This window comes from Telopea speciosissima, chromosome 10 (assembly GCF_018873765.1).
Source record: "Telopea speciosissima isolate NSW1024214 ecotype Mountain lineage chromosome 10, Tspe_v1, whole genome shotgun sequence".
Classification (NCBI taxonomy): domain Eukaryota; kingdom Viridiplantae; phylum Streptophyta; class Magnoliopsida; order Proteales; family Proteaceae; genus Telopea; species Telopea speciosissima.
In genome coordinates this window covers 47,377,680-47,442,128 of record NC_057925.1, presented here as the reverse complement: position 1 = coordinate 47,442,128, position 64,449 = coordinate 47,377,680, and the positions used below count along the sequence as shown (strand labels likewise).

General features: G+C 39.9%; 3 protein-coding genes across 3 annotated transcripts; 1 reads left to right on the top strand and 2 right to left on the bottom strand.

Annotated features, from left to right (window-relative positions):
- Window positions 1–9,662: 9,662 nt before the first annotated feature.
- LOC122642953 (beta-1,2-xylosyltransferase-like) lies at window positions 9,663–43,365 on the bottom strand. The gene is made up of 3 exons (XM_043836571.1): window positions 42,568–43,365; window positions 41,909–42,058; window positions 9,663–11,076 (listed from the first exon to the last, which is right to left on the bottom strand). Exons 1-3 carry the CDS (start codon window positions 43,261–43,263, stop codon window positions 10,354–10,356), a joined length of 1,569 nt encoding a protein of 522 aa, XP_043692506.1. The 5' UTR covers window positions 43,264–43,365; the 3' UTR covers window positions 9,663–10,353.
- Window positions 43,366–46,540: 3,175 nt separating this feature from the next.
- On the top strand, window positions 46,541–53,197 carry LOC122642073 (threonine--tRNA ligase, chloroplastic/mitochondrial 2). The gene is made up of 8 exons (XM_043835486.1): window positions 46,541–46,933; window positions 47,161–47,307; window positions 47,394–47,541; window positions 49,727–49,980; window positions 51,017–51,394; window positions 51,569–51,877; window positions 52,445–52,645; window positions 52,788–53,197. The coding sequence occupies exons 1-8, from the start codon at window positions 46,592–46,594 to the stop codon at window positions 53,046–53,048; spliced, it is 2,040 nt and encodes a 679-aa protein (XP_043691421.1). The 5' UTR covers window positions 46,541–46,591; the 3' UTR covers window positions 53,049–53,197.
- Window positions 53,198–55,630: 2,433 nt separating this feature from the next.
- On the bottom strand, window positions 55,631–57,151 carry LOC122642074 (pirin-like protein). The gene is made up of 6 exons (XM_043835488.1): window positions 56,992–57,151; window positions 56,861–56,910; window positions 56,725–56,763; window positions 56,592–56,620; window positions 56,316–56,482; window positions 55,631–56,192 (listed from the first exon to the last, which is right to left on the bottom strand). Exons 1-6 carry the CDS (start codon window positions 57,105–57,107, stop codon window positions 55,721–55,723), a joined length of 873 nt encoding a protein of 290 aa, XP_043691423.1. The 5' UTR covers window positions 57,108–57,151; the 3' UTR covers window positions 55,631–55,720.
- Between the last annotated feature and the right edge of the window lie 7,298 nt (window positions 57,152–64,449).

The following is a 64,449-nucleotide window of genomic DNA, read 5'->3' as shown; positions in this document are numbered from 1 at the left end:
CAATCAAGGACAAGGATTTCCTATGATTCCCGTGTAAAAAAAAATCTACATGCTATACCAATGAGAGTTTGAAGAATGGTATCATCCATATGGGTCTACATGGGCCCACATGATTAGAGTGGGTCCCATTGTTTATTATGTGAGAATTATATTTGAATATGTACAAGGGCAACACATTCATCATTTTGCCTTCAATTAAATATTCTCTCATGTATTTGTCATTTGTCATGCTTCTTGTGTATGTCTCTCCATGCCTATGGTATTCCAACTAACACTATGCACTCTCCCATAGCCCGAATATTTAAAGCTATGTTTTGCCATGTGACAAATTTCAATAAATCTAAAACTACATACATACATCAACAACAAACTCAGCTTTATCCCAACAAGCCTAAAAGTGCATATCCACCAAATTTAAAAATATTCAATATGCTACATAGCAAGTATTGATATTTAAAGTGAGTATGTAGGAAAGGCTCCTACCAGGAGTGTATAAGAACCGGCTAACTTCCCTTTTGTTTCTAACTTGCAAACAATACTACTATGGACATGGGTGAGTATGGCAGTGACAATTTTTTATCCAACATGTGAACACCAATGGGCTCATGTGAGAAATCCACCTTAAAACAAACTACAAAATGGTTAAAAATAAATTTAAAATTGGAAAAAAAAAATCATCAAATGCAATCATTGTAATGGAAGGATCGAGTTTTCTCATACCCACGGTCAAAGAAGAATCCCTTAATCGATGAATGTATGTGGGTTGGGATAGGTATCATGAATATTGAGAGGGTTTTTTACTTTAACTAATAGAAAAGGAGTAATAATAACCATGGATGGATGGGTGGGTGAACCCTTTACGCTTGTTCTTAGAATTAGTAGTAAATGTCCTAGCTTACTCCATCCTAACCTTCCTAGCAAGCTAGAATACAATCCAAACTTATATACCCTTTAGATTGTACCTTCGTATCAAGAGGCTTAAAATATTTAATAAAACAGGTAATATGCAACAAAATATATGATAACAGTCCCAAGGTCAACTTTAGTAGATAATAAACTAGATTTAGTAATTGGGGCAAAACATTTGATCTAACATTTTATTAGGATAAAGAGTAATTTTAATTAAAAAAAATGTATGATGCTGAAGGAAAATATTATATATAACATGAATGTTCCAACTTCTATTGTTGTTGGGATCACTTGCCCAAGAGATCTGAGGATGCCTAGGAAATATTGATGGAATATGAAAAGCTTGCAAATTAGAATAATTAGAATAATAAGGATCAAGTGAAATATTTGTAAAGCCAATATTCCCAATTTTTCTACAGACTATTTTTTTTTAAGAGAAGATAAAAAGCTAGCAATACTATTCCAAGTCCAAAACCATTTTTTTAAAAGGAGTGGCTCTGGGCTAGTTCTACTTAAGTCATTCCGTGTCCAGCGAATTTAGCCGATGATTCAAATACTTAGCTTTTAATACTTAATCCCACAAGCTATTGGAGAAGTAATAATGTCTAAGGTTGATTGATCAAGCTGTATTAGGGGGGGGGGGGAGATGATCTCAGTCCCAAACTTCCCACAAACTTAGGGGTACAAATTCTTTTCCACGATATGAGATTAGTCGTTTATTCCTACCACTAGCAATAACCATCCAAGATTCAGAACTAATAATATCTAGTTTTTTGTAAGTTTTCTATTTTTTTGGAAAACATTTTTTGTAAGTTTTTAAGGGGAGTATAAAGCAGCACACCAAGTAAGAAAGTTGAAGTCAAAATTGGTTGGATTAATACAGTATGCCCTGCATGAGTCAACAAAATAGCTTTACACAAAGATAATCTTTTTCTCCATCCTATTGATAATCTTATTTTTGGGAAGATAAGGCTGGCTTACCAGTATTTAGATTGTAATGCATTTAGTAGTATACTTGTGGGTAGTTTTTTTAGCTCTGTGTAAGAGAGTGACATATTTCCCTTGGGCAGGTGTAAGGCGGGCTATTCCCCCCCTAGTATTTTTTGGTGATTATTTATTTTCCCAATAAAGCTTTAGGGGCTTTCCCGGGACCCATTTAATATTCTAGATAAAAAAAATTTGACAATATAATTCAAGCATACAATTTTAAAAAGATGATGAAACAAATTAATAACCAAATAAAGGGCAACTTTGCCCATTTCTTCTATTCCCAACAAGTGGAATATTAAGTGTCTCTTATCTTCTACAGAAAAATTTTATTATAGAAAATACCACACTTATTAAAATTCATTCGTTATTCCAAGATATCTAAAAACAAATCAAGAATATACCTTATTTGTATGAACATAATTAGTAGTAGCTCTACAAAACCAAAAAGGTATCATCCGCAAATAAAAGATAGAAAATCTCAAGAGCTCTTCTATCAACCTTAATTCATTTAAATATAATAATTAAAAATCTCTATAAACCTGAATAAGTCAAGATAAACCTTCCATAGTAGTTATAATAATATAAAGATTTAGAGGATACTCTTGTCTAATACCTCTAGATGGGTCAATATTACCAAAACAACTACCTTCTAATTTAATAGAGTAAGAAACTAAAGAAATAAAATACCCTATTAAATCACACCAACCCAAATATTCGAAAATGGCTCTAATAAAACCTCATTAGAGTCTATCATATGCCATAGACATATCAAGTTTTAATGCAATAAACCCCTTCTGGCCCTTTTCACATGCTAAATAGTGAATATCTCTTGGGCAATAATAACATTATCAGATGTTTACCTACCATGCATAAATGCAGCCTAAAAAGGGGAAATAAAACTATCAGGAAGAGGTTTAAAACAAATTGTAAAGATTTTAGCTACAATCTTATAAGATACATTACAAAGATTAATAGGCATTTTTTATGCTAAAGTTCGGCAAAGAACATATCAAAATAAAATAGAAATACAAAAATTAACATGTAGGCATACGCAGACGAGATAACAAATACAAGAATATTTGAATCTCCACCTTCATTTAGGACCAATAGGCCTAAAATCCTCTACGACTCCAGAATTATCCTTTTGGGGAACTAATGTAATAAAAGAATGATTAATTCCAAATGGCAAAGTTGATTAATAAAATTGTATAAATTTGACTTAAATAGGTTCCAACATTGTTGATAAAAGATGGTTTGAAAATCATCATATTCAGGAACCTTATAAGCTCTATCCATACGGGTGGAAATTGTTACCTCACATGCCATGTGGTCGAAATTGGATGGGTCGTGTTACCAAGTAAGGGTGTCAATCAATCGGTATCAATTGAGCTGACTTTGCACCTTAGCACACATTGGTATAAACCAAAACTAACGAATAAGCTAATCAATCCTTAAATCCAAACTGAAGCCGATTAGCTTGCGGTCCAATCGTTTTAGTTATTGGTCACTTACCGGTCCCTTATCGGTTATCGATATGAATGTAATTAATAAATACTTCAATTATAACCTTACATTGAGTTCCTATATGTGTATATACATCATATATTTTCAATTTTAATAGTTATAATCAATTATTACCCAATGATTAATTATATAAATAAAATAAATTATAAAAACTATTTGCTCTATCGATCTTCATTGAGTTTCCGGTTTGGGTTTGATAGATCAGTTTCGAAACTGTCTTATCGGGCTAATCTGAACAAAAAAGAAATTTAATTTCAATTTTTTGTCAGCCTTTTCAATTAGGCCTCCAAACCCCAATTGCCAAGCCTAGTAGATGCATCGTAGAGAGGAGAGTCTAACGATCTCATATCAGTCAAATGGGGGTGATCCCACATCGGTTAAACCAAGTGATGGCATATAAGTGGAAACAAGAATCTTAATTTTAAAAACTATTTGGTTCAAAATAATGTAGCTTTGGTTCGGATTCAACATCACCGTCTGATTCACCATTACTATGTAAATTTGGATCTTATAATTTTTATCCTTTGCTGTTCGCAGCCCGAACAGCACAGTGCTGTCCCCTCACATGGGGCGCAAAATAACGACTTAACCTCCATCGGACAGTGTATTCGGGTAGGGAGGTTAAGTCATCATTTTGCCCCTATGTGAGGGGACTTTCACCTATCTAGATGAATCCCAGATCGATTTACCAAAAGTTTACCCTACTAAAAATACAAATTTTATTGGTGAATCAACAAAGATTCAACTTAATTAAGTTGCTCTCTCTCAACCCTCGAGCCATTCGTTAAGTTCTACCAAAGCAATGGAAACCCTCTGCAACTCCCCTTTAGATCTGCAAGTACAGACCCGGTAATCTTCACGACTCGTTGTCTCTCTCTCTCATTTTGTACACTTAGGGTTTCAAAAAGTATGGATGGTTTTTTGAAATAATTGTTAACTATATTGTTTCCATTTCAGGTTTTAGGAAGTTGAAAGAGGGTTTTTGTTTTATTCTTCTCTTCTTGAACTTTGATTTAAGATATTTGGCTTTCACAAGGACATCTCCACTGGAATTCCGAAACTTGTTTGTGTTTCTGATAACAAGGAAGAAATTTGAAGGGTTTAATATCATTTGACCTTTGTTCAGTCATCATTAGGGTAACCAAACAGTTTTTTCAGGAAGATTCAACTAACAGACTCATATGAAACAAATAGTTAATTTGTCAGGACAACGAATCCACTAGTGCACCACTAATGGATTTCTCACCAATATCAACGCAAGCAGCACTTGGTTTAACGAACCAAACACATGCTAAAGGATTTAATGTGGATTGATATAGTCTCGAGTTCTCTCACTTTATAACCTAATTTTTAGAGGAAAATTCTCTTTGAAATTCGTATCAATGGTATCAAAGCAGTCGTTCCTCAGTCTCATCCCTCACACGGAACGACAACCTGGTGGTGCCAGAGTGAAGCTGTTAGAAAGGGCTACTCGCCCTCAAGTAGAGAACCTAGAGCAAATGGAGACATGGGTTCCCTCACCTTATTGATCCAAAGTGGGCCATCATGGACATCAATTAGGAAGCGTGGTGGTCTATTACAATCCCATAGCAGTCATAAAGGGGCTAATTCCATATTGGTTTGGCAATGGATTTCGTATAATTAGGGATCAATCACCATAGATAAATACTAATATCGGACCTCTTTTGTAAGTCCTAACTGCCCAACAATAGGTTTTTGTTTTTTATGTGGTTGAACAACAATAATAGGTATTCATGAACATCAAAATATAATAGTGAATCTAGCTTCAAAACCCTAGACAGAACATGACCAATCATGAGAATTCCAACAATATTTGAAAAACTTCCACCCTATAGTGTCATTTCTGATAAACCAACTTATAGAGAAAGATTAAAAATAATGTTTGTTTGATCATATATCATGGCATCCCTAGTCAATCATAACCATCCTTGCTACCCAGTAAAATTGGGTTTGATAGCCAAGATACAAGAGTTTTGAATGCTTTGTGGACCTCAATCAGGGTTCTAGATATTGGTATCGTATTGGCCATGTTGACCATATATGTATTGGTATCATGGTGATTGATACTAATATTGGTACCGATATGAGCTGATTGAATCGGTCAAAAAGTGATTTTTTTGATTGAAAAATTGCTTTTTTAAATCTTGAATAGGCTTGATACAGCCGATCCGTGATAATATTAATATCGATATCGGTAGAGACTGATATGGTACCCAATACTGTGTTTCATAACCTTGATTTCAATGCTCTACCCAAAAAAAAAAAAAAAAAACCTTGATTTCAATGAGAATTTCTTTGAGTTATATAATTCATTTATGGTAATCCTTGTCGCAGTCAACACAATTCATTGTATGATTTAAGGCATTGAATCCTCCAAGTCTCATTTAATTTTAAGTTAAAGATTGAAACTATCTTAGCATCCACCACAATATATGCATTGAGTTATATAATTTTTTTTTGGTAATTTCGTAGATGAATCAAGAGTATCCTATAGGTGAAAGGTTTTCTTCTCTGCAAACATTTTTTTTGGTAGCAAACAACATGGTATGTATCGTACCAAAAAAAAAACAACATAGTTTGTATACATAGTTGCATGGTTCTAAGTATCGGTATGTATTGCCCATATCGGGCGATATGTACCGGTTTAGCCAATCCCAATACTGTACCGATACTATATCGGTGACACGGTACATACCAGGAATAAATGGTCAAAAAATTCATTTTTTAAGGAGATTCAGGGGCAATTTTGTCTGATATTGTATCGATTTTGCAAGTGACTGATACCCGATCGGATACCATGCACTAGAACCATGCATAGTTGTGCCATTGGAAATGATGACATGGCAATATTGGTTATTGGATATTTAAAAATGATATAAATTGATCATGTGCCAAATTTCAGCCTCAAATTCAAGCATTTACTCTTTCGCCTTGTCTGTATTTTCATCTCATAGACGGTCCATGCATCCTTTGCATAGTCTTAGACTTTTCAATGGAGCATTATTTTTGCTATAGGGCAAACTCTGTTTGAGCTGAAACTTGACATGTAGATAGAAGGTCTTTTAATCTACTTATCCTCAAATTTTAGGCTCATTCCTTCTGCCACATGGCACATATTGTATATAGACCAGTACGATTTCATAGTCTGCACAAACTATAAAACTCAACCTTACATTTTATATGCATCTTTAAGAAATTTTATATGGTGCCTAAAAGTTTAAGAATTTAAGTACAAAAATTGAAGGTCTTATTTTAAATTTTAAATGGTGTAATGCTTTTCTAACCTGAACCCTAAATATCTATCATAAAAAATAAAAAAGCAACTTGAACCCTGAACAGGTGGGTATTTACAATCAACCAAACCAAGCAAACTTTGGGCAACCAGTTGCAGCCGTACTTAATGATGCCATAACCATACATATGGATTTAATACTCATACCTCACCAAGGGAATGATGAGGACATCAAACATGCAACTTTTTCCCTACAAAACATATAAATTTTGTGATAAATTGTTACTTAAGAATATGATATCAATAGTAGGTATGATTTTTTGTGTGCTAATATTAAAGATAATAGTTATGGGAAAAGAATGTTGTTTAGTCGCGTGACATCTACACCCAAACATAGGAGCACGTGAAATTACAACACAGCTCCTCTAGAAATAAAAAATCTCATCCATGTTGATACTCCTATATACTCACTCTTATTGACCTTGTATTGGTGTAGGGACTACACGACCAAGCAGCGATCTCTTGTCAAATAGTTATAATGACCAAAATGAACTCTTAGAAAGAAACTTTAGGCATAAGTAACAAATGGAAAATTGGCTTCGCTTAGGTAGGTTCTTGGAGTGTTGGGTTGCCTTATAGGTGGTTGGTTCCATGGGGAAGTTGGTATTTGTTATTGCAAGTTGTTGGATTCTTGGTAGGAAGTTGCTCTTGGCTGGAAAATTACCGACCATACTATGCAACATAAGGGAAAACGAACTTCCCCATGATACATTTTTCCCTTTATAATTTCCTATGTTACAATTTTCAATTTACACGTTCTAACAGTATATCATTTTTTTAATGAAAATAAAAGTAAATTAAAAACATCAAAACATAGTGTTCAACATCAAAACATTTTGTATTCGTACAGGGCTAGATCATGCCTCTAGTTTAGGGTTGAAGATAAAAGAAGTATGGTATTCGAATCAGCAGATCTTAGGTCTTCTTCTATCTCCATCCACTAATCCTTAGCCGTGGCATCTTCTTCAGTACCTTTTGGATATCAGTTCTGTGACCCAGGACTTGGACTTAAACTTTAGCATGATAGGGGATCCTTTGTGTTCTGCACAATAGCTTCTAATTTGGTCATAAAGGCCCTGGACTCTAACTCTCTTGTATATTCCTCCTTTTAGTTTATCATTTTTTTTCTTATAAAAAAAAAAAAATGCTCTCTGTTAAAGTCCCACTATATTTATTTATCCTGGCATAATTAGCTATATAATGAGCTAAACTAATAAGAGATCTATCCTGCTTCGTAAGTGGTACTTTTTTTTTGGTGAATAATAAATATATTAAAATAAAAGAACAAAATATAACATCAAAGTTAAAAAAAGAAAATGAAAACCTAAAGGGACCCCTTGACAAGATCAAAAGCAATCAAACTAACAAATGATGATACATAGAAAATAGAGGATGGAAGAAACAGCCATAAAATGATGATACACATGTTTAAATTGTTTTAAAGATGAAAATACATCTAGAAGAAGAGGGAAAAGTTCCCAAGACATGACCTTCCTTTGACAATCATTTCCCAATTGTATTGAGTCCGTCCATATTTCTATGGATTTGCTTCCCAACAACACTGCTTCTTGATTCGTTATTGAAACTCAGCTACTTACGCACTTCCTACAACCCCATAGTTTGCACAAACATCGATTATTTTGTTTTTACAAAAAATTGATATAAGCCCATACTGCTTCCATAGAAATTGAGTTAAAATTACCATCAGATATGATAAAGTTGTAACGCGCATTTGGGAATCAGAACTCTATCTAGAAATTTTAGTCATAATGCCATTAAAGTTGGTTTTATTTTTTATGAGACATTAGGGTTGGTTTTTTAAATTAAAAGAAACATTCCTAGCGTGCCAAATAAAGTGAGCAATAATGAAGAAATAGACAAAAACACCTTTCTTTTGGCTTGGCTGGGCTGGATCCTCCAGCTCCCGCTACGGCTGGAGGAGAGCCAAATTGTAGTCATAGTAGTTGTAGGTATTACTTATCAATGAGTAGGCCCAGTGCCCCTTGCTGGCTCCTAGTGGGTCTCTTATCTGGCCCCTCTTAGCTCTCTCTTTTGGCTCCAATGTAGGTCTTGCAAAAAAATAAAAAAGTTTAAATTTAAAATGAATGCAAAGCCTCCAAAGTGCTTTTCAAAACCTAGAGCCAATGGTAGCCTAGCTTGGTAGACTGGTAGGTATGTAGCTGCTGTCTTCGTTGATGAACTGCATAGAATGTGACCTTTCGTGGACTTCCCATTAAGTTTGTCACATTCAAAATGAAAGGGAAAAGGAAAGGGCAAGGGGAAGGGAAGAATGTGACCCTTGGAGGATCAATGGGACATACCACTTCACTTTATGACCAAGGAGGAACCGAGTCACGTACACAAGCTTTTCTTATCTAACTTCTCTCACTGTCTCTTTTACTTTCACAACCACTACCCTCTGCCCCCTTGCCAAACTAAAGCCCTTTCCACTTTCGAGACTCACATGCTAGGCCAAACATCCAATATTCCACAACTCTGATGCCTTCAGGGTTGAAAAAATGGGGATCAGATTGCCTGATTTGGATCAAGGCTGATCTCGATTCTAGTCGATTTGACATGATTAATCCCTTTCCAAAAACTAGGATTAAGGCATATTTGGGCCAATTTTTATTGATTCCTCATTGATCTTAATCGATTCTGATCCGATTCAGATCAGAATTGATTTGGACTGATCCGAATCCCCATTTTGGGTTTAAAACTCGGTTACCTCCTCTCTCTTACAATCAAATTTCCCAATAAACTGAACTCCAAATAAGAACAACTCCCCAAACACCCCCCCTCCTCCTTTGAAAAGTGAGATATTGGCAAACTAGGGTGACAAACAGCTGCAATATGGTTAATAAGTAATAACTTCTTCCCAAGAGATGGGTAGCTAGAAGAAAAAGAGACAAATAAATGTTCAAGGTGCAATCAATCTAAATAAAAATATCGTTAAATGCATAATTCTATTGTACAAACCGAACTTGTATTTAAATCAGTGATAGCAAAGCATCAGAACAAAACCAAAGGCCAAATATATTCTCTTCCCTTCAGTTAGTAATTGAGGAATAATAATAAAAACAAGAAGCATTGGAATTTGCAACCAACTTGCTCTGCCTGAAGTATTCGACCAATCAAGATGATATATCTCCAGTGAAACTGCAAAGAGACATTCATAACCAAATCTTCTACCTCCAGCTCCAATTTCTTTGTGGATCAAAGGGTCAATTCCCAGAGTGTAGAATACATGCTGGACTAAATCATAAATGCGGCTCCACAATTCACTATACAATGGATGGAGCTTGTGAAGTGAACTCCTTAAGAGTATAAATATCATTTCTGTCTGATACTCAACACGATCTTGTATGACAGTTTAACTTGTATAGCCACAGCAGGCTGGAAGTACCAACCAAAGAAAGAATTAAATAAATAGCATCATCATCATGTGAAACTGGAATCTTTTGGAGGGCTGAGTAAGTGGTTATTCTGACCAATTAGGAAGTCCATGTGAAACAGAAGATTCCAACCAGAAAAGCAGCTAGATTTTGCTGGATCACTCTTCACATCTTTGAATTGCAAAATAACCAGGAATGGATCCAAAACCACAAAACCAAGTCCTAGCAGCCAAAACTTCTCATTATGTTGCTAACATTCTTGGTAACAACTCCTGGCTCAGCATATGATTCATCCAGATTAATAGCATAATACTTCAGCCCCCTCCACTGTGAGATCAATGCAAAATGTGGGCGCCTGAATTCGCTGCTTATTATCTCAAGAATCACTGTATTTGGTGCAGCGGCAATGATGTGAGTAAGACCTGCCCCATGTGCCCCAATTATCACTGAAGCATCCCGAATGGCACGGACTTGTTCTTTCATGGGCATGTGTGCGAATAATCCATTGATAAGGTTCACTTTGCATTTCAAGTTATTAACAGCCCAAATCTTCAGAGCCTCAAATACTTCCTCTTCATTGCTCAGCCTCGATTCAACTCTGCCAGGATGACGTGGGTGAGCTAAATAGTCCTCACGACGCATGAATAAGATGCTATGACTTGAGACCAGTTTTGGACGTCGGTTTCTGTTGACAGGAAAACCAAAAGCTGCTTGTATCATCTCTCCAAACTCAGATAATCGTGCAGTCTTTTGGTCATTTGGATTCTGCCAGAGATCATGTGCTGTTGCTCCCTGACAGTTAATTGTGTCTATCAAACCCTTAAAAAGAGCCGTTTCATAACCCAATGGTGAGAGAATGGCATGGCGGAAACAAACTGGACCACTGAAATTTTTAGCATATTTCAGGCTTGTAAAAAGGGCTTTCCAAGTTTCTTGCAGTGGCGTCTGGAAACAGCACAGGAGAGGTCACGAATAAACAATTCAGAGTTAATGCTGGTACCTTATTTAGATTGCAGTGATAGGAACAATTTCTGTTAAACTGGTACCTTATTTAGATTGCAATGATAGGAACAATTTATATTAAGAGGGATCAGGTTTATGGATACTTTTACCATACAGAGTGAATATTTAAATAGTTTCCGGAGCAGAACAATAGGAAACCTTAAGTGGTGGAGCTATCAAGTTACAGCCTTGCCAAGTTCAGTCAGATTGTAGTAAAGTGAATGTTCTAGAGAAGTTGAGCATATTTTGGAAACAATCAATTGTCCCAGCAATGTTAGTGAAGTAGCACAAATTATCTGTTTATATACATGATAATCATTATAGCTGTCATGTCCTTGAGCAGCATTAATGTGGCCAATTAGGGCCTATTAATTTCAACGCGTAAAGCCAAGGATTCTTAGACAGAGCAGTGGTGCTAGGGGTTCTAGGCACTGTTTGAGTAAAATGACCTACTTGAAGAGGTGTGTTGCAACCACGAGATTCCAAATCTTGAAGACTGAAATGGAGTCAACTAGAATTTAATTGAAATTCATCCAAAAAAAACCAAAGAGATTGTTTGAAGCTTGATCAACAGACTAATCATGAGGGCATGATCTATTGCACTGTCAACCAACAGGCGAACTGCATCTAAAACCAGGTAAGTTCCCTTTCTTTTTTTGTTCTCTTTCCTCCTTGCTTCTTTCTCCCATTTCCCCTCACCTATATTCATTTCTTTTCCCTTATTTCCAGTTTCCCTGTTGCAATTTCACTCATATCTGTCATGCCTTCAACCAGATATTATAATTTCTCTTCTCTTTCTCTCTCTCCGATGATATAGTGGCACTAGAGTGGTAGGACCAACACGACTGGGTTTGGAAACCCAAGCCGATGCAGGTAATACGCTCTATGGCCAGGAATGGGAAGGGTTTTAGTCCCACATTTGTCAGGTAGTGTGTGGCTGCTCAGCTTATGACCTTAGGAAGGGTCTCTCCACCTTGAAGCTCGGGCTTTTGGGTTGAATGTCATCAAATGGTATCAAAGCGGGTTGTCCATGCACTGGCCATGTGGGGGCCCATGGCCAGGAATGGCCATGGAGTGCATTCATTGCATCAACTTCCCCCCAGCTTTGGACCATGGGGCCCATATGGCCTATGCACGAACAACCTGCTTTGATACCAAGTTGATGCAGACCAAGCTCAAAAGACAAAGAATTGAAATAGAAGGAGAATAGAAGTATTTCAATAATAAACAAGAAGAATATAGGATCAAAAGGTAATTTGGGGACTCACTTGACCCAACTAAGAGAGCTCACTCAACTCTCAAAAGGTGATCAATAGTTCCCCAAATGCAATATGATTGACTCAAAACTGCCCTTCCAAAATACAGACACATTTAAAGGGAGAAGGGGGAAAATACGTTGAGAAAGGGGAGGCGGAGGGAAGAAAGAACAGTTAGAGCTCTTCGGACTAGAGAAAAGAAAAAAGACGATGGAGGGGAAAGAGATTTTGAGGGAAGGGGGAGCTTAGTGGAAAGTGATGTCATCACAAGCCCAGAAGGAATCGGCCCAACCCTTGGTGTTTCTGGTCTAATAGGGGCTGGTAGTAGTTTATTTAGTATCTTGTAATCTTTCACTTTGGGTAGGCTACAGAGTGGTAGAGTTCTCTTCTATTTTAGTTTTACAGTTAGAATAGGAGGCTTGTTTGTTTTATTTGTTCTTTTTATATCTCTAAGTGTAATCACCGACAGATTTTAGATTTGGAATAGAAACTTTATTGAGGTTGCTCACTGTGGGTGTGGCATGATTGTTGGCTGTGAGATTCTGTCTCTTCTCTTATATTACAGTTTAGTTCCTACCGTATCTAATGTAGTCCTAGATTGGTAGGAGACCAACTAGGAGCCAGTAAACCATGATCTATTATGAACAGGTGAATCGGCTAGGTCAAAATAGGGTTTTTGATGAAATTAGGGTTAGGGTTTGGTGTTACGTTTATGTCAAGTCCAGGTAGGGGAGTCTATTAGTGAAGGTCCTGAGATGTTTTAATGGATGCAAGTGTGCAAACTTGAATAGGCAGCAAGTTAGGATTAGGGTTTCGGGTTTTGCAAAGAGGAAAAGATGGATTTTTAGGGTTTGGCTGGACAAAAGTTAACCAAACTTGAATGGTTTTCTTAGGAGGGTATGAGGGATAATCGGTTAGATTTGTAGACTGTTTTGACTGTTGGTTTGGGCTGGGCAGAAATTAGGGTTTTGGGTTTCGATTTGGGATGGGGGGAATTAGAGTTTCAATGGTTGGGATGGGGCAAGGGAGATCGAGTTCTCCTTATGGGCAGGGGGTGTTGTGGTTGAAATTTGATGAAGTTTTGATGGCTGGTTAGGTCTTTGGGGAATTTAGGGGTTTTAGGAAAGCTGAAAATAACAAAGGGAAAAACTAGGGTTGGGACTGTAGAGGATTAGAAGAAGAATAATAAGGATGGGGAATGTTTCAAACTCACTGTAGTTGCAGAATTATCCTGGCAGCAGCTTGTTTGAAGGAGAAACTTGAATAAAAATTGAATCTTTGAACTTGAACTTGAATGAAAATCAGATCTTGAACTTGAACTTGAAAATCATCAATATCAAAATTCGAGTTCAATACTTGCCCCCCTTACAACCTTATATAAAAGACTCAAAATTAGACTCCTACACTAAAAAGGAAAGGCCTAACCCAATTCTTAACTTATTAGGTAACTTAAACTGACTAGGAGATTGAAATAGACTCAAAACAAAGTCCTAATCCAGCCCCACTAAACACTTACAAGAAAACTACTAAAATCACTTAAATTGAACTGGTTCAATTTATGAACAACAAAAAACTAAGCCTTATCCCAACTTAATGGGGTCGGCTACAAGGATCCAAACAAAACAAAATAGAGAAAAAAATATATATATATAATAAAAAGGACAAATGGAAAAAATGAGGAATAAAAAGGAAGGCAAAAGATAGTAGGAAGAAAAAGGCACAACCTAATACGTCAGGATAATCTCAGCTAAATGGGGTCAGCGACATGGATCCTAGCCCTCCAATAGGCTCTGTCCGAGACCATATTTGGGACCAAACCTAGACTATGCATGTCCTTCCTCACCACTTCTCCTATGGTCATTTTAGGTCTGCCCCTAGCTCTTTTAGTCCCTTCAATCGGAATCATATCACTCCTCCTTACTGGGGCGTCCCTTGGTCTTCGTTGAATATGCCCATACCACCTTAAACGACTCTCTCGGAGCTTGCCAATCTCCCAAGTCCGCTCTTATATGTTCATTACGCACTTTATCCTTCCTTGTTTCGCACACATCCAATGTAACATCCTCATCTCAGCTACATAAAGCTTATCAATATGAAACTTCTTAACTGCCCAACATTCTGCCCCATACATCATGGTCGGGCGAACAATAGTCCTATAGAACTTTCCTTTAAGTTTTAGAGGAATACGTCGGTCTCACAGTACTCTAGACGTACCTTTCCACTTCATCCAACCCACTTTAATTCTCTATCTAACATCATCCTCTATGTTACCTTCTTTACGTATTGTTGATCCCAGATATCTAAAATAGTCACTTTACGGTATCTCTCTTTCCTCAATTCGCACCATATTAGTATCCATCAAGGTGTGACTAAAATTACACATCATATACTCCGTTTTCGTTCGACTAATCTTAAATCCTCTTGTTTCCAAAGTTGACCTCCAGAGCTCTACCTTAGTGTTAATCCCTTCTTTTGTCTCATCCACCAAAACGACATCATCAGCAAAGAGCATACACCATGGAACCTCGTTTTGAATGCTCTTAGTTATATCATCCATGATAAGTGCAAAAATGTCAGGGCTTAAGGCTGAGCCCTGATGTAATCAAATAATAATTGGGAATTCCTTGCCCTGACCTCCCACAGATCTCACTCTAGTCACCATGCCCTCATACATATCTTTAATGACATCCACATATTGACTTGACACCTCCCTTTTCCAGGTCGATGAAGACCATATGGAGATCCTTCTTGCTATCTCTATATCTTTCCATAAGCCTCCTCAATAAGTGAATAGCTTCAGTCGTAGATCTACCTGGCATAAAGCCAAATTGGTTCATCGAGATAAGAGTCTCTCTTCTCAACCGGGCTTCAGTAACCTTCTCCCAAAGTTTCATTGTGTGACTCATTAGCTTTATGCTTCTGTAGTTATTGCAGCTTTGGATATCACCTTTATTTTTATAGACCGGGACGACAATACTTCTCCTCCATCCATCTGGCATCTTCCTTGTGATCATAATCTTGTTAAACAGTTTGGTTAGTTAATAAACCGCACAAACTCCTAAGGTTTTCCACACTTCTATTGAGATCTCATCTGGGCCTGTTGTCTTACCTGCTTTCATCTTTCTTAGGGCTTCTTTAACTTCCGCCACACTAATCTTTCCTACATATCTATGATGTGTGGTATCATAACGAATAGAGTACTCGTCTGGGTCAATTCTACTCGACCTAGCTCCATTTAGTAGGTCATAAATATATTTGTCCAATCTCTTTACAATGTCCTCATCCCTTACTAACACTCTCCTCTCATCATCCTTGATACACCGCACCTGGTCAAAATCTCTACTCTTCCTTTCTCTCATCTTGGCTATCTTATAAATAGTCTTTTCCCTTCTTTTGTGTTTAGGTTGATATAGAAATCCTCATATTTCTTCCCCCTAGCCATCCCCACAATCTTCCTAGCTTCATTCAATTTATGAACAAAAACACCAAAATAAAACTAAGTATGGAACTAAAACAACTAATCCCATATGCAACCTAATTACCCATATTTTATGCCCAAAAAAGTGGCCAATTACATAAAAAAACAAACCATGGGACCAAAGGCCCAACATGTATAGAACCCAACCCTAGACTTATTCTTAACAAAAGAAGCCCAGTTTGGTGATAAATCTTCATCAGTATTCCTCTTCTTCCTCTTGCGCCAATGACTCTCTTCACTTCTTCCTTCCCTTCCCTATTCTTCTTCATCATCTTATTCTCTTCAGTTATTCCCAGTGTTGAGTAACTTGTTTCCTTTTCCCCACTATTACAATCATCACTGGGCTGAAGGAAAACCAACAGAACTCAGTCGAAATCTCACAGGTTGGAGTGTTGGACTGAGATTTGTGGGTGATCTTTCCCACCCTAGGGTGACCCAGGTTGTACATCCTAAGGTTAGAAGGCAGCCTAAAGTAAGAGTTCTGAGGTTTAATTTCATATCTGGAATTTTCCTTCCCATATCTAAACTAATATTTCGATGCTAGGAGTTCTATGGCTTGGGACCATTAGGGTCGAGGGTCGGGAAACTTCTTCCATCTGGTTTGATTGGGTTCAAGCTGAAAGAGTTCTCTCACCCGCAAGCCTTCAAACCTCCGCTGAAATTTTCTGTCGAGGTTGAAGATGGCACTGTTCACAAATATTACAAATATTCACCTAGTGTTGATTTTACAATGATATCATTTCCTTGTTAAACTGTTCCAGCTTTATTACAACCTTTATAAATTGTCAAGATTGTTCTTTTTCCTTTTAAGTTAATTACCATTCTGTCCCAAGTCTGTTTCCTCTTCCAAAAGACCTTGAACTGTTCCCAATAATTACAATTTTGTCATTACCCTATTATAAGTGAGCTATACTTATTTGAGTGGGCCCATAGTGAACCCAAACAGGGTCTCCGAACCTGGGATCGCATCAACCCACCCGTCCCCATCCCCGAAAAAAGAAATTGATATTTTATTAGAGGGGAAGAGGAAGAAGGGGACAGTCCCAATACAATAGGGCAGGCTTTGCCACCACTAGAGCAGACCAAGCCAAATTAAGAAAAACAAAACCGGAAAACAATGACATCAATCAGCTTTCCGTTGAACCCAAAAGGCTATAGAATCTCAAATTGTTCTTAAAAAATCATACTGATCTCTGTGAATGCGCCATCAAACACTCTTGCAGTGAGCTCAAGCCAGAGTGACCAGGCAATAACATGAGGATTGTTAAAGATAAGGATTATGTAACCCACCTAGATTCATTGTATGTAGGTTAAGGACTGTGCTCAGCCAGTCAGCCCTAGCTAAGTGTACCTTATTTGTAATCCTTGTTCTTATTATAAATAATAACGGCCTCTGTCATCTCTGACAAGCCAAATCATTCTCTCATTTCTTCTCTTCCCAACTTGGTATCAAAGCCCAATACCTTTTGGGTATTTTTTCTTTTAACCGCTGCCGCCATGCCAAAAGAGTTCTTTCAAGCGCCGCCGAGGCTTTGGCATCTTCCCTTGGTATAACATGGTTGATTGAACATGATAACGCATGTCACACCAGTTTCAGCCAACAAATCTAGGACATACTTCCTTTGGGAGAGAAAGATGCCTTTAGAAGATCTAGCAACCTCAATCCCAAGAAAATACCGTAGCTTTCCTAGATCTTTAATCTCAAACTCCTGCCCAAGAAACTTCTTAAGCTTCCCATCATTGCCAGTAACCACAATGTCATCAACATAGACTATAAGAACAACGAGTTTTCCACCAACCTTCTTTATAAAGAGAGTGTGATCAGCATTACTCTGCTTATAGCCCACAGAAATCATGGCCTTGTGAAACCAGCCAAACCATGCTCGAGGTGACTGCTTCAGCCCATAAAGTGCTCACTTCAATTTGCACACTTTACCTTGATTACTGTCACAAGAAAACCCTGGTGGGATATCCATGTACACTGCCTTACCAAGTTCTCCATTTAGGAAGGCATTCTTCAGATCTAGCTGTTGTAGACCTCATCCAAGATTGACTGCACAAGATAGCAAAACCCGAACAATATTCAACTTTGCAACAGGAGCAAAGGTCTCCTGGTAGTCAATCCCATATGTCTGAGTGAAGCCCTTTGTAACCAGACCTGCCTTATACCGATCCACAGACCCATCAACTTTCTGTTTGACCACAAACACCCATTTACATTCCACTGGTTTTTTCCCTAGAGGAAGGGCTACAAGACCCCAAGTATTATTTTTTTTCAATGCTCTCATTTCTTCCAACATTGCTGCCTTCCATTTTCCATCTGTATAAGCTTCCTGCCAATTTTTAGGAATGGAAACAGAAGAAAGAGAGGACACAAATGCACGAAAAGATGGAGAAAGAGAACTATAAGAAACAAAGCGAGAAATGGGATGCTGGGTACAAGTCCTAGTACCTTTGCGAAGAGCAATAGGTAGGTCGGAAGAAGAGGTCTTACCAGGAGGAGAAGGATCTGGATCCTGAGTCGGCAACTGGATAGCCATTGGTGCTACAGTGGATTGAAGCTGCCTTCTTTTGGAACATCCCTTTTTATAGGTGATGATCCTGGAGTTGTCAATTCTCTTCTGAAATTCACTGATGGTTCTCTGAACTGGAGTCAACTCCCCCTGACTAAGAACATTACCACCATTATTTTCTACAAGCTCCCCCTGTAAAGGAATCCCTTCAGATGGAGGGGTAGCAGCCAAAGGAGGCTGGGCAGCAGCAATAGGAGATGGTTCAACAACTATAGGAGATAAGATAGGAGGAACATCAAGGGAAGGAAACACAAACACATCTTCACTAGAACTAGAACTCTCCCCTTGAAGATATGGGGATGAATAATAGGAAAGACTTTCATGAAAGAAGACATCCATATTGACTAGAGTACGACGGGAAGGTAACACTTATAACCTTTCTGGGTTGGAGAGTAACCCAAAAAAATACACTACAACCCACGAGGTTCAAGTTTGCCAAAAGATCTCGTATCTCTAGCATAACACACATAACCAAACACCTTGGGAGAAACCACAAAGGAGGAACTCCCATGTAAAATCTCAGCCAAACTGCGAGAGTTAAGAACACGGGAAGGCAACCGATTGATGAGATAGGTTGCAGTGAGAACAGCATTCCCCCAATATTGGGAGGGAACATGGTGTGAAAACATTAACACCCGGGCCACTTCCAACAAGTAGCAATTCTTCCTTTCAGCCACACCATTTTGGGCTGGGGTATCGACACAACTAGTCTGGTGAACAATCCCATGATCAAAAAAATATTTTTGAAATTGAGTTTCCCTATACTTGGTGCCATTATCACTTCTCAAAACTTTGAGAGTAACCTGGAACTGAGTTTGGACCATTTTATGAAAATGCTGAAAACATGAAAAAAAACTTGACTTTTGGTGTGTATAAGATAAACCCATGTGTGTCTAGAATGACAATCGATAAAGAAAACAAACCAACGGTGACCAGAAAGTGAAGTTTTACGACTAGGGCCCCAAACATCAGAATGCACCAAATGAAAAAGTGAAGAACTCCTTTTATTTGAAACTGAATAAGTTGAACATGTCTGTTTGGCCAGAACACAAGCCTCACAAAAAAATTCAGCCTTATCACATTTTTTTATTAAAGTAGGAAATAAAGTTGCTAAAATTCCTAATGGAGGGTGACCTAACCTAGAGTGCCATTGGTAAATTTCAAAAGAGACTAATGAGTTCTGCTGTGGAGAAGGTAATGGTGGTGGAGTGAGACGACCATCATCAAGCAGGTACAAGCCACCGTGCACTTTACCCAATCCAATCGTCCTCCCAGAGGCCAGATCCTGAAAAACATAATGGGAAGGAAAAAAGGTTACTTTGCAGTTAAGATCCCAAGTAATACCAGGAAAGTTGGCTTTTTGTGCAACTCTAAACCATATTTGGATGGAGCATAATATCAGGAAATGGACCTCCAACTCTCGGTCCTATCAGCAGATTTGGGATTCCATTTCCTTTGAAATTAAAGCCAAGTTGTCATCAGCTCCTCCTTCTTCTTGCTCTGACACCCCAAGGAACAGGCTTATTGTTGTCTCCTAGGGTCTCTCTTCTATTTCTCTTGATGCTCCAGCCCCTCTTCCCTGAGGATTAGGCTTTTCTTTTGTTGTTGCTCCCGAAAGGGGATTCCTATTTTTTCTCTCTCTTCGGTAATGAAATTCTTATTCATAAAAAAAAAAAGATCACGAGTAATATTACTAATGGAAAGAAGTTTTATAGTAAAATTAGGAAAATGCAAAACAGAGGACAAAGGAAGAGAAGAAGTGCAGTTGATGATTCCTTTTCCAGAGATGGAAGAAAGGGAACCATCTGCTACCCTGACTTTGTCTTTCCCAGAAGTGGAAGAATAGTGATGGAAAAGGTTAGAGGACTTGGTCATGTGATTTGTAGATCCAAAATCAATGATCCAAGGATAGGAAGCTACAGAAGCACAATGACCACCAAATGAAATACCTGACTGAGCAAAGTTTGAACCTGAAGGAGTAGGGGAATTAGCAGTAGCCGATGTAGTAGAGGCAACAGTAGCGGAAGACATTAGCACACATAGGAATGCCTGTAGATCCTCCTGGGATATACCAGTGTCAGTAGGGGGATTGGCAGCAATAGACTCAAAGTGATGGGCCTTCTTTTTTGGTTTCATCTTGGCAGCCAATTTGGCTTCAAAGTCAGCTGGCTTCCCATGAAGTTTCCAACACTTTTCTTTGGTATGGTAGGGCTTATTACAGTGCTCACAAGTGACAATGCCCTTGTAGAATCAGCAGAAGAGGAGTTTCCAACAGTGACAGGGATGGCCGTGGAAGCAGTCTGGAGAGCTGATCTAATAGTGGGTAGAGGATGGCGCATAGCAGCCCTACAGTTTTCTTTAGAGGAGACCAAGGCATAGGATTGTTCAAATGTGAGAAAAGGAGAGTGTCCCAACACTTGAACTCGAATCTGATCATAATCCACATTTAATCCAGCCAAGAAGTTACAGACTCGTAGTTTGTCAACATGTTTCTTGTAAGAGGCAATATCACCAGGAGTGGAGGGATGGTAATCAGAAAAATGATCCAACTGTTACCAAAGGCTGTGAAGAGTAGCATAGTACTTGGAGACAAATAATTCCGCTTAGGTGGTATGAAGAATTTTCTTCCGGAGTTTATAAACTTGGGCATCATTGCCAAGCTGCCCACATGTTTCTTTGCAGGCAGACCAGATCGGGGAAGTGGTATCAAGAAGAAGAAATCCACTGGCAAGGTCTGATTGCATCGAGCCAATCAAATAAGACATTAGAATACCATTATTGGAGATCCACCTGTTCAGAAGAGGACCAGCTTCAGTTGGCCTAACAACAGTACCATCAATATGGCCAGTAAGCCCCCGGCCAACAATGGCAAAGTAGGCAGAGCGAGACCATATCAAAGTAATTGCTCCCATCCAGCTTGATAGGATTAGGGAGAAGGTCACGGGTGTCATGTCTACCATACCCATCAGTAGCAGAAGTTCCAATAGAGACCTCAGAGCCATCCATTATTCAGCAGAGAAACCCAAATTGCAAAAAGGGGCTGTGGTGATGAGAAACCCAATAAAAACTCCAAGATACAAGCTGGAAATTGGTGGAGAAACCTCTTTAAATGTAGGAAGACTTGTCCCCAAAAACCAGCTGCAACAGATGAGGCAATCCCCTAGATCGACTTTTTCAGGGTTTTGAAAAAAACCCTGATTCTGGTAAGATCGATGAAGGGTAGAGAGCAATCAATAAACCAGTGTAATGAGCTGAAACTTGGCTCGACTGTACTTGTAGCAGTGCTGAATCACTCTTCCAAAAACCAGCATCAACAGAGAAGAAAAACCCTAAGATCGATATTTGCAAGGTTTGAAAAAAACTCAATAGAAGAGCAAAAATCGATCAGGGAGAGAAGCCGTAGTATGGCTGGAGATAGAACCTTGTCCAATCAGAGGCTGCTACAGTTATTGAGCTTCAACAATGTGGAGAAATCCTTTGAAAGAGTAGATTGAATCAGTCCAAAAAACCTTGAAGTCTTCAAATATCGCAGGCAGCGTACAAGCTCCTATCGATCTGAAAAAATTATATCATTGAAAGAGGTGATGGAGGGCAGCAACTGGATCTGTCGATCACCTCATCAGTGCTGCCCTAGTGGGAGAATGAAGAACAAAAGGGAAGGGAGGGGAAGAAGAACTCGAGAATGAAAGGAAGGAGAAGGGGAAATCGAAAATGGAAAAAAGGGACTGCCCTAATCCAAAACCTGCTTTGGTACCATGTTAGTAGATCTGAATTAGAGAGTAATTGCTTGAGTGATCAACATGATCAACCAAGCCTTGTATTTATAATAGAAGAGATTACAACTAATGACCAAAATACCCCTAGTACAGCCGACTTAACTAGGAGGTACAGAGAAAATAAAAATACAACTCTAAAATGACCAGAATACCCCCACGGTATTCTGACAAGCCAAATCATTCTCTTATTTCTTATCTTCTCAACAGGAATGATGTTCACAATCAGCCAGCCTTTCTTGTTTACTTCAAAATGCTTCCATGATAGGAGACTTTAAACTCGCCAGGGAGAGGGGTTTGAGCCTGAAACAAGTTGATGAAGCCCAACTGTAAACTCTTCTCTCTCTCCCGTGCTCTCGCCCTTTCCTCAGTGCGTGGTCTAGGGCTCTCTCTGTATGCTCAACCAAGGCAGCCCATAAGGTCTAATCTGGTCAAGCAAACAAAGCTTCGGTTCTGTTTGTCAGATCATATCCGCCTTCACAAACTGCTCTATTCAAGCAAATAGAGCTTAGGTTCTGCCTTCCCGCCCCTCTTTTTATTGTTATTTGTCAGGAAAATTTACAGAGCTTGGGGTTACTTCTGGCTCTGACAGTCTTCCTTTTCTTTTTTGTTATTGTTAATTGCTGCAGAAATTGACAGAGCTTAGCTTCTCCATTTTTTATTGTTAGTGCTTATATATCACACTGCCATAAAGTGTTTCTGTACTAATAGTACTAATTTTGAAATTTCTGGATGACACATTCTAATTTTTTTAACAAATTTTACACATTAAAAGAACCTCCAAATTTAATCGATTGAAGGCCACGCTTGCACCTTGGTACTTTGTATGCACCTCACCCCCTGAACAACTTTGGTGCATGTGGCCCATCTCTCTCTCCCAGTCTCCCCAGTAATTTGGCATCTCCTAAATCCAGGGTACAATCTGAGCAGTAAGCCAGTAACTGAAAATCTTCAATATGGTGAGGCTTCTGAGAGCCGTGTGAGATGAAAATCTCATGCACGGTTTTGAATGAGAGAAAGAAGTGAGGAATCCTCTTTTCGACTGACTCTCCCACTCCAGTCGTTGCTTTTCTTTCTGTTACTTCGAAAGTAGCTGTTTCAGCTTCAGCCACTCGAATTTTCGATATTCCTTTTTATTTCTCACCAGACGAATGGCATCTTCTTCTGGAAATCCTAGCTATTGAACCTGTTTTCACCTTCCTCGCCCCCTCCCAGGTTCTGTCATCGATTGATTAGATAATTGAAGTAGACCAAATCTTACAGAACTATGTTTTTATTTGGTGGGGATTTCATGTGAAGCAAAGGAATTGTTCTATGTTGGTCAGTCTATGTCAGCGAAAAAGGGAATCGATTTTCTATATTTCTCAAACTACTTACTAGTTCAAGTGTCTCAATATGAGTGGGAGAATAGACTTAGATGTGGCCTTGTGGTCTCAATAGTTTCTAATATACAAGGGTTTCTAACTTTATGCGTTTAAGAAATTTTCTGAAATAAAGCTCTCATTTTTTTTTTTAATTCTTTATCAAAAAAAGGTATTCCACCACATAATTATTTAATCATTTCCTACATCAAGGTAAGATATAAAAGACTCTGAATGAGATTTTGTCTGCAATTTTCTATTTGAGCTCTGGTTCATCCTCCCTGCTTAGTGCAGCCTTTAATGGAAGCTAAGATCGGAGGGGCTGAGAGCACGAAGAATTCGTGTAATGGTCTGATCAATCGGACAAGAAGAGATGGAACTTGCAGAACTCCAATGGAGTCAGGCTCAAAGAGCTATCTTTACTAATTTTTCAATTCTGATCTTCCCTCTCAAATCTTGCCTTACATATAGGTTAAGATTGAATACAGATATGGAAAAGAATTTCAAATTCAAATCTTCAATCACTCCATCATAGGGATAATTGATTGATTACAGATATGGAAGAAATTCAAATCATCAATCACTCCATCATAGGGATAATTGATTGATTACAGATATGGAATAAATTCAAATTCAAATCTCCCATCAATCACTCCATCATATGGATAATTGATTGGAATTTATTTAGGATTACTTATTTAGGAACTGGAATGATTTTCCTACCCAATCATTCCTTATTGAGCTGCCAATCATCCCTTATTGAGCTGCAACAAATCTCCTTGAATGCCTGGGATGATAAGAACTGATGTGGCTTGATTTATCCTTGTGAAGGCTGGCCATGATTAGCACGCTTCTCTTTGATCCGGGCCGACCTTCGCAGAGCCTTTGGATGACCGAGTGCAACCTTCACCTTGTCAACTTCGTGGCCCAGGGATGCATCATTCCTTCCAGGTTGAAAAGAATTCGTCCCTGAATTCGATTCATCTTCGTCTAAGTCGCCCAAGTAAGGTGTGAGGTGTCGAACATTGAACACATCAGATGTGCGAAAATGAGAAGGGAGTTTCACGCGATAGTGATGGGGACATCATGCTGCACCATCACCGGAGGCCCTTGGTGCACCACTACCAGAGGTGCAGGAGACTACCACGGGGCCAGTTACTATGGTTCGAAGATGCTTTTAGAGACTTCAGAGACTTCTAGAGGGCTGTTTAGACTCCTAGGGCTATTTTGGTCTTTTCATCTTTGTATTTGCTGTTTAGACTCCTAGGGTTATTGTGGTCTTTTCATCTTAGTACTTGCTGTTTAGACTCCTAGGGTTATTTTGGTCTTTTATCTTAGTACTTAGTTAAATAAGTGAAGGGTGTTTTAGTACTTTTATTTATTTATTCCTGCAGTTTTTTTGTTTCAGCCTTGTAACTTTTAGGTATATGACTGTTTTAGTTTCTATTTAAGTGTATTGAACTATGTTTGAAAGGCAACGAATGAAAGAAAGAAAGATTGCATGCAGTGCTGCAACTCCCTCCCTCTCCTCTTTGCGACTTCTCCCCCTCTCAAAGGTACGAACTCTCTTCCTCTCATCTCTTCCTCTATTCTTTCTTTCTCTTCCCTTCCCCCACGTCTGCCCTTTCTCCTCTCTCTTTTTCCCTGCTATCGTGGCCCTCTTTCCCCACCCCCTGCTGCTGCGTGAATCCCTTTCCCCCCCTGCTGTTGCTGTCGTGAATCCCTATTTCTCCCTGCTGCTGTCAAAACCCCCCCATCCCTTCCTGTCCCTGTGCAACAGAGATAACCCAACCACCATCTCCACCACCCCCCTTCCATTCCCACAGTCGTAGTCCCCTTGTCCCTTCCCTGTCCTTGCAACTGAAGCATCCCCAACCTCATTAAAATTTATTCCCTCCATTCCCCTCCTTCTTTGTTAGCCAAAACCCTTTGTTTCCCCTTCCTAACCCAGTCCCTAACCATCCCTACCCCATTTCCAGACTTCTCCTTGAAACCCTAACCCCCTACTGCTGCGTGTCACTTTTTCAATATCTCGCGATATATCGTGAGGTCCACGATATTCCGTCGATATCTCACGATATATCGACGAAATATTGTATTTTTTGGTTTCGGATTGGTTTCGTATCTCAGACATGTCGAGATATACGAAATTTGGCGATATATCACCGAAATTTCGCGAGATTTTCAACCATGAACCTAACCCTACAACCCTCCCTTTTCTTTAAACCTATAAACAGAATTTTATTCTGATAATGTTTGCATGACTTCTCACTAATTTCAGACCTGAAACAGTATTTATTTTACACTAGTGCTGCTGTTTTGGTAATGTGTATGTTTCTAATGCTCATTATTAATGGCTTCTTATCTTATATGGAGTTATGGACAGCCATGCATGCCTACTGAATCCTTGAATGTAATGCCATGAATTTACTTGCCTAGCCTTGTGGATTTAACCATATAGGTTGCTAGAATTGATTCCTAAGACCTATTGGTGTGCAATCATGTGATTTCTATTGATGATTGCCATTAGTAAATTCTGCTCTTTTATGTCTCATGTTGAATGTGGCGTTGTGCGAATTCCAGCCCTTGTCTTAAGTCTCCACTAGGGTGTTATACCTGTGAACCTGTCCTATTGTGAGATTCCCTAGCTTCTAGGGTTTGTCCTGCATCAACCTGGTATCAGAGCATGGTCTAGAAGCCTAGCTTTCTTTTATTTCATTCTAGGTACACAGTGTCTTAGGACCTCCCATGTCTTCCTTTGCATGACCACTCGTAGTGGTAAGTTATATCAACCTATGGACCCACCCCCCAACTTTGAAGCACTAGTTGGGGAAATTCAAGCTGAGCTGCGTGCCAACAGAGAAGCTCGAGAAACTCACAGTGATAACCTTCATACTCTCGAGCAGAACATCAATACCCTTACCGAGAGGCTTATTGTTGTGGAAACATCAGTCCCACGCATTGATAGGCAGTCGAACCACGATGAACATGATGATGCCTACTCTGAGGCTGAAGGCAGATTAGAGGTTCCCGTCCTAGGAAATGGTCTTGGTAGAGGTAGGGGTAGAGGTCATGCTCCCCGTGGGCATCGTGCTCAGAGAAACTATCCCCCACACAGGGATGATGAAGACTTTGAGCCATGTGATAGAGGATTTGATGTCAGTAGGCTGGTGAAGGTAGATGCACCATCCTACGATGGACAGATTGATGCCAAAGTCCTGCTTGACTGGATCAGGCAAATGGACCAGTACTTTGATTTTTATGGTATGTCCAAAGAAGTCTGTTTCAGGTTTGCTAAGATGAAGCTAACTGGAGCTGCACAGGACTTTTGGACTGAACTTAAGTACCAGGAACATGATCAAGGTCTGGAGCCAGTGTCTACTTGGGCTGAAATGCAGGAAAGGCTCAAAAGGGAGTTCTTACCCATCACCTACAGGCTGCAACTCCTAAATGACATGAATTCCTTGAAGCAAGGTAAGCTGTCCGTGACGGAGTACATGGCTAAATTCAATGAATTAAAGATTAGGAGCCGTACCCGTGAGGATCGGGAGCAGACATTGTCTAGATTCTTGACTAGACTCCATTCCGAGATCCAGTTACACCTGGCACCCCACCTAGTGCGTGATGTTCCCCAAGCCTTTAGAACAGCTTTAGAGATTGAAAAGTCCATGAGATCCTTTCCCCTGAAGAAGGGTTTCTCGATAGGAGACTCAAGCTTCAGAAGACCTCCACAATCTTCCACAAACCCCTCAAAGCCTCCCAATAACCCACCAAGACATTTTGACAGCAAAGATAAGGGTATTTTGGGAGCAAAACCATCAGTTGGAGGTCAAATGCGGTGTTTTAAGTGTCAAGGTATTGGACACGCAGCTAGAGAGTGCCCCCACCCGAAATCTCTATGTGGGGAATCTTGAGGATTATGATCAGGGTGCTGATCAGGATGGTGACTACGAAGATCATAATCCCAATGAGTTCATTTATGATGAGGAGGTTGATGAGGAGACGACACTTCTAGGTTAGGAGTTGTACGATGCAGGGTACCACAGACCCTACCCGACGACGAGCTTGAAGTAGTTGATATCTCTCGTCTGGGTGTTGTGCGTTGCATGGTCTCACAACCCAAGGACAGTGATGACTAGCGGCGGACTAATATTTTCATTACCTATACTTGCCACCAGGGTAAAAACTGCCGTGTTGCTATCGACAATGGGAGTTGCATGAATGTGGTTGCATGAATGGGGCTTAAACCTGAGGCTCACCCAAAGCCTTATAAGGTTGCGTGGGTTGATCAGTCCACTATTCCCGTTACATTGAGGTGTTTAGTCCCCTTACACTTTGCGGGCTATGAGGATAGAGTATGGTGTGATGTCCTAGACATGGATGTCGCCCATATCATCCTAGGGAGACCTTGCCTATATGACAGAGATGTCACTAATTATGGAAGGTCCAACACCTGTGTGTTCGAATTCAACGGGAAGAAAATTCGATTGAACCCTAGTGCCCCTAAGGATGTGAAAGCCACAGAGAATAAAGGTAGTACTTCCAAACAAACCCCCAAGAAGACACTCAGCTTCTTAAGTCAAAAGCAATTTGAAAATGAGTGTAAAGAGTCAAAGGTTGTCTATGCTTTGGTTGCCATACAGAGTGATACAGATGTATCACGCTTACCGAGGCACCCAAAGACGTACAACCTCTGTTGAGGGAATTTGAGCAGTTGTTCCCTAAGGAGTTACCGGACGAGTTACCACCTATGCGTGACATTCAACATGCTATCGATCTAGTGCCAGACTCCTCCCTGCCAAACTTACCTCACTACCGTATGAACCCCAAGGAGCATGCCGAACTAAAAGGGCAAGTAGATGAGCTGCTCCAAAAGGGCTTCATTCGAGAGAGTCTTAGCCCATGTGCGGTACCCGCCTTGCTTACGCCAAAGAAAGATGGTACATGGCGTATGTGTGTGGATAGTAGGGCCATTAATAAGATTACTGTTAAGTATAGGTTTCCCATACCTAGGCTTGACAACATGCTTGATATGATGGCTGGCGCTACAATCTTTTCCAAGATTGACTTGAAGAATGGGTACCACTAGATACGGCTTAAACCGGGGGATGAGTGGAAGACCGCCTTTAAAACAAAGGATGGCCTTTATGAATGGCTAGTCATGCCATTTGGTCTGTCAAACGCCCCCAGTACCTTCATGAGGATCATGACGGAGGTGTTGTGACCATTCATGGGGAAGTTTCTTGTGATCTACTTCGATGATATTCTTATCTATAGCAAGACCAAAGAAGCTCACCTTGATCACCTGAGTCAGATTTTCCAAACCCTTATGAGAGAGAAGCTTTATGCTAATCTTAAGAAGTGTAACTTTCTGAGCGACCAGGTGATTTTCTTGGGTTTTGTTGTTTCGGCGAACGTAGTATCAGCCGACCCCGAAAAAGTTAAGGCAATAGTAGAGTGGCCTGAACCAACAACTATTCATGAGGTGAGAAGTTTTCATGGTTTAGCCACTTTCTATAGGCGGTTCATCTACAAGTTTAGTTCCATCATGGCTCCCATTACAGATTGCATCAGAAAAGGGGAGTTCAAGTGGACTAAGAGTGCTTCATTAGCCTTTCAGGAAATTAAGAAATCAATGACAGGATCCCCAATTCTGCGTTTACCTGATTTCTCCAAGGTTTTTGAAGTAGCCTGTGATGCATCAGGGGTCGGAATAGGAGGTGTCCTTAGTCAAGAGGCACACCCCGTTGCTTACTTCAGTGAGAAACTGAATGAAGCCAAGCAACGAAACTCGACGTACGACAAGGAATTCTATGCGGTAGTCCAAGCTTTACGCTATTGGCGATACTATTTGCTACCGCAGGAATTCGTCTTGTTTTCCGATCATCAGGCCCTACGATATTTGAACTCCCAAAAGAAACTATACCCCAGACATGCCAAGTGGGTTGAATTTCTGCAAGACTATACTTTTGTGCTTAAGCACAAGCTTCGGGTGGAGAACAAAGCCGCCGATGCCCTGAGTCGAATCAATGTATTAAAGCTTTACAGTGCATCTGGTCGTGGGAAGTCCCTCCTGCACAGTTTGAGTGTGCAAGTTGTCAGTTTTGATCAGTTAAAGGACCAGTACCCCACTTGTCCTGATTTTGGAGTAGTTTTTACTTCCCTCAGCGGGGACCCGCCGGTGCCTCATCTTGATTATGTTCTGAGGGACGGGTTCCTGTTCAAAGGGAGCCGCCTTTGCATTCTCAGGACTTCACTGAGGGATCATCTGATCTGGGAATTGCATGGCGGGGGAGTTGCTGGCCATTTTGGTCGAGACAAGACCATTCCCCTTGTTGAGGACCGATTCTATTGGCCTGGCCTACAGAGAGATGTGGCAAGAGTTGTTCGCCAGTGTCGTGCTTGTCAGATTGCAAAACAACATAAACAGAACACTGGTCTTTACGCTCCTTTGCCTGTGCCCCATGCCCCATGGCAGGACCTTAGCATGGATTTTGTGCTTGGTCTGCCCAAGACTGCAAGAGGCAATGATTCGATCTTTGTGGTTGTAGATCGATTCTCAAAGATGGCCCATTTCATTCCATGTTCGAAGACATCTGATGCTTCCGCAGTGGCAAAATTATTCTTTCATAATGTCTTCAAATATCATGGGATCCCTCTCACTATAGTGTCTGACAGAGATGTCAAGTTCACTAGCCATTTTTGGCGAACCCTGTGGCACATGTTAGGTACTAAACTTCGGTTTTCGTCTGCATTCCACCCTCAGACTGATGGTCAGACTGAGGTTGTCAATAGGAGTCTTGGTAACCTTCTTCGATGTCTCGTAGGTGAGAGTCTAGGTACTTGGGATCGTGTCCTGTCTCATGCTGAGTTTGCCTATAACATGTCCAAGAACCGGTCGACTAGTCTGCCTCCATTTGAGATATGCTTGGGCACACAGCCTAAAGCACCCATAGATCTTACCCCTACACTAGTCAGTTCTAGAGTTAGCGAGTCAGCCGAGTCTTTTGCACAGCACTTACATGATTTGCATGCAGAGATGAGACAACGGATTGCATCTAGCAATGATCAGTATAAATCTTATGCAGATGTTCATCGTCGGTTGCAGGAGTTCGAAGAAGGCGACTTGGTGATGGTCCGGATCCATCCGACTAGCTTTGTTAGAGGAAGAGCGAGCAAACTTCATGCTCGTGGGGCAGGCCCATTCAAGGTAATCAAAAGGCTTGGTGCCAGTGCGTATGTGATTGATTTGCCAGCTGATATGGGGATTAGTAACATATTCAATGTTGAAGACCTTGCTCCCTATTATGGCTCAGACACCACACCTTCACCTTACCCAGATGCTTAGGACAACTCTCCTTTTGACATTAGCCAGCATAGCCCTACCCTACATGCCACTACACCCCCTCCTTTACCTCGTTTTGCCACCAGGCCCGAAGAGATTGAGGATGTACTTGATGAGAGAGTTATATCCACCACCCAAGGGGGGAGGCGAGAGTTCCTTGTAAAGTGGAGCGGAAGACCGGCGAGCGACAATTCTTGGATTCCATTTGATGACTTCCAGAGCATTGACCCCAACCTCCTTGAGCTCAACCAGAGTTTTCATTCACCAGAGGTGAATTCTTTGTGGGCGGGGAGGATTGATGGGGACATCATGCCGCACCATCACCGGAGGCCCTTTGTGCACCACTACCAGAGGCGCAGGAGACTACCACGGGGCCAGTTACTACGGTTCGACGATGCTTTCAGAGACTTCAGAGACTTCTAGAGGGCTGTTTAGACTCCTAGGGTTATTTTGGTCTTTTCATCTTTGTATTTGCTGTTTAGACTCCTAGGGTTATTGTGGTCTTTTCATCTTAGTACTTGCTGTTTAGACTCCTAGGGTTATTTTGGTCTTTTATCTTAGTACTTAGTTAAATAAGTGAAGGGTGTTTTAGTACTTTTATTTATTTATTCCTGCAGTTTTTTTGTTTCAGTCTTGTAACTTTTAGGTATATGACTGTTTTAGTTTCTATTTAAGTGTATTGAACTATGTTTGAAAGGCAACGAATGAAAGAAAGAAAGATTGCAAGCAGTGCTGCGACTCCCTCCCTCTCCTCTTTGCGACTTCTCCCCCTCGCAAAGGTACGAACTCTCTTCCTCTCATCTCTTCCTCTTTCTTTCTTTCTCTTCCCTTCCCCCATGTCTGCCCTTTCTCTTCTCTCTTTTTCCCTGCTATCGTGGCCCTCTTTCCCCACCCCCTGCTGCTGCGTGAATCCCTTTCCCCCCCCTGCTGCTGCTGTTATGAATCCCTATTTCTCCCTGCTGCTGTCAAAACCCCCCATCCCTTCCTGTCCCTGTGCAACAGAGATAACCCAACCACCATCTCCACCACCCCCTTCCATTCCCACAGCCGTAGTCCCCTTGTCCCTTCCCTGTCCTTGCAACTGAAGCATCCCCAACCCCATTAAAATTTATTCCCTCCATTCCCCTCCTTTGTTAGCCAAAACCCTTTGTTTCCCCTTCCTAACCCAGTCCCTAACCATCCCTACCCCATTTCCAGACTTCTCCTTGAAAACTTAACCCCAACCTAACCCTACAACCCACCCTTGTCTTTAAACCTATAAACAGAATTTTATTCTGATAATGTTTGCATGACTTCTCACTAATTTCAGACCTGAAACAGTATTTACTTTACACTAGTGCTGCTGTTTTGGTATTGTGTATGTTTCTAATGCTCATTATTAATGGCTTCTTATCTTATATGGAGTTATGGACAGCCATGCATGCCTACTGAATCCTTGAATGTAATGCCATGAATTTACTTGCCTAGCCTTGTGGATTTAACCATATAGGTTGCTAGAATTGATTCCTAAGAACTATTGGTGTGCATTCATGTGATTTCTATTGATGATTGCCATTAGTAAATTCTGCTCTTTTATGTCTCATGTTGAATGTGGCGTTGTGCGAATTCCAGCCCTTGTCTTAAGTCTCCACTAGGGTGTCATACCTGTGAACCTGTCCTATTGTGAGATTCCCTAGCTTCTAGGGTTTGTCCTGCATCAGATAGGCATTAGGATTAATGCACTCGACTATTTCAAATGGTCCTGCCTTCTTGTCATTCAACTTACCATAACTCCCAACGGGTTGACATTCAGGAGGAAACAATCCCACACAAAATCACCGGGTTCAAATATTACTTCTCTTCACTTCTTATCTGCTGCCTCCTTGTAAGAAGCTGATGTGTACTCCAATCGGCGTTGTACATCCTCATGAATTACTTGTAGCTGGGTAATGAGGTCTTCTACCTGAAGAGAAGGTTTTCCAGGAGTCGGAATTGGAGCAAGGTCCACTGCCGTTTTTGGTTGCTGGCCATACACGATCATGAAGGGGCTGAAACCTGTAGAACGGTTGACTGAACAATTGTAGGCAAACTTGCGTAGAGCCAAGCGACCTTCCCATGCCCGGGGATTGTCATCGATCAAACTTCGCAATAAGTTCCCTAAGGATCTGTTGACAGCTTGTGTCTGACCGTCGGTTTGTGGGTGGAAAACCGTACTAAATTGTAGCTTGGTGCCCAGTGCTCTCCATAATTGACGCCAAAAGTGACTCAAAAATTTTGTGTCACGATCGGACGTAATAGTCTCTGGAATGCCATGTAGTCGGACAATCTCCTTGAGAAATAAATCTGCAATGCGAGATGCATCCATCGTCTTACGACATGGAATGAAATGAGCCATTTTAGAGAATCTGTCGACAATGACAAAGATCGAGTCCATCCCGCGATTAGTTCGAGGCAACCCCAACACAAAATCCATAGAAATGTCTATCCATGGTGCTTTGGGAATTGGCAGCGGCAAATAAAGTCCGGCATTTGTGGCTGTTCCCTTGGCGGTTTGGCAGATCCGACACCACATGACAAAATGCTCTACATCGCACTTGAGGCGAGGTCAGAAATAATGAGTTGCTACCATCTGTAGTGTCTTGTCACGTCCAAAGTGGCCTTGGTTATGCAATTCGCCAATCACTTTAAGGCGCAATGAGCAATCAGGGATGCAGAGGCGGTTTCCTTTAAAAATAAATCCATCACATAGAGTGTAATCAGTACTTCTATTGTTGAGTATATTCTACATAATGGCTGAAAAAAATTCATCTTCATCATAAAGTTTCTGGAATGAGTCGAATCCCAAAGTAGTGGTGCGCATGGTGGAGAGGAGAGTGCGCTTTCGACTCAAAGCGACTGCCACGCGATTTTGAGTACCCGCCCTATGCTTAATAATGAAGTTGAATTCTTGCAAGAATTCTGCCCATTTGGCGCGCTTGGAATTTAGCTTTTGCTGCCCGGCAATGTATTTAAGTGCTTCATGATCAGTGTAGAGCACAAATTCGCGGTGCACCAAGTATTGTCGCCAATGCTCCAAAGTGCTGTAGAGGGCATAAAATTCCAGGTCATAAGTACTATATCGCTGCCTTGCACTAGTAAGCTTTTCGCTGAAATAGGCGACGGGTCGCCCTCCTTGACTGAGTACAGCACCAATACCTGTGATGGAGGCATCGCAATGTACTTCAAATACAACGTTGAAATCTGGGAGTGCTAAAACAGGGGCGGTACTCAACCGAGTTTTTAGCTCCTCAAAACTTTGTTGGGCGGCCTCATTCCATTCAAACAGTCCTTTCTTCATACAAGCCGTCAATGGTGCTGCTATGGAGCTGAAATGAGCAATAAAGCGACGATAAAACGAGGCCAATCCATGAAAACTTCTTACTTCATGAATGTTTCTGGGGACTGGCCAGTCTTGTATTACTTTGATTTTGCCGTCGTCGACGGAGATGCCTTCTCCTGAAATGATGAACCCCAAAAATAGGATTCGCTCCATCATAAAGTGACATTTATTTGCGGCTGCAAATAAATGTTCTTTGCGTAACACCATTAAAATCTCCTGAAGGTGCTGCACATGTTCATCAAGAGATTTGCTAAAAATCAATATATCATCGAAATAAACGACGACAAACCTCCCAATATAAGGATGCAAAATCTGATTCATGAATTGCATGAAGGTTGAAGGTGCATTTGATAGTCCGAATGGCATGACCAGCCATTCAAACAACCCATCTCGTGTCTTAAACGCCGTCTTCCATTCATCGCCCGGCTTGACGCGAATTTGATGGTAGCCGCTTTTTAAGTCGAGCTTTGAAAAAATAGTGGCACCTGAAAGCTGGTCCAGCAGGTCATCCAATCTGGGAATCGGGAAGCGATACTTAATTGTGATTTTGTTTATCGCCCGACTATCGATGCACATGCGCCAAGTACCGTTTTTCTTAGGTACAAGTAGAGCTGGGACTGCGCAAGGGCTTAGACTCTCCCGCACGAAACCTTTCTCCATCAACTCCGTTACTTACTGACGAAGTTCTTCATGTTCAGAGGGGCTCATGCGATAATGGGGTAAGTTGGGAAGGGATGCCCCGGGTACCAGATCGATCTGGTGTTGGATGTTGCGCATGGGTGGAAGCCCTTGGGGCAGATCAGCAGGGAATACATCACCAAATTCCTTCAACAGTGGCCTAACCTTCTCAGGTATAGGCGATTCAAAATCCATCTCACCAGCCTTGTTCAACAATACATAAATCACATGCGTATCATCCATCATGCTGCGCAAGTCTTTTAAAGATAACAAGTTAGAATTTTCGGCAACCGGAGTCTTGAGTGGCTCCTTTGATGGTGCTAAAATAATTCTTTTGTTGTTGTGCTCAAAAGAATAGGTATTTTTGTAACCATCATGCATGGTTCTTCTATCAAACTGCCAAGGTCGACCCAAAATCAAGTGACTCGCATCCATGGGGAGGATGTCACACCAAACTTTGTCAAAGTATGTATTAGAAATGGACAATGATACCTGACATCGCTTGTTAACAGTAACCTCGATCCCACGCTTCAACCAGGTCATCTTGTAGGGTGCAGGATGGCTTTGTTGTTCCAGTTGTAGCTTACGCACTGCTTCCTCTGAAATCACGTTTTCACAACAGCCGGAATCAATAATTAGCTGGCACACCTTGCCTGAGATGGTACAAGCTGAGTGAAAAATGTTATTGCGCAGCCACCAATCTCCATTCTCTTGTCTAGGTGTTAGATACACCTTACGCATCATCAATAGTTCTCCAGAATCTGCATGTAAGATATGTTCACCTTCACTGTCATACTGTGGATCATTGTTGATCTCGAAGTAGGCTGACTCTTCTTGATCAGATGTCTCGTTCTCCAACAACAGGCCCTTGCCATGGGGTTTCTTTGTCGGACAATTGCTTGAACGGTGACCGGGTTCTCCATACGTGTAGCATCTCAACCAGGGGGTAGTGCTACTAGTAGGACCGATGGGTTGAGCAGGACGACTCAGGGGCTGAGTTCGTTGAGCAGGCAATGGGGCCATGTCTCCCTTCACAGCTCCAACTGTACTAGGTGCAGGTCGGATGGAGGTAGAAAATGTGTTCTTCCGGGCCCGTGCGCGTTCAACTTTCATGGCTCTCTGGTGGGCATCCCCCAAATCCCAAATGTTGAGCACGTCAAGAGCGTCTTGGATGTAGGGCTGAAGTCCACCCAAGTACTTATAAACAGGCATTTCTCCTGAGTCATCAATATTATTTCGAACTACCAGTTCATTGAAATCAGAAGTGTATTGGTCCACAGTACGGTTACCTTGCTTCAAATGTTGGAATTTTTATACAACTCACGGTGGTAGCCATTGGGAAGGAAGTTCTTTCGAATTTTCTCTTCCATTTTGCGCCATTGTGTGATGGGTGCTTTACCGGCATTGATCCGTAGTTGTTTTTCGCGTCTCCACCACGCGATTGCCTTTCCTCGAAGTCTCATGGGAATGATTCCAACACGGTGATTGTCGGGAACCTCTTTGTACTGGAAAACCTCATTAACTAGAGTTAACCAATCGACAACCTCATCGGGGGAAGCCGTGCCTGAAAATTCAGGAATGTCACGACGGATAAGTTTGTCCCAATCAGGCTCACGCCTCTCTTGGGGCAAACGGTTCCCGCTGCCGTGTGCCCTTCTTCCCCAATCCCAATTAGGTGGCGCATCGTCGGGTGAAGATGAATCTGGGTCGGACGTTTCCTCATTTGTATTCTGACATCGAGCTCCATTTCTCAATGCTTCATTCTCACGTCGCAGCGCAGCAATTTCTTGCTGTAGTCGCAAATTCTCCTCCCTGGCATTGATACTTGCAGCATTACCAGTACGGCCACCACGTTTAGGTGCCATGCTGTCTCTCAGTCGTTTCCAGCTCTGATACCAAGCTAGTGCAGCCTTTAATGGAAGCTAGGATCGGAGGGGGTGAGAGCACGAAGAATTCGTGTAATGGTCTGATCAATCGGACAAGAAGAGATGGAACTTGCAGAACTCCAATGGAGTCAGGCTCAAAGAGCTATCTTTACTAATTTTTCAATTCTGATCTTCCCTCTCAAATCTTGCCTTACATATAGGCTAAGATTGAATACAGATATGGAAAAGAATTTCAAATTCAAATCATCAATCACTCCATCATAGGGATAATTGATTGATTACAGATATGGAAGAAATTCAAATCATCAATCATTCCATCATAGGGATAATTGATTGATTACAGATATGGAATAAATTCAAATTCAAATCTCCCATCAATCACTCCATCATATGGATCATTGATTGGAATTTATTTAGGATTACTTATTTAGGAACTAGAATGATTTTCCTACCCAATCATTCCTTATTGAGCTGCCAATCATCCCTTATTGAGCTGCAACAAATCTCCTTGAATGCCTGGGATTATAAGGATTGATGTGGCTTGATTTATCCTTGTGAAGGCTGGCCATGATTAGCACGCTTCTCTTTGATTCGGGCCGACCTTCGCAGAGCCTTTGGATGACCAAGTGCAACCTCCACCTTGTCAACTTCGTGGCCCAGGGCTGCATCACTGCTTCTATTTTAGTACAGGTTAGGTTTCTCTCTCTTCTAGATCCTGTTTTGCTGTCAGAATTTATGGTTTTGAATTCTAGCAAAGTCATACCAGATAAATCAAAATCAACTCAACTCTGCCTTATCCCAACTAAATAGGGTCGACTACATGAATCCTGTTTCTCCATTCAGCTGTATTACTCAACTCAGACTTGTGATTTTGAATTCTTGCAACACGGAAAAGAAAGACATACCCCTTACTAGTCCTAAGCTATAGATGTCTTTCCTCACCACTTCTCCGAGAGTCATTTTAAGCCTACCCCTGGCTCTTTTAGTTCTTTCAATCTGAATCAAATTACCCCTCCATATTGAAGAGCATTCAAAGGCCTCAGTTGCACTTGTCCATGCCACCTCATGGCTCAATTGACTTTCTTGTAACTTATCATATATCGAAGCTACTCCCAAATTAACTGTAATTTATTCATTCTTATTTTATATTTTCTAGTTTTACCACTCATCCATCTTGTTAAAGTTATAGTGTCTCGATTGGAGGTCCATGGGGATCCATGGACCTCCATACCGTTGAATTTACACCATTCTTTTCTGCTGAGAGCCATCAAATGGATGTTGATGTTCTAATGTCTCCACCAATTCCAGTTCTTGATCCCTTTAATGCCTCTCCCTCCGATAGTGCTCCAGCTAATCAGTTGTAGGTCTACAAGCGTCATACCAACTTCCACGAAGCAAGCTGCTCCTTCACAACTGCCCTCTACTTCATCAGCCTCCCTGCCCCTCATCTTCCATCTCCTTACTTGCCTTGCTCTTTGTAAAGGTACTCATACTTGTACTCAACAGTCTCAGATTGCGTATCCTGTCCCTCAATTTGAAACTGTGTCTTGTCTTCCCCCTTTACTTCACAGCTTTGCCTAGTCTTTATCTACTATATCTGTACCTACTCGGTATTAAGACACCATGTTGCATCTTGAATGGAAACATGCTATGGATGTTGAGAAGGATGCTCTGTTGGATCGTCAGACTTGGACTCTTATTAACTTACCCTCAAGGAGAGAGCTGGTGAGGTGTCACTGGATATACACAGTTAAATATCTTCCCGATGATTCAATTAATGACTCAAAGCTCGGTTGGTTGCAAAAAGTTTTACTCAGACTTAATGGTGCTGATTATTTTGAGACCTTCTCTCTTGTGACACAGCTTAATTCTATACGGTTCTTATCACCTTGGCTGTGAATCTTAATTAGCCTTTGTTTCAACTAGATTAAAAAAAAATGTATTTCTTTATGGTGATCTTGAGGAAGAGGTTTATAAGGAGCAACCTCTAGGGTATGTTGCTCGGGGGGAGAATGTGTCCAAGATATGCCGGCTTCACAAGGCTATATATGGACCGAAACAGTCTCCACGTGCCAGGTTCGATTAGTAAAGTTATTAGTAGATATGGTTTCACTCGGTGCTTCTCTGATCACTCTGTGTTTGTATGTCATCGGGGGGCAAAGTGGTGATCCTACTTGTGTACGTTGATGATATCATAATTTCAAGTAATGACTCTTCTGGCATTGAAGAGGTCAAGACATATCTCCATCGACATTTCAGATGAAGGATTTAGGGATATTCGGGTAATTTTTGGGGATTGAAGTTGTTCATTAGAAGAAAGGTATTAGTTTATCTCAGGGAAAGCACGTTTTGCACATCCTATCTGAAATTGATATGTTATGCTGAAAGCTTGTTGACAACCCTATGGATCTAAATCTAAAGCTTGGTGTATGTGATGGCAAAGAATTTTGAGGACAAACATCAGCCAGAAGACTAGTTGGGAAACTTATGTATCTTATTGTTACTCATCTGGATATTTCCTTTGTTGTTGGAATCATCAGTCAATTTCTGGAGAATCCTAAACATGCTCATTGGGATGCTACTTGTTGCATTCTAAGGTATCTAAAAGGTGTTCCTGGGAAAGGTCTTATTTATCGTTGTCAAGGTCACACTGTCATTGTGGGATGATGTTGATTGGGCTGGTGCAACCAATGATCATCAATCGACTATTCGATATTGTACATTTGTTGGTGGTAATGTTGTATCTTGGAGGAGTAAGAACCGACCATTGTAGCTAAGTCGAGTGCAGAGGTTGAGTATAAAGCTATGGCTCATACTTCAACAAAGTTGATGTGGTTGAAGTCTCTTCTAGAAGAATTGGATTTCTTACTTCCTAAACTAATGAAGATGTATAGTGATAATCAAGCTACAATTTATATTGCCAGCAATCCAGTTTTTCATGAGAGGACCAACCATGTTGAGCTCAATTGTCACTTTGTAAGGAATGCAATTATGTAGAGGATTATTTAACTACGTTCGTTAACTCCGGCAATCAACTTGGTGATATGTTTAAAGGCGTTGTTTCAACCTCCGTTTTCTTGATCATTGTTCCAAGCTGAGTATGGGAGATATATATACTTTAGCTTGAGGGGAGAGTCTTAGAGTTATAGTGCTTGGTTCCATGGACCTTTATACCGTGGGATTGTATTGTCTAAATATTTTCGATAATTATTATGTTCTTCTTTCCTATTGTAACTGGGTTTTAGTCTTGTATTATGTTTAGACTTTAGAGTTATAGTGTGATTATGTAATCTTCCAGCATTAATATAAATAAACAAGCTAGGGTGATAGATCATTATTCTTTTCTATCACTCAGCTCTTCCTCCCTATCTCTTGGTTTCCTTCCACCTTCCTCTTCTCCTTCTTCTTCCTACTTCTATGGTTTGTACTCTCTTAAGATCTGATTTATTCCACATCTCAACATCCTCATTTCAGCCAGACTAAGTTTGAGTATATGTTATACATCATTGTTGATCGTATAATTACCCTATAACTTTTTTTCCTTTTGAGTTCTAAAGTAATACGTCAATCACACAATCCTCCGGATGCACCCCTCCACTTCATCCACCCTATTCTTATTTTTTGTGCAACATTATTCTCTATACCCCCTTTATTTATGATTGAACCTAGGTACATAAAATTTTCACTTTGCGGTATCTCCATAACATCAATTTTCACCACCTCACTTTCAGTCATACCATTACTAAAGTTACACAACATATACTCTATTTTTGTTCTACTTAATTTCTAATCTTTTGATTCCAAGTTTGATCTCCATAATTTCAATTTGTATTTATCCCTGTTTTTTTATTTTTGTAGCAACAGAGAAACTAATAACCAGTCCTTACACAGCCTTAAGGAGAGAAAAAGAGAAGGAAGAAGAGAAGAGAAGAGAGAGAGGGAAGGAGAATCATAGACCCACAGTAGTATTCAGAATATTAAGTCTAAAGCCTAGAGTCCTACTTAAAGTCAAACTACAAACATAACAAATAACAAAGACTAACAAGACTTTACTAAACTAAACATAAATAAACTCTACTAGACTAACATCGACTTGACAAGGAGGGGGACTCCCCTTCGGGATACACATTTAACACTCGCCCTGAAGCTGGAGTATATATATCTCCCATACCCAGCATGGAACAACCATGAAAATTAGTTGATTGCCTGAGTTGACAAATGGAGTGGAGATTAGTTTCGGAATAATATTCCTCACAAAATGGAAGTTGACCTCAAAATGTTTAGTCCACTCATGGAAAACCAAATTACTAGCAATAAAAATCGTAGCCTAGTTATCATAATACATCTCCATGGATTTAGTGACTGAAAATCCCAACTTCTGAATGAGACATTTCAGCTGTCATATGTGCCAAAGCCCTATACTTAGCCTCTGTATTCAACTGAGCCATTGTAGTATGTTTCTTACTCCTCTAGGTAACAAGATTTTCACAAACAAACATACAATACCTAGTAATAGACCTACGATTGCTGTCAATACCAGCCAGTCAGCATCATAGTAACCCACAATATCAGTATGACCATGAAGCTGATAAACAAGACCTTTCCTAGGAGCACCTTTATGAATGATTGACACAACATTGGTCATATGCGGGAAGGGGAAATGAAAAGGTACTAAGATCCTAAATAAGGTTCCTCATCCAAATAGTGACCCCCATGGTTTACCAAACAAAAAGAACACACAGATACAGTTTGCAAACCTATGCTAAGGCTATCACATGACGTTTTCTTGTTTTACATAAATATATTATCTGAGGCTAGGGAAATGATCGCAGATAAAACAATGACCAAGTAGTGAGCAAAATGAAAAGCCAAATACAATCAGCAAAACAAGAGCAGATAAATCAAGCGACATTAAGCTATTATAAAAGGTAAGTCTTTGGCAAAATAACAGTGGATATCAAATCTCAACCACAAGTGAGGGATTATAAGAACTTGACTTTTGCTCCTTAATATAATATTACCAGCCATGTTCATAAGCAATGGCTAAGCTCAGATTAGCATTGGTACCTTACAATGGCCATCCACAAAAACCAAATGAGGTCGATTAGGCAAGCCTGTAACTCTCGAAGCAACATATGCACTGTACCAGTCTGTCACTGCGTGGAAAAGGTTTGCATACTCAAAACGTGTAACCAGAAGTGTTGGCTCCTCAACCCACTGCAATGATAATTCACAATGTAATGTAAGGAAATACAAAAAAATAACGTCAAGTCATAAAAGAATACCAATACAGCACAGCAAGCAGAATTAAACATATTTCCAGGTCAATTATCAATTTAAAAAAAAACCTGCAATGGAGTTTGTAACTTTGTAATACATTCAACTGTACTCAGTGCCAACAAATCTGTCAATTATTTCAAGATGTCTGGAAATGATATCTACCATTCCTGACCAGCGTAAGTATGACATTGCATTTCTAAGTGGAAATGTGGAATGAAATGGAAGGCCTGTGATTCTAATTTAGTTGATCTTAAGTAACCAGAATATCTACTCGGTTTCTCCACCTTAGGGTTTCAACTGATGGGGAAAATTTAAAAAAAAAAAAAAAAGGGAAGAAAATGGACGGCAAAGCCCACTTCCCGTCGAAACAATGGAACAATAAAACTCTCATAATCGAGACCAAAGCGAACAAAACGCTAATATAGCATCAAGGTTCGGAACCTAACCTGGGAGCACTTGAACTCATCGGGATCCACCAATCGAATGGAATCAAGTAAACTCCGCATGGTATGAACCTCAATGGGACCCTGCGGTACAAACTGATGAAGGAACTCCTCATTCACGAGCTTCCCCCCGTTCACGTTCCCGCCCTGACTGAGACCTTGGGCAAACTCGACCTCGAAAGCACCAGAATCGAAGAAAGGAAGTTCGTCATTTTCGGCCCGGCCAACTACCGACTCCAGATTTTCCCCTCCGACAGACATCCGTATCCTATCGGGATTCATCCGTATTCTCCCGCCTTCGAATATGGAGCTCTCGAGTGTTTCGCTGTAAAAGCATCGAAACCAACCGCCGGGACCGCCATTGGCACCATAATTGGGGAGGGATCTTCGATGGATCTCGGAAGGGGGAAGGAGAAGTTCGATACGGCGATTGAAGCCGTTTCCAAAATAGCCTTCGCATGATTTGGGAGGGACTTTAGGTTTTAAAGACCAAGGGAGGTAAGAAGGAAGGATGGGCCAAGGTTTCCCATGGAAGGAAACTGATACTGGGAGTTGTTGGTGTTTCTGTAGCTGCTGCTGCTGATCCTGGTGATGGGATTTAGGGTTAGAATAGAAGTGTAAGTAAAGGTAGAGAGAAAAGGAGTTGAAAGCGAAGAGGAAGACGATGATTTTGAACAGGAACGCCCTCTTTCTGTTCATTATTTACTTTGACGCTTCCTCCCGCTCCGTCCGTCACTGTCTCTCCTCCATTTCGGAGCTTTCGGAGGATCACACCTCGTAAAAGCTCCCCACCACGTACTTTACTGTTCTGTGATTGCAAGATCAGCCATCGACGTGTGGAATGCTAGTGTCGTTCTAACTTGAATTCGGTACTCCTCCAGCCGACGCGGGAGCTGGAGGATCCAGTCCAGCAAAACTACGGCGGGGGAGGGATGTGCCTGTGAAATGACCCAAACGCCCCTGATTTTGCTGGGCTGGATCCTCCAGGCTCCATCCAGCTGCCTGGTCCTAGAAAAATTAGTTAATTGATATAGAAATCATATAACCATCATTACAGATTATACAAGCATCTATTGTGGATGCACCGCACTTGAAAGGATAAAAATCCATGCTCTATCGTGTTATTGAATTTTTATCTCTGGACACCCTTCAATTTCCCTACAATCCCTGAAATGACCACTTGCCCACTATTTGGACACATTTCCTAAAGCAATGGGTAAATGGTCATTTTACTCACATGTGAGGGATTGTAGGGAATTGGATTAAGGTACAGGAAGTGAAATCCATTTAAAAAAAAAATAAAAACTTTTGTAATCTTAAATGTATAATTATCTTAAGGGAAAGAGATCGCTATCTGGGCTTCTAGAGTCTGCACATGCGCTCTGGTCAATGAAATTACACGTGCAAGTATCATCCTAGGCGAGATTTCTGCCTTTTCATGGGGGCAACACCCTACTTTCACGCACTTATCTATCTAGAGTCTAGACAAAGCAGCCATGCGACCATGTATAGTTTTTTCTCCTTATCTTAAATTCACACAAAGGTGAAACTTGAACTTCTTAAATGGAATCTTGTTAAAGGAATTGATAGCAAAATGCAAAATATAATGACCAAATTAGGTTTAAATTTCTACAATCATAAGCGCGGAGTTATCTTATTGAAAACCAATAAGAGAAATGATAAGAGAGGGAAACTGACTTTTTTTTTTGGGGGGTAGAAGATGGAAACTGATTGGACTGGGCCAATATATGCTATGGGGATCGGCTAGACTAAGGGTTTTAAAACAAAACCGAAACCATTTACCGAAATCGAATCGAACTGTTTAAACCAGAACTGGCAGACTGTTTAAATAAATGGTCTGGTTATGGTTTAAAAAATGCCACCGTTTAGTTAAACTGTTCGGTTCGATTTTAACCAATTAATCCAATGGTTTTAGGCCGTTTAATCCAATTACAACCGATTATAACCGTTTAAATCAAACATCAAAAGATTCAAAACCTAGCAATAGCAACTACTAAGTACTAACCACTAAGTCACTAACTCACTAAGTTACGTTTCTTCAATAAATAAATTTTTTTTTTCAAAAAAAAAAAAAACAAAACTAATAACTTCATAATTAATAACTAATTACTAATAACTATTTAGTATTATTAAATAGAAGGTAGACCGTTTTCTATCCAAAAAAGAAAAAAGAAAAAATGGGTAAACAGTGATTGAAGGTACAACATTTTCATGGGATCCATCGTCCATTGAAGGTATTTACTAATTAAAAGAAATACACTACAGGCTACAGCCCATTTTCTATTAAAAAATACAGGAGGTTTGGTTTGAAAACTATTAAACTATTTAGTAAATCAGGGATGTTATTCATAATCGGCTAACCTAAACCGTGTAGAACCATTTAATAAAAAATCGTGTAAAACCGTGTATATCCATTTAACTAAAACCGTTTAAAAACCGTATAACCGAAACCGTTTACTAAATGGTTACGGTTTTGGATATGCAACTGTTTAGCTAAACAATCTGGTTACGGTTTCTACCCTCAAGCAGTCAAAACCGAACCGAATCGAACCGTTTAACACCCTTAGGCTAGACTGACTGAATCGATCAAAACTGACTGATTAACACCCCTAATTCAAACCTAGAAAAGTTTAGAAAAGCAAACAATTAAAAGTCTTTTAGTGAAAAAATAAAAATAAAAAAGAAAAAGAATTGAAAGAAAAGAAAGACCATGTGTAATAAAACATAAGAGTCTAAGAAATGTGTCATTACTAACGACACCGGACTAGGATACTCTGCAACACCGGCGGGGCAGCAGTGCACATCCGACGGTACAGCAGAGGCCATGTGTGCCACCTGGCCTCTACTGTACCGCCGGATGTGCCCTGCTGGTATTGTAGAGGATTTTAATGCAAAAAAAATATGAGACACTTTCTTTGACCAAATGGCTACCAATTGAAAGACTTGACGTATGAATACGAACTCATTTACTATAGTAAAGAATTTGTAGGTGTTAGGAGATACAATAGGTCTGAGCCACCTATCACTCCTCTTAAGACTATAGACCCCTATAGGGGTGCAAGTTTGGTCCTAACAGGGTTTGGGCTAAGATATTTGGCCTTGAGAGTGGATCAGGGCTAAAAATTTTTGGCCCTGAGTCAGGGTCGGGTCGGGCCAGGGTTGAGGCTTCGAGCTAAGCTTGGCCCGACCCAGCCCGACCCTGTTTTAAGTTATACTATAAAAAATAAATAAATAAATAAATTAAAATAAAAAAAAATAAAAAATATAAAAAATATATATATATTATAAATTTAAAACGTCACCCACATTTTGTTGTATAATACATTATATATGAAGATAAAAAGTGATATAATACATTTTATTACATTGTTATTTTATGTAAAAGTGATAATTTTCTCCCTAGCCCTTTCCAGCCCATGCATTTCCTTCCTCCTCCCCATGATTAGGGGGAAGGAAGGGTAGTATTATAAATTTAATTTTAATGTTTTAGTACAAGGGTAAAATAGTCCTTTCACACCAATAACTAACAGCAGACTAAGACCATTACTGTAGACAGGGTGATTTGAGTTTCGTTTGAAAACCAGGGAATGACGTGTAATTTACCCTAAACTTTAAAACCCCCCAAGACAAGAGAGTGTAGTAAGATTTTCTTTCATGGAACTCTACCTTTGTGGGTAGGGTTGTCAATGGGCCGGGCAGGGCCGGGCATGTTAAAACCCCAATCCAACCCTAGGAGTCTTAAATCTGCCCAAGCCCAGCAGCCCAGCAGCCCAGCCTTGCTACGGCCTAACAAGCCCTTGACCACCGGTGAGTACCGGCCCAACCCCATTAATCTGGTAATCACCCTTTCTTGTGTTCAAATATCTGATTTTAGTGGAGATATAATCTGAGAGAGAGTGTGAGGTCTGTGAGAGAGAGGTGAGAAGAGAAGCTGAAAGCTCTACCACACAAATGCACCGCAGTTAGCAGAGAAGAGCGAAAGGCGAAAGCTGTGAGTCTTCACAGAATGGCGGTATCTAATTCCCCATTCGCTCCCCTTCGTCAGCTATCAAATCCTCGAACCAATTCCTTCACAGGAAAACCCTGTCTGTTTCTCCCTCGCTCACCTCTAAAGAGTTTCATTTCGAATGCGAGAAGAAGAAACTCAGGGACGACCCATATCAGGGTTTACTCTCATATCAACAAAGCCAAAGTCTTCTCAACAACATCTTCAGCCATCGCCACCGATTCACCTGAGGCTGCGACGGTGGCCGAGGATAGGATTCCTTTAGAGAATTCAGTGGAGGAACAGGAAGTCATTCTTCCCACCAACGAGTCGTCGGAGAAATTGTTGAGAATTCGACACACGGTAATTAAATACAATTAGTTATGAGTTTTAGCTCGAATTATTCTACCTCTTCCTCACCCCGGCCAAAAAATGGAAAAATGCTAATATTGACTTACTGAGTTTTTCTTCTGGTGCCGTTTTTGCTATAATGGAATTCATAATTTCAGAATGAGAAATAAATTTTATCCCCAACATCGATGCTCGATGGAATTCCATGTTGATTAGAAGGTTTTTGTGTTTAATTACAGTGTGCACATGTTATGGCCATGGCTGTACAGAAACTCTTTCCAGAGGCTAAAGTGACTATCGGACCTTGGATAGAAAATGGGTTTTATTATGACTTCGATGTGGAACCTTTACAGGACAAGGATTTGAAGAGGATTAAAAAGGAGATGGTGAGCAAAGCCATAATACCCTTGGGAAAACATTCATTAACTTATGGTTTCAGGGGTACAGAATTTATTTGTTACATCATCTGTAGGATCGCATTATTAGCCGAAATTTACCACTAGTAAGAGAAGAAGTATCAAGAGATGAAGCTCAGAAAAGAATAACGGCCATAAACGAACCTTACAAGATGGAGATTTTGGAAAGTATCAAGGAAGATCCCATCACAATCTATCACATTGGTCAGTCTTCTTTCTTCCTTGCACTTCATGCGTTAAACTTTTTTTCCCTTCATGTTCCAGCATCATTTTGTCTGGATAGTTCATACACATTTTAATAGTCATTTTAAATTACTTGATAACCCATCTACAGATCGAGAGCTCATGTAGGCTTTTCACTTTTGCCTCATCTATGTGCATTTGGAAGTAATGAAAACTGTACTTTGTTTCCATTTATAGAATTTCCAGTGCTTCTGTTTTATGTTTTATCTTTTACTATTGGAAATTCTGATCATTCACCAAGTTGTGTTCTTTTATATGTGGGTCATGTCCCTTTAAGAATACATCCAACTTGTGGTTTTGGAGGCTTATTATGATCCTTTGGTTTGGCTTGAAAGATGGGCTAGGACTTTCCTCGGGTAGACTTTGGAAGAGGCATGTCAACAATTCGCCCTATTACTAATGTGATATATAATGGTCAGTTGGTGCAAACAAAGGATCTAATCCGGGTGGAAAAGAAAGAGTCGCCTACAAAGTTATAAAATATTCAAACAGATCAGCTCTGCTTTATTTATCAGTTTATTCATCGTTTAGCTTTTGCAGCAATCTCGCATCTGCCTCAGGGATTTAGGCTGACAACTCGAACAGGTTCCTATTCAAATTACCAACTACATATTTTCTGTTCTCCATCGCACCCTCATGTGTCATTTCTTCTGCAAAATCATAAGCCTTGAGTCCTTTGTCACTAATTCAACCCATGAAATTCTTAGCCTTTCTTTTGTCCTTTCAACACCATCAACTTGCAGCAAATTGAATTATTGATCATTCTCCCCGGTGCAATCACTCGTCTTTGCTGTATATGCCTACAACTTGTCTGTTAACTTTCCCCTATCTTGTCGCCTATCAATATTACACCTTGATTCATGTGGATAACTTCATTTCTCATTCTATCCTTCTATAGTCTTGCCACTGATCCATATCTACATATACTTAGCAGTTACACTCATTTTGAGCATATTCTGTTTCTTGGTTGGTCGCATAGCTGTATGATTCATAAGAAATGCCTAGTCTAACAGCCCTCTTATATTCAAGGTTCTAAAACTCGGTCTCGACCATGCTCTCGACCAGGTTGAGTTTTCTGAGATCTCGGATCTTGGCAAGACTGTGTAATTTTTTTTTTAATGTTTCAATGGGTATATGGCCATAGTTGGTTCCGAAACTTTAAGGTAAGCTTGTTTTAGGCTTAATAAACATATTTAAAGGTTCAAATTGAAAAGAAAAAAAAAACCCCAATTTGGTGAGGATTTGCACCCTTGGTTGGCAGTAAACGCTGAACCCTTAAATGTAATATTGCCTATTCTACACAGTGATTGAATGATATGAGACATAATTGGCAAATAAAACAAGTAAATTATGCACATAATATTGAATAATTATTTAAGAAATAGTTAAAGACTTAAAGTTTCTACTACAAATCACAAGATACAATGAAGTGTTCACAATGCATATTACATAGACACCCAACCTAAGTACAATGAATACTACATAAGTCATAGACACCTTACTACCCTAGTCTTCTACGTCTTAACTCCCAAGTCCCAACAATACAATACTATGACTCTATGAGTACTGAGGAGGTCGAGATTCTCGAAATATTCGAGATTTCACTGAGATTTCACCGAGATTCTTGAAATATTCGAAATCTCGGTCGAGTTTTTTGAGATTAGACATTTTGTTGTTTCGTATCATATCTCGTCTCGACTAGCTCGAGTTTACCGAGATTTCTGAGATCTCGGCGAGATTTTGAACTATGCTTATATTCCAATTTAATTTCTGTGTCTCTTCCCTCTTCCTTATGAATGATTGAACCACGTTGGTGAAGATGAGTATGATGTGCAAAATGAGGACTTCTTAGAAGTTCAGCAGCCCTACTCCCACCCAAGTACTCAACTTCTTACGTCTGGTGGGAATTGTTGCATTGTACTTGATATGATCACCCATTAAATATGGGGCTTGGCTAGGCTCCAACTAATTGAGTCTCTTCTTGGAGCCTATGCATTAGGTGACAGTGCCTGGTTATATTGGATCTAGTTCCCACTAGCACTGTATATAAGTCGTATGATTAGACCTGTTTTGAGACTTCTGTCATATATTTCCTAATGCGTTGTTGCACTTCTCTGCTTTTCTGACTGTTTTATGTTCTTTCCAGGTAATGAGTGGTGGGATCTTTGTGCTGGACCCCATGTTGAATCTACTGGCCTTTTAAACAAAAAAGCTGTTGAGCTTGAATCTGTTGCTGGGGCATATTGGAGAGGGGATGAAAAAAATCCAATGCTGCAGAGGATCTATGGCACTGCATGGGAAAATGAAGAACAGTTGAAAGCATACCTTCACTTTAAAGAGGAGGCAAAACGTCGGGATCATAGGCGCCTTGGCCAGGATCTTGATCTATTCTCTATACAGGTGAGATGTGCTCAGAATCCACTTCTGAAATGGTATTATTGGTATTGGTATTTGTGGTTAATCCAAAGACGAAGAAGTTAACTCATGAAATTTGATTGTGATCACTGTATTTGGTCTGATGGAATGTTAGAAGTTGGAACATATTGCAGTAAGATAATAATTGTTGTTATTTTTTGATGAATGCAGGAAGATAAATTCTGTTACTTATTTATACATTCTTAGATTTTCCCAAACATTCATTTTCTGTTCCCAGGGTTTTATTGGAAATATTTAGAGGAAAATGGGTGGGGAAGACATCAACCATTCGTTACAGCAATAAGGTCAGCAGCACCAGAAATAAAAGAAAATATTTAGTCTACCATATGAATCTTAGGGGAAGTAATAATAGCAATCATGTTTTAGTTGCTTAGGGCCCAGCATAAAAAGATACAATGTTTTAACAAAGAACCAAATTTCAGAGCTCCAAATGCTAAACTCCATGAAGTCATTGGCTAGTCACCCCCAGTGACTCACCTGAAGTTGTCAACCATATGCACCTAGCAGACCAAATCACTGGCAGCGTTGAACTTATGCATGATTCAGTTGGTCCAAACAGTAGGTGGTGTTGCTTTGACAACACCTGATTAACCAAAAAATCATGTGGAATTTCACTTTATGTTATCCCAAACTATAAAGTCATCCATTTCCTGAAAGAAATTGGCATTCTAATGGTTATCTGTGAATATTTTCCAGTTGCCCTTATTTATTCTTATTTTTCTTTTAAGCACATATTGGGCATTTTTAGAGACCAAGCATACAAGTGAATTCTTGTTTTTTTTCACTGCTATCACTAATAGTTATTCAAATTTTCGTATTGCTAATACTTGCTCAATGTTTCTGTTCTTGCTACTTGATTTCACCTAAGCATTGCTACTGAATCTACTTGTCCAGAGGTACTCTATATTCCGTCTTTGTAATTCCATTTAATTTAAGCCCCAGAAGAGGAACTTTATCTCATCTATTGAGATCTTCAATTGTTTTGGTGAAAATTTTGCAGGATGAAGCAGGTGGAGGGTTAGTGTTTTGGCATCCAAAAGGTGCCATAGTGAGGCACATAATAGAAGATTCATGGAAAAGAATGCACATAGAACATGGTTATGACTTGCTGTACACCCCACATGTGGCGAAGGCAGACCTCTGGAAAATCAGCGGTCATCTGGACTTCTACAAAGAGAATATGTATGATCAAATGAACATTGAGGATGAACTCTATCAACTTCGACCGATGAACTGTCCCTACCATATTCTGGTCTACAAACGGAAGCTGCACTCATATAGAGACTTCCCAATTAGAGTTGCTGAGCTGGGTACTGTATACCGGTACGAGCTTTCGGGAAGCTTACATGGCTTGTTCCGTGTAAGAGGTTTCACTCAGGTACACCTCTGCCATTGAGGCTAAGAAACACCCTGGAGTCTATTGTTATAAAATTTTTGTTGGCATTACGTAGACTTGTGACACAGTTCTGCTAGAACAACTTAGATTTGTGGCACTATCCAACAAGAGGATGTTCTTGAATTACAGGAAGTAATTACTTTTAATCCTTTGCAGGACGATGCACACATATTCTGCTTAGAGAATCAGATCAAGAATGAAATTAGGGGTGTGCTGGATCTAACTGAAGAGATCTTGCTCCAATTTGGATTTAGCAAGTATGAAGTGAACCTTTCCACAAGACCAGAGAAAGCTGTGGGATCTGATGACATATGGCAAAAAGCAACAGTCGCTCTTAAAGATGCATTGGATGATAAAGGTTGGCACTACCAGATTGATGAAGGTGGTGGTGCTTTTTATGGTCCAAAGATTGATCTCAAAATTGAGGATGCTCTTGGAAGAAAGTGGCAATGCTCAACTGTGCAGGCAAGTTCTCTATTAGAATGAGTTGCGATTTGCTGAAAGTGCTAACTGAATCTTGGTTTCAAATGGATGTTTGTCCATCTTATCTTGCATCAACTAAGACCTTTGCAGAGTTCTTTTCTTAAATGTTTCAGTGTGGTAGAGGCTAAAACACAGAAAGAAGTTGATTCATGTGATAGCACCATCGTATAGTCTCTAATGTTTGATCAATGAGAGATTCCTCATCAGTAGGCATGGTCCTCTTTTCTGTGTTATCCATGCCTGGTGTAGGAATATTTCCTATAAATAAAAGGAGACTGATGCAATGCATGGTAGCTATTGTATGTTGAGAATTCTATCTGTTGATGTGGTTGACATTTATGTAATCTACATTTTGATGACACCATGGAATAAAGTCAAGTGCCATTAAATACACTATGTGCCATGTACTGATGTACATACTAGTTTAAGCACTGTTTACCCCTTTCTCTCTTTTAGCTGCAAGTTGATACTCATTATTTTTTTTTGTTGTGATGCATCAGATGTAAACTATGTAATGAACTAATATATTCTTCTCAGTGATTTCAACAGGTTGATTTTAATTTGCCAGAGAGGTTTGATATTACTTATGTCGATTATAACTCAGAGAAGAAGCGACCAATCATGATCCATCGGGCAGTGCTTGGGTCTTTAGAGCGCTTTTTTGGTGTCCTTATAGAGCATTATGCTGGCGATTTCCCATTATGGCTTTCTCCAATCCAAGCTCGTGTATTACCTGTCACTGACACTCAAGTATGTAGTGCTTCCATGGTTTGACCGATTTAGTTGTTTGAGGTTATCATATCAACAACCAATATCTTATCTGATAACCTTGCATTTCCATGAGAATATTTTTGTGTCCATATTTTAAAGCATGCAATGTATGGTTTTGCAGCTTGAGTACTGCAGCAAGTTGATGAAAAGGCTGAAGGATAATGGTATCAGGGCTGAAGCTTGCCATGGTGAGCGCTTACCAAAGCTCATAAGAAATGCAGAGAAGCAGAAGATCCCATTAATGGCAGTTGTAGGTCCCAAAGAAGCTGAAACCCAGACTGTTACAGTTAGATCTAGGTTTGGTGGAGAGCTTGGAACCATGACAATTGATGATTTCATATGCAGAATCAAGTCTGCAGTTGACAACAGAACTTCAATTTAGAATGCATCTTTTCATCAGATATATTGACAGTGAGCTATGGAAAGGCAGGAAAGCCTGGAACATCATCATACTCATCTCTAAGCAGATCTATGCATTGATGTAATTGTAAAATAGATTACAGATACACATACTTGATTTGGAAAGGAAAAACATAAATACAGCAAAGAAGCCTTGCCACTTTGAGTGTACTTGCTGTTTGATTTCTTATTATTTGTTTAGCAACATATCATCATCTGGAAGATATCCCCTAGATACGAGTCTTAAGAGTTGATCATTGCTAGACCTTAGGTTCCGTTTGGTTGCAAGGGGAATTAAAGGGAAAGGAAGGGAAAATTTTCAAACTTAAAAAAGAAACTTTTGTAATCATTACCCCATGTGATTGTATAAACTATTTCAATTTCTTACCATATATAATAAATATACATTTTACATGTAATATTTATTTTACATTTTAGACCAAAAGGAATTGGATGCAAAGTAAAGTGGAATTTAATAACCAAATATGGAATGATTTGGAGTTATTGATATTGTCACATGGTGTCACATGGGGTAATCAGTAATGATTATAAAAATTCTCCTTTTAAGTATGAAAATTTCCCTTTTCTTCCCTTTAATACCCCTTGCAACCAAACGGAGCCTTAGTTTTTAATTGATTCTAAGACCAAAACATCAGTCAATTAAGCCCAAAGAAAGTATTTTTAGCCCATATATTAGGCCCACACACAATCTAATTGAAAATTAGACAAAAATCTATGAAATATAAAAAAACCTAGACTCCTATTTACAAACTCCCATAATTCCCTTATTTCAGTTCCTTATCGGTTCAAACCAATTAATCAGTTCAGTTTTTGGTTTGAAATAAAAACCACTTTATTGGCTAGGACCAGAACAGAATTATTATAACTGGTTCTGGTTTGTTCCAATACGTGATAAGCAATGAGAAAGTCATTTCATGTTCAACGGAGGCCTTTGGATGCTCCAGTTCGGAGGAGTGATTTGATTCAGATTGAAAGAACTAAAAGAGTCAAGGGTAGACCTAAAATGACCTTATGAGAAGTGGTGAGGAAAGACATGCATAGCTTAGGCCTTGTATCAAGTATGACCTTGAATAGAGCTGATTGGAGGGCAATGATCCATGTAATAAGGCTAAGTTGTTGTTGTTAGTTCAGCTTTTTAATCAGTTGATACCAGTTCCAGATTGACTGTGTTAGGATCTTAGCAGCATCCAATGGGAAGGCTCCCATCAATTACAAAGTGTTTTAAAGCTCCTTATCAATATTTCATTTGAACCTTGGAGTACATCTTCTCAGGGCAAGGTTGCTTTGAAAACCTGAAGAGTTGAATTTTATCTATTTTTTTGATGGAAAAGAAAATATATTACTTAAAAGATAAGAAAATTTACATGTTTGTCCTTAGGATAGATTATAGATTTTTGGTAACCGCCTTATAAGCTAGAGATTGTAACATAGAGAGTTGTTTTTCATCATCCAAACATTTAAACAAAGTTCTGGAAAAGTAAGTAGTAAGATCTGCTAATTCTAGGCAAAGGGGGAGCAAGTTCCAAGGAAACTTGGTATTTTCCAAAGGATTAAGAAGATTGTTTAAAGCCTTGTTGCTACTCCAGACTTCTTTGATTCTGATATTTGAGGTAAGGGCATATTTCCATCCATGTACTATTCCATTGATCTCTACCTCCAAAACGTCCGAAGAGGAAAGATAACCCGCAGAAGTTAGGATATCTTGCCCAACTATCAAAATGCAAAAAACCCACCCTTTTAATCTCAGTTGAGGTTCAAAAATGCCTGTGCAAATTAAAACAATGTAATGTGTATCATAGTTAGAGAGGTGAGTCATAGTAGAATAATTGGAAATCATCAGAGAACTATTTGAAATAGGAGATCGGGTAGGGGGTGAATGTTCAGGTCATAGAGCCATTTATTTACAGACTGAATCACAAACTTTGGATCAGCTGTGGCTGACCCATGGATTACTTTGTTCTTTACATCCCAAATAAAATAACATGTAATTATAAAAACTGAAAAAAACCAAATAGAGGATTGTTCGTCCAAAGCTGTGGAGAGGAAAAGTGTACGTCACAGTTGTGCCAAGGATGGGCTGGAGAGAAGCTCTGTTTTCAATCCAAGGGGACTAGATGCCCAAATATGCTTAATCCAATCACAAGATAGAAACAGATGCCACATAGACTCATCACAAAAACCACACAAGATACATGTAGGATCGATCGCTACCCATTCTGATAGAGTTGCTTTAATAGGCAATTTTGCATATAAAACACGCCAAAAGAATATTTTAAACTTCGGATGAACGTTAGATTTCCAGAAAAATCGCCACCATCTAGAGTGAATGATACTAGGGTGAGAATTGAAAATGAACTTTGCAGCTTGTTGAGTGGAGAAAATTCCAGATTGCATCTCCAATGGTCATCAATATCAGAAATATGGATTCTTAAAATTCTATCAATAATATCAGGAAGGAATAAATGAGAAATCAACTCTACAAAAAGAATTGAAGTTGAAACACCTTCTCTATTAAGTATTAACATCACTTCACTATCTTCCATCCTCTTTCCTTTATCAATTGATAAAAAGAATACAAATCTACAATTCACTAAAAATTCAATCCCAAGTATGGTTTTTTTTTTTTTTTCATCTCTAATGCTTGGCATTCTCGAACCCATTGATGCAATATTCATAGTCATCGATTGTCTGGTCAATCTCTTCTTGAGTGTTCATAACAAAAGGCCCATACTGCACTACAGGTTCTCCTAATGGTTCTCCTCCAACTAAAATGAATCTGAGGAGCTTGGAAGACTGGTTCCATGCTTCTACACCATCACCAGAGCCTAAAAGAAGAATGTAGTGTGGTTTAGTGGGTGAAGACTCCTTGCTGCAAAAGACACCTTCCCCTTCTAGTACATAGATGAATGAATTCCACTTGAATGGGATAGGTTGCTGGAGATGAGCTCCTGGCTTAAGTGTGAAATCCAAGTACATGGTTGGAGTTCTTGTGTAAATTTGTGACTTGGTTCCCAAAGCCTCCCCTGCTATAACTCTAACTTTGATCCCATCTTTTGAAACTTCTGCTACATCCTTACTTAGCATCTCTTGATATCTTGGCTCAATCCTGAGATGATCAACAGATATAATATAATCAATGTTCAAAGTTTTTGTTTTATCGATATCGGGTTATCAAACACTGATTGTAACTTAAGTTTGTGTCAGTAAGGCTAAGGTCTCTGTTTCTTACATTTTGTGCTTGGAAGAGAGGTTGATCCACAACTGTAGACCCTTTTGAGTTCCTTGACTTGCAGGCATTTCAGAGTGAACAATTCCTTTACCGGCTGTCATCCATTGTAAGTCACCTGCTCTTATGGTACCCTTGTGTCCTTTGAAATCTTCATGTGTAACAGCTCCCTGTGATCCCAAACACAAGAATATCAGAAACCAAGAATCCTTCTTCATGAAACTAATGCTGAGACTAAGAAGCCTGATCTTGACATGTAACTGGTAAAATGATATCTACCTGCAACATGTAGGTGACCGTTTCAAAACCTGCAAATCAAGAAGAAATTTATTTCAAGCTCCTCAAAAAGGCACAATTTGAACCTATTTTCTAAAAAAATTAGATGCAGAGAGAGGAGGAATCAGAATATAACCTCTGTGTGGATGATCAGGAAATCCACCAGGAGCTGTAACTGCAAGATTCAAATGAAAACCAAACGAAATTTAAAAGGATTCAAAGAGAAACTGAAGAACTCCCACAAAAAGGAAAAAAGAAAAGAGAAAACAGACCTTGGAATTCATCTAATACGAGGAATGGATCGAAGTATCTGAGCTCAAACCTGAAGAAATCAAAGACCCATTTAACCAAAAGTACTGAAATCAATCAAGATTTTGCAATGTAGTTGATGGGTTTCTTTTACCTTCCGATGCTTCGTCTGACAACAGCACCAGCTCCTTCTCTTTGAGCTATGGCCTGAAATTTTTTAACCACAAAGCGGGGTTCTCTTAGAACACTTGAGATCTCTGTTTCAGGCATTCTTTTTCTCTTTTCTCCAGAACAGTTTGGATCTTTGGAAGAATAAGTGGAAGATGTTTGAGTATTTATAGAGAGATGAAGATCAAGTAGAGGGAAAAGGAAAACTAAAAGCCAAGCCAGATAGGGTCCCCAAATCAAACAAGTAAGTGATTCAAGAAATGTTGATGAGATCATGAGAATGACTGATCAGAATCAGCCACCACAACAGTACTTATAACTGAAAGTTTAAAAGTCCTTTAATGGCGAGTCAAAGACTTGGCTGCACTAATTAGACTAAAACTCCATCAATGGCTGGATTGAAATAGTAATTTAGTAAAGTCAAAGTCTTGCAGATGCAATTCCTTCCTTCCACTTCTACCAAACAAAAAAACAAAAAATTCCTTCCTTCCACTAATCAGTTCCAAGCTTGTTTGTTGCCCCATTTTTTTTTTCGAAATTTTAATATGATGACATCATAGTAGCGTCATGATATATGATGACGTCATAGTGGCATCATGATGATGTCTTATTGTGTCTGGAATCTCAGCCGTTGGTTTAAAGTACAAATTTCACTTGATTAGATTAAGAGTGATTACCAGTTTTTGACCATTCGCAATTACTTCTGGGATATGCTAATTTGATGGTTGGGATCACGTTATCATAATTTGCATGTTATGGTCATATATAGGATGTCAACTGGTTTGGTTTGGCTCGGTTGTAGTCGGGTTGAATCAATTTAAGCAAGTATTAATATTGGGTCAATCCAAAGCCAAACTGTTAAGATGGAACTCATGTATAACCGAATTATTAGTTGGGCAATGTGGGAAATCCTTTCCTTAAAAAATAATAGTAAATTTTTTTTTTTCATTTTTTATATATATATATATTTAAAATTTTAGGTTTGGATTTCGGTTTTTGATTTCGATCCATTTCTAAAAAGTCAAACAAAGCCGAACCATTAAATGTTCGATTTGGTTTTATTTGTTTGACAAAATTTCAATTGAACTGACTAGTTCAGACCATGGTTTAAAAAATGTGTCGACTGATACAATTATTGATACACTACAAATCAATTGTATCGAGTTGAATCAGATGGTTTTATGTGCGTCTAGACACAATGGAGGGGCAAAATGACCGTCCTACCTCCATGAAAGATAGAAATTTCATCCCGAGATGCCAACATGGACTTTCATTGGTTGCCGCACACATGGCTCTTGCGCTCCCCACAAAAAATACTTTCCCATTAAAAAAAAAAGGGAATAGACTTTGTTCTAAGTATCGGTATCATATCACCCGTATCGGGTGATACGTACCAGTTTTGCTAGTTGCCAATACCGTATCAATAGCATGATACGAACAAGGGGTAAAATGATCAAAAATTTAATTTTTTAAAAAATATTAAAAATATTTTTGTCCGATACAATCGATCTAGATTGATATCATATTGATTTTGTGTGTTGCCAATACTCGTTCCGATACCGTGCATATAAACCATGGTTGGGATACAATTTGATGGATTTTTATCTCTTGACGCATTTGACAGAGCAGCATGACACATGAACAAAACTAATACTTTAAAAATTAGAAAGCAAAACAATCTGGTGGAAACTTGGGGACCAGAAGAAGTTTAAAAGAAGGTGGGACGAAATCTTCAGTTTAGTTAAAGAAGAATAAAGATGTCTCTTTTCTGATGTGTCACTTTAAGCCTATCTGTGAGTATATGATAATATAATTGACTCGTGATGCATGTGTTGCACCCGCGTGAGCGTGATGAATCAACGACGAGATTAGTAAATTAGAAAGCAGTTGTTGTTTTTTTTTTTTTTTTTTTTTCCTGACGCCAGCATTTTCAAGTATCTATCTCTCTCCTCCTCAAAACAACGGTGCAAATGTGTCTTTTCATATAGAGAAGAAAGAGATAGACTTATGGGAATACTGGCATACACCACATTCCTGGACATAGTGCTTTTTCCTTTATTATATTTATCATGTAATGAAAAGTGATGATATAAAAATCACAGGATAAATTTGACTCATTTGTTTTATTTTTTTTAATTAAAATTCAATTCAGTTGCTTTTAGTCAAATTAGGAGAGTGCATAGTGATTTCTAAAATATTGTGTTTTATGCATTAAGATATATTGAATGCGTGTCAATACAAAAGGGGGTATTTGATTGAATTAGACTAAGAAATTTAACATTTAGAGACCATGTCCTCTCTATCCTCAACTATGAGAATTGAAATATTAATTTTCTTTTCTTTTGGGTAGAAATTGCAACTTTATTTAATCAACGTGTAGTACACGGAAAATTATCACCTCAATATGCCTGCTCGTCAATTTCTTCAATTCCCTCTAATAGAGGGAGGTGGACCCCACCTGGGCAGTATATTCAGGCAGTTGGTAGGGTGGTCATTTTCCCCCTATCAGATGGAATTAAGGAAATTGACGGGCAGGTAAATTTAGGGATAAAGGTTTGTAGTACACACAGGTAGGTGGAGAATTAGCAAACTCTACAATCCATGTGATACATCCAATATTCACCGGGCCAATCAGCGGCCGCCACGTGTCACAGGGCGACCCGCTCCAAAACCAAGGGGAACGAACCGGGGTCCCAGCACCCGGGTGCGGCCTCACCCAGGCTCGGCCACCACTCGGGTGCGGCCTCACCTAGGCGCGGCCACACCCAGGCGCGGCCACCACTCAGGCGCGGCCTCACCAAGGCGTGGCCACACCGAGGCGCGGCCTGCACCCCGGCACAACATTGTGGGCACAGACGTGAGGTGGGGGCTACTCGCCTATGACCCGATCGTATCGCTACAGACTCATGTCACCACCAGGACTCTAGGCCATCGCTTAGAAGTCACGTCACCCAGACGGATTCAAGCACCAATGACGTTATCACCACACGTGGGTATCTATCCACCAAGGATCTTGATACCACTAGGACACTCCCTCCCGCGGGGAGATGGTCAATCAGGATAGAGCCCTGTTACCCAGGGCCTCTATCCACTTAACGGCACAATCGCCATCAAACTGGGACTCTCCACACCGCCATACACTACTATAAAAGGCAAGGTACACAACCCCATCAAGGGGATCAAACTCATATTGAATAATCACTATTCATCTATTTGCGCCAGGAGATCTAACTTTGGCATCGGACAGCCCTAGGCCGGAACCACACCGGTTCTCTCTGTTGACCCCTTGGTCCACTTGCAGGTGATGACACTCGCAGGACCGCTCGACGATTTCTTGACGCAACACCATGGATCAAAAATAGGCCAGACTATTGTACACGGTATCGGCAAAGCCCTCCTTGCAAGGGAGTCAGTAAACTTATTTTGCTCCCTTGGACCATAAGAAAAAATACAAGAAGAAAGAAGGGATGACAAATAAATGAAATTATCCAAGATTGGTTTTTTTTTTTTTTTGGTAACACCAAGATTGGCTTAACCTCCAGTAATATGGTACCACCACCTTGTTGAAGAAATTAGATAATGTCTTTATGATCAGACATTACCATTAAAGCATCATAATAACCGGTAGTAGCCTCCACTGTAGCCGATCAGATAGCCAAGGATTAGTATATTAGGAAGCAGTTTTTTGTCCGATAGTGTTTTTATAAAAAAACGCCAGCACTTTTTCCCTTATTATATTAATTATGTAATGAAAGGTGATGATTTAATAATCACAGAATAAATTTGATTCATTAATTTTATGTTTTTTTAAATTATAATTCAAATCATTTGCTTTTAGTCAAATTAGGAAAGGGCATAGTAATGTCTAAAATAGTGTTATATGCATTAAGATATATTGGACGCGTGTCAATACAAAAGGGGGGTATTTGATTGATTTAGACTATGAAATTTAACATTTGGAGACCATGTCCTATCTATCCCCAACTGTTGGAATTGAAACCTTATTATTATTATTATTATTATTGGTAGAAATAACAGCTTTATTTAATCAACGTGTAGTACACACGGGTGGAGAATTAACAAACTCCACAATCCATGGATCAAAAATAGGTCAGACAGTCGTACACGTTACCGACAGAGCCCTCCTTGCCAGGTAGTCAATAAAGCTATTTTGTTCCCTTGGAACATAAGAAAAAATACAAGAAGAAAGAAGGGATGATACATAAATGATATCATCCAAGATTGACTTAACCTCCAGTTATATGGTACCACCACCATGTTGAAGATATTTGATAATGTCTTTATGATCAGACACTACCAATAAAGCATCATAACCACTAGTAGTAGCCTCCACCATAATCGATCGGATAGCCAAGCCCTCCCCTATCATAATATTATTCAACACAATAGGTATAGAGACAACAAGAAGAGGATGTCTTGCTGGAGTCCTGAAAAAAAATTATTTTTTCATGCGGCAGGGGTGCCAATTTTAGGCTTATAATGGTTAGCCTGACTAAGCCTGATTGGGAAAAGCCGAGACTACCTTGGACCGTTTATTAAACGTGTTGGGTTAAGCCTAGACTAAATAATATTTGATTGTTTGCAGTGCAAGGGTCCAACCCAATGGTCGCCCAATCGGGACTAACTGCCTAATAGTCCGACTCAGTCCGATCCCCTAGAGACCGATTAAGCCCGACTATTTTTTTTTGGAATTGGGAGCTTTATATATATATTTTGTATAGAGGGGGAGGGATCGAACTGTGATAAATTTGGAAGAGAATTATTCTTTGATTGAATGAGGAAGATTACAAAAGATTGCCATTTAAATAGCAATTACAAGAAGATGGACAACTATTATCACATGTGATAATGGTGGGATTTCATTTGAATACTTGCCATTATCACATGCGATGATAGATGGAAACAAATATATTGCGGAAAAACTTCCATAGGAGTCATTGTGATGATCTCTCCTAGTAGATCACGTTATTACTTCCCCTCAAGTTGGAGCGTGTATGTTGTGAACGCCCAACTTGGATAGGAGAAATAAGAATTGATCACGCCCTAGTGCTTTAGTAAAAATGTCGGCCAATTGCACCTTGGACGATATGTGAAATGTCTTCAGACAACCAGATTAATGCGAGGTGGCAATCAAGCTCTATATGTTTGGTGCGCTCATGAAACACCGGATTCGCAGCAATATGGAGAGCGGCTTGATTGTCACAAAATAGGCGCATAGGTGTCGGAAGCATAACACCCAGGTCTTGAACGAGTATGCAAAGCCAAATGAGTTCACATGTAGCAGCGGCCATGGAACGGTAATCAGCCTCGGCTGATGATCTGGAAACTGTGACTTATTTCTTTGATTTCCAAGAGAGGGGGCTAGCACCCAAAAAGGTGATGTAACCGGTGATCGACCGTCGTGTGGAGGGGCATGCAGCCCAGTCCAAGAAGGCAGTAAGGACAATGGAACTGGCTGCCGAGAAAAAAACTCCAGTGCCCGAAGATGATTTTAAGTACCAAACCAGATGGAGTGCTGCATCCCAGTGTGGTTGGCATGGCTGATGCATGAACTGGCTGAGCGTGTTCACTGCATAGGTTATGTCCGGTCTGGTTATTATTAAATAAATCAGCCGTCCAACAAGCCGCCTGTAGGGCGTTGGATCAGATAGAAGAGTGCCCACATCAACTGCTAGATGATGATTCTGTTCTATTGGAAATATGACCGGTTTGGCTCCAAGGAGGCCTGATTCAGATAAAATATCCAATGCATATTTTCGCTGATTTATAAAGATTCCATCATTGGTGCGTGCTACTTCAATGCCAAGAAAATACTTAAGATTGCCCAGATCTTTGAGATGGAACTTGTTATCCAAGAATGAAATGAGGCGTTGAATGGCAGTATTATCAGTACCAGCCATGATTATGTCATCAACATAAACAAGGACGACCATAAAGAATCCAGAACCCCTTTGGACAAACAGTGAATAGTCAGCCTGGGATTGAGTAAAACTAGCAGCTAGGAGGGTTGTAGTGAGAGTAGCAAACCAATTCCGAGATGCCTGCTTGAGGCCGTAAAGAGACTTCTGAAGTTTACATCAATGGGTCTCCCCCTCTTTGCCATAACCTGGAGGGAGACGCATATAGACATCTTCGTCAAGGGCACCGTGGAGGAATGCATTGTTAACATCGAGTTGGAGCAGGTGCCAACCACGAATTGCAGCTACAACCAATAAACTTCGTACTGTGACAAGTTTAGCAATGGGAGCAAAGGTTTCATTGTAATCCAACCCTTCTTGTTGCGTGTAACCCTTTGCGACGAGACGTGCTTTATAGCGCTCGATAGAACCATCAGCATGTCTTTTGACTTTGTAAACCCACTTGCAACCTATTGCCCATTTACCTGCAGGAAGACTCTCCAAAGACCAAGTGTTATTTTGTTCCAGGGCTGAAATCTCATTTTGCATGGCTTGTTGCCAGTGGGGATATTTAGTAGCTTCTTGAAATGAAGATGGTTCATGATCAGAAGAAAGGGCGGAAATAAAAGCAGAATGTTGACTAGTAAAACCAGCATAAGATAAATAATTATGTAGAGGATAAGGTGTGTTACCAACCAACGGCGAGGTGATGGGCGAAGAACTTTGAGTAACGGTACTACACACAAATCCGTCAGACGAGTGGAAGAGACACGAGTCCGGTTAGAGCGACGTAGAACGGGTGGGTCAACGAGTGGAGTGGACGAGTGGAGTGGAGTGGAGGTGATGGAGGTGAACCAGCTGCGGGTGAACCAGTCATGGGTGATGAGATGGTGTCAAGATCATCAAACTCAGCAAAATTAGAAGGGATGACCGAGTGTGAATCAGGAGGTGGTGGTTGTGTTTGGTAGGGAAAAACATCTTCATGAAAAACCACATCACGGGACACAAAGTATTGTTGGGTTTGAATATTGAAAACCCGGTAACCCTTTTGACCATAAGGATAACCAACAAATATGCAGCAGATTGCACGAGGGTCAAATTTGGAACGACCAAGGTGGTGATCATGAGCATAACAAAGGCACCCGAATACCCGCATGTGATCATAAGAGGGTGGAGTCTTTAACAATAACTCGTGTGGTGTCTTGCCCCCTAGATTGGGTGTGGGAATCCTGTTAATGAGATATGCAGGTGAGAATACAGTCTCCCCAAAAAGATAAGGGTAAGCGGGCCTGAAAACGTAGGGCACGAGCAACTTCAAGAAGATGTCGGTGTTTACGTTCGGCAACCCCATTTTGTTGCGGAGTCCCAACGCAAGAATGTTGGTGATGAACACCCTCCTGAGAGAGACTTCTGAATGGTCTAGAAAAAAATTCCTTCCCATTATCGGTCCGAATCTGTTTGATTGAAGTTCCAAACTGGGTTTTAACTAAGGCAAAAAAAGAGAGGAGAAGAGCATATGTTTCTGA

Excerpts from the sequence above, each read along its gene's own strand:
- LOC122642953 (XM_043836571.1), bottom strand. The coding sequence starts at position 43,263 with ATGAACAGAAAGAGGGCGTTCCTGTTCAAAATCATCGTCTTCCTCTTC. Across the intron at positions 42,059-42,567 it reads ATGAGTTCAAGTGCTCCCAG|TGGGTTGAGGAGCCAACACT; the intron begins GTTAGGTTCCGA and ends TTATCATTGCAG. Across the intron at positions 11,077-41,908 it reads TTGTGGATGGCCATTGTAAG|ACGCCACTGCAAGAAACTTG; the intron begins GTACCAATGCTA and ends TGCTGTTTCCAG.
- LOC122642073 (XM_043835486.1), top strand. The coding sequence starts at position 46,592 with ATGGCGGTATCTAATTCCCCATTCGCTCCCCTTCGTCAGCTATCAAAT. Across the intron at positions 46,934-47,160 it reads TGTTGAGAATTCGACACACG|TGTGCACATGTTATGGCCAT; the intron begins GTAATTAAATAC and ends GTTTAATTACAG. Across the intron at positions 51,878-52,444 it reads GGCAATGCTCAACTGTGCAG|GTTGATTTTAATTTGCCAGA; the intron begins GCAAGTTCTCTA and ends TGATTTCAACAG.
- LOC122642074 (XM_043835488.1), bottom strand. The coding sequence starts at position 57,107 with ATGCCTGAAACAGAGATCTCAAGTGTTCTAAGAGAACCCCGCTTTGTG. Across the intron at positions 56,911-56,991 it reads GTCAGACGAAGCATCGGAAG|GTTTGAGCTCAGATACTTCG; the intron begins GTAAAAGAAACC and ends TGATTTCTTCAG. Across the intron at positions 56,193-56,315 it reads CTCTCTTCCAAGCACAAAAT|GATTGAGCCAAGATATCAAG; the intron begins GTAAGAAACAGA and ends TGATCATCTCAG.